This window comes from Myodes glareolus, chromosome 2 (genome assembly GCF_982192425.1).
Source record: "Myodes glareolus chromosome 2, mMyoGla1.1, whole genome shotgun sequence".
In the NCBI taxonomy this organism is placed as follows: domain Eukaryota; kingdom Metazoa; phylum Chordata; class Mammalia; order Rodentia; family Cricetidae; genus Myodes; species Myodes glareolus.
Window position 1 is genome coordinate 70733177 of NC_142027.1, and position 60948 is coordinate 70794124.

Consider the following 60948-nt stretch of genomic DNA (forward strand, 5'->3'; position numbering starts at 1 on the left):
GAGGTTGTGGGGAAAAAGGAACACTTCTGCATTGCTGGTGGGAGTGCAAGCTGGTACAACCCCTTTGGATGTCAGTATGGTGATTTCTCAGAAAATTAGGAAACAACGTTCCTTAAGACCCAGCAATACCACTTTTGGGTATATATCCAAAGGATGCTCAATCATGCCACAAGGACATGTGCTCAACTATGTTCATAGCAGCTTTGTTTGTCATAGCCAGAGCCTGGAAACAATCTAAATGCCCCTTGACCGTAGAACGGATAAGGGAAATGTGGTACATTTACACAGTGGAGTACTATACAGCAGAAAAAAACCAGCATTTTGAATTTTGCAGGAAAATGGAGGGAGCCAGAAAATGTTATTTTCTGATGTAACCTAGTGATGTAACCTAGACACAGAAAGAAATTATCACATGTACTCACTCATAGGTGGCTTTTAAACATAAAGCAAAGAAAGCCAGCCTACAAACCACAATCCCGGAGAATTTAGACAACAACGAGGACACTAAGAGAGACTTATATAGATGTAATCTACATGGGAAGCAGAAAGTAGAAAAAGACAATATCTCCTGAGTAAATTGGGAGCATGGGGACCTTGGGGGAGGGTTGAAGGCAGGAGGGGAAAGGCAGGGAGGGGAGCAGAGAAAAATGTAGAGCTCAATAAAAAAAATAGATAAAACCATATTTCTTTTTAAATGGATTCTAGGCTGTGATGTTAGCAGATCACGGTGGCATCACCAGATGCCTTTTGCCAGTTCTGGCCTTCACTGCAGTCCATGCCCACTGTCTGGATGTGGCACCAGCCTTGTTGAAGGTGGTGGCAGCCACAGTGAGATGAGAGGGGACGGCAGCAGGCTGCTATATCAGGAACAGCTACAAAAGGAACTAGCAATTTGGGCGCCCCAGGAAAACCTCCTAAACAACCCGTTACCACTCTCCACTGCCAGCCTTCCTTCCGTCCCACCCCGAGTAACTGTCGTCTCCTTGGGCACTGGTGGACCTGGGGCCTCGCCCCTCCTGTTCTTCACCACCCTTTCCTTCAGAGCCCTGAACTCAGGATAACAACTACCCTGTCAGACAGGTTGAACAAATTTAGAAGCAGAGCTGGGTGGGTTTAGAATTGAGGCAGAAGTAAAGATCTGATGAGCATTTGGGGGCCTTGAGAATGTGTCTGCCTCCCCAGTTCTGCTCTCTTTATCCTGCCAGAGGGAAAGAGGAATGGAAAGAAAAGGAAACATAAGCTACCTATAGCTGGACAGTTTTTCGTGTTATTTTTCTTTTTGTTTTGTTGTTGTTTGGCTTTTTTGTTTTGTTTTTGTTGTTTGTTTTTGAGACAGGGTTTCTCTGTGTAGCCCTAGCTGTCCTGGAACTCACTCCGTCGACCAGACTGGCCTCAAACTCATTAAAGATCCACCTGCCTCGGCCTTCAGGGTGCTGGGATTAAAGGTGTGTGCCATTGCTCAGAGAGCTAGACAGTTTTTTTTAAATATTTATTTATTTATTTATTTATTCTGTATGCAATATTCTGTCTGAGTGTATGCCTGCAGGCCAGAAGAGGGCACCACACCCCATTACAGATGGTTGTGAGCCACCATGTGGTTGCTGGGAATTGAACTCAGGACCTTTGGAAGAGCAGGCAATGCTCTTAACCTCTGAGCCATCTCTCCAGCCTGAGCTAGACAGTTTTTGTTTTGTTTTGGGGATAATGCCTGGATATGTAGTCTACCTATTTCCAATGTGTGAGTCTCCTGTCTCCACCTCTGAGGTGCTAGCCTAGGCATACACTTCCACCCGTGACTCAGTAGGCTTGTCCTGTCTTTGGTTCTCCTATTGCTCAGGCTGTATAATATTCAAGAGTCCTTGCCTGGTTATGGTATGGGGATTAACCTTACTGGCCCATCACTCAAAACCTCCCGCCATTTAGACTTCCCACAATAGTAACCAAAGCAGCTTAAATATTGCCAGGAGGAAAAGACAAGGTTATACATGCACAGACACACAAACAGTCATTCTGCGTGCCGTGACCCAAGGTTGCTATCCCCCAAGTCTTCCCGCATTTCTAACTGTTTTTTCAGCTTTCTCCATGTCTCTCAGATCACCCCTCTGTTGGGAGCTGTTGAGGGCTGTGGACCCCCAGATCCCGAATTTCTTGTCAACAGCTTGTTTTCCCCTGCTCTGAGAACGAGACCCTGATGGCGGAGGGGGTTCTGATCAGGCCTGCAGCTGAGAGATCCCGAGAGCTGGGGCCTGGCCAGAGCCCTAGATAAGCTGCCCCTGAGCACAATAAAGTTGGCATTCTTGTATTAAGGATGACCCGCATCCATGTCTTTCTCTCTCTCTCTCTCTCTCTCTCTCTCTCTCTCTCTCTCTCTCTCTCTCTGTGTGTGTGTGTGTGTGTGTGTGTGTGTGTGTTTAAGTCTCCAGGCCCAGTTCCCAAATAAAGTTGGCATTCTTGTATTAAGGATGACCCGCATCCATGTCTCTCTCTCTCTCTCTCTCTCTCTCTCTCTCTCTCTCTCTCTCTCTCTCTCTCTGTGTGTGTGTGTGTGTGTGTGTGTGTGTGTGTGTGTGTGTTTAAGTCTCCAGGCCCAGTTCCCACCTTGCGTACCCACCTGTAATGGCACTAGCAACTCAGGCGTAGTACCGTACAGCGTAGAGCAGATGCTGTGCCTTACAGCCATCTAAATTCTGAATTGTGCTATGCTTAGAGCTGCCAGGACACTTTCAGAGGAGGCTAAGTATCTTCCACAGCCTTTGACAACCTAGGCTCTCTGAGGGTCCATGGCAGGGGATCAGATATCGCCAAGGAATCAAATGCGAGAAGCCTTTGCCGGCTGGCACTTGGGAGGTAATTTTAGGAGGTAAAAAGAAGAAAATGAGGAACTAAGGCCAGTCATGAAGGGAACTGGAGGCCAGCTGGAGCTCCATGAGACTCAGAAAAGAGGCAAGCAGAGAAGTGGGGGAGGGGGGAGAAGTGGCTACCTACAGTCACTGCCTTTGTGAATTTAAAATGACCCTAGGCTAGCCATACCCACCGTAGGTCTCTTCTTCTGAGTGTCCTGTATGAAGATTGAGAGAAGGGTAAATATTCACGTGTTCAAAAACAAACAAACAAACAAACAAGATGGAGGGGCAGAGCTGGAGAGACGACTTCTTGGTTAGGGGTGAGCACCGCTCTTCTGGAGGACCCCGGATCCATGCTCGGCACCCACAGGGCGACTCACAACCACCTGTAATTCCAGTGGCAGGGGATCCATCACTCTCTTCCAGTCTCTGTGGCTCCATGCATGCACACACTAGGCAGCCACACACATCATACAGAAATTAATCTGAACAAAGGGGAAAGGTAAGAAAAGTTCTCATATAACCTAGGACTGGGACACTGAATGCCCTTTCACGGTGCTTCTAAGAGGGTGGGGGCCTGACATACACGACCTCTGAACATTGACTCAGAAAAGGACTCTCGTAATCACAGCGCTGGGAGGCTGAGCCAGGAGGATTGCTGTGAGTTCAAAGTCAGCCTGAGCTGCAAGTAAATTTCAAACCAGCCTGAGTTACAGAGGGAAATAAGCTAAGAGCAACAAAAACAAACAAAATCCCACCCCTTTGACCCAGCAATTCTCCTGCTAGGAGTTTATTCTAAGAAATAATTAAGTGTGCTGATAAAAATTTGACCATAAAGGGAAACTAGAAACAAATTACACATCCACCAGAAGGGATAGACCTAAAACCTGTGTTATGTCTGTGTGAGGGTATGCTCTAGCCAATAAAAAAAATATGTTCTAAGGGTAATATGTTTATCAGCATGGAAATATGCTTATTAGTGTTTATCAACGTGGAAACATGTTCAGGATTTATTGTCAAATGAGAAAATTCAGATGATATGTTTATATTTATTTCCAAATTTTTAAAAATTGTTATGTTTATGAATGTTTGTCTGAGCACCACTTGCATGCCTGCTACCCACAGAGAACAAAAGAAGGTGTCAGGTCTCCTGGAACAGTAAGCCAACATGTGGGTGCTGGGAGTCAAATACAGGTCCTCTGGAAGGGCAACCAGCGCTCTTAACTGATGAATTACCTCCCATTTTTTTGTGCCAAAAGCCATTGCTATCAGGCTGTGCCTGTTCTAGGCTAAGTTCATATTATGTGGAAACTGGCTTTCAGGCTGACCTGTATCCTGAGTACGCAACTTTGCAAGCAACCTTTGACTCCATTTTGAGCATCCACAAACACAGAATGACTCTTGTGCCTTGTTGTGCTATAAACATCATCCATGGGGGCCAACGGTCAGTAAGTTACTTCTACAAGTAAAAGTGTACCCTCCACCTATAAACTTAAAGTAGATGCAAACCATATGCACACATGTGTGAATCAAAGCACTGCCAAAGGGGCTGGAGTGATGGTGAAGCCCCAGGGGATTTGATCCTTCTTCTGGCCTCTGTGTCACCACATTTAAATGCACAAACCCACATTCAGAGACACACATACATATATAGTTAAAAATAATCCTTAAAAAATATCCGAAAAGGGCGATGGTAGTACATAGCTTTAATCCCAGCACTCAGGAGGCAGAAGGATGTGGCTCTCTGTGAGTTCAAAGCCAGTCTGGTGTACAGAGTGAGTTCCAGGACAGCCAGGGCTACACAGAGAAACCCTGTCTTGGAAACTAAAACCAACCAAACAACCAACCAAACAAACAAACAAACAAAAATCAGAAAAAAAAAACAGTCCTGAAAAGTTACAGAGGCTCAATTCAACCTTATAGTCCCTGCAGCCGGGTTCCGCTACTCCAGTGGTTTCCCAACTGGCTTTGCTAATAAGCAATTTAAATTTTACTATATTTTATGGAGCTGGAGAGATGACTCAAAGGTTGAGAGCACCAGCTCCTCTTCCAGAGGACCCAGGTTTAATTCCCAGCACCCACATGGCAGCTCACAACTGTTTGTAACTCCAGTTCCAGGGGATCTGACTCACACAGCCATGCAGGCCAAACACCACTACACACGCACACACAAAACCTTAATATATTTTATTTTATTTGTGTGTGTATATATGCAAATATACAAGCATGCATGTGGGCATGCACACATCAGAGTGTTTATATGCTGACCAGAGGATTTGCAGGATTCAGTTCTTACCTTCCAGGGATTGGAATTGGAGACAGGCACTTTAGCCACTGAGCCATCTCACTGGGCCATCACTATCTTATCTCAACACCACAATGACACTGCATCTTTCTCAGTGCCCTGCCACAGCCTGTAGTAAAGAGAGCTGGCTGTGGACTCCTTAACCCTTTGTAGCCATTCTGTTACCCCATAGGTAATATGTGGTGGGTGGGTGGGTGGATGGATGGGTAGACAGATAGATGGATGATAGAATTGCTCTGTAATCTGAGAGTTAATAATAGCAATTGAAACTGGAGCCAAAGAACCTGCGTCTGCAAATAGCCAGCTACTAAGGGAAACTGAGACTATTTGGTGTCTTGTGGTTAATGAAACTGCTGCAACTTGTGAATTTAGTGTAAATCCTGACAAAATGTGTCTGTCTATTATTCCAACATGGTGAGGTTAAGAAACAAACAAACAAAAACTCACCTACCACAGACATAGACAAAGGACAGAGTCTGGAAGGAACTATGTTAAAATGTTACCAGTTAGTAGTAGACTTATGCTGTTCCTTCCTTCCTTGATTGTACTGATTTCTTTGGAGGGCTGTGCTGTTTTGTTTTGGAGACAGGGTCTTATATATCCCAGGGCTGACCCGGAACTTGCTATGTAGCCAAAAATGACTTTGAATTCCTGATCCTCCTGGGTCCGCCTCCCAGATGCTGGGTCAGGCTATCGTACATGACTTCGATATGTTTGTTTGTGCAATGAGTGAACAGATCACTTATTATTTTTTTCGTCACAGTGACAAAACACTTGAGAAAATCAACTTAAAGGAGGCAGATTTATTTGGGTTCCTAGTTTCAGAGACGCCGTTCATGTCGACTGGTTCTGTTGCCTTTAAGGACTGTAGGGAGGCAGAAAACGTCAAGGCATGGGAGAGGACAGCTGTTTGCAGCATCCGGAAAGTGGTGTTTAAGCATCTTTCAGTACAAGGACAGTAATTCCAGGGATCAGGCCCACATCCTACAGCCCATTCAACCTTGATTGCTTCCTGTGGCACAGTAAGAATGTACTTTTGAGTGTGTCCTTAGCTTCTGGCTCAGCTCTCCTAAGGCCTAACTAAAAGTTCCTGAGAGATGGATGTGATGGAAGGGTCTTGCACAGAGACCCTAAATTCTCCTGGGATTTCCTGGGCAGTGAGACTGTTTAAGGACATGGTGACTGCATGTCATGGTACAAACCTCCAGTCCCAGCACTTGGAAGAATGAGGCAAAGACTTGGACTCAGTTTGGCTGCACAGAGAGTGTGGGCCTACCTAGTACATGAGACCTCTCTCAAACAAACAAGTTGTCCTCAAGGCTGGAGATTGAGCTACTAACCCTACCTGTGTGCTGAAGTCTCTCCTAAAATCCCCAAACTACAGGGCTTGAAAAGTTAGTGAAAGCTACAAACTCACGCAGTTTACTTCCCTGAGACCAGAAGCTCCCATGCTTGGGGCCCTTATGGACCTTGCCCCATCTCTTAGGGTTTCTATTACTGTGAAGAGACACCATGGCCATGGCAATTCTTATAAAGGAAACATTTACTTGGGGTGACTTACAGCTTCAGAGATTCCGTCCATTATCATCATGGCAGGGAGTGTGCTGGGGTGCAGGCAGACATGGTGCTGGTTACATCTTGGCTTGCAAGCAACAGGAACTAGACTGAGACACTGAGCAGTATCCTGAGCATAGGAAACCTCAGAGCCCACCCCCACAGTGACACACTTCCTCCAACAAGGCCACACCTCCCAATAGTGCCACTCCCTATGATGTTATGGGGACAATTACACTCAAACAACACATCCCGTATACCTTCCCATCTGCCTGTTCATTTGTGTCTCCTGTGGTCTGAATATCTGTCTGTATTATCCCAAAATTCATGCAGTGAAATCCTTACTTCAAGGTGGTGGTATTATGAGGTGGGGCCTATAGGAAATGAATAAGTTTGGGTGATGAACTCTCAAAAATGGGATCATAAAAGAGACTTCAAAGCATTTGTTCATCTCTATATCCTCATAGGTGGTTCTGGAGAGGAACAGCCATTTGAAATCATGTTAGCTCCTCATCAAATGCTATCTCAATCAACACCTCCATCTTCAATTTCCCAATTCAGTTTCTTACAAACCTCTCAACTAATGTTAGTTTGTTACGGTGGCCCAGATAGATGGTTAGTGTCTTTTCAACACCCTTATAATCAATTGACAAGTGTCAGGCATTTGCCTGAATTCCTGGGTCATTCGAATAAATTACCCAAATTGTCATCTGACTTTAATTCCATGTCTCTGGGTTCCTGTTACTTGTGACTGGCTTCTAAATTGAGACATTTTCACAGGCCTGAGCTCTGTAACCTGGCATCGAATGCTAACTAGGGGTAGTTAGAATTCGGAATGGACTGAACCATTGGTCATCCAGATTGAGTCTGGAAAATTCATTATTGGTGTAGCAAACACACACATTTGTGGTAACCCCACCTCTGTCCACTCTCTGTTTCTGTTTCCTGAGTCCAGATGCAATGAGACAATCCGGCTTCCTATTCCTGTTGCTTTGTCTCCCCTGCTCCTGGAACTACAGCCAAGACAAATTTTTGTCACCTAGTTGTTTGTGTGTGTGTGTGTGTGTGTGTGTGTGTGTGTGTTTATGAGAGAGAGAGAGAGGGAGAGAGAGAGAGAGAGGGAGAGAGAGAAAGAGAGAGAGAGAGAGAGAGAGAGAGAGAGAGAGAGAGAGAGAGAGAGAAATATGTCCTGGGTAGAGAAATAGCTTTCCTTCCTTCATGGCATTAGACAGCCAGTCTCCACATATAACCCTACCAGGTATGATTTTAATATGTGAATTTGGGAAAATACAGCCGTCAGTTCATACATGTCTGATCCAGCAATCACGCTACTGGGCACCTGCTCGAGTGAACTAAACACACCTGTGCTAAAGCAGGCATGGCTGTTTCATTCATAACCAGATAAAGCTTTGCAGGAATCGAGATACAGACACCCTTCAGAAGGTATATTGTTGCACTAGTAAGAAATGAGCTAGCAAGACATGAGAAAACAGATAGAAAACTTAAATACAGGCCTGGCCGTGGTGGCGCACGCCTTTAATCCCAGCACTCAGGAGACAGAGGCAAGTGAATCCCTGTGAGTTCGAGGCCAGCCTGGTCTACTAGTTCCAGGACAGCTAGGATTGTTACATGGGGAAACCCTGTCTTGAAAAACCAAAGAAAAAAAAAAACTTAAAACTTAAATACGCATTACTAGCAGGAAGAAACCAAGTCACACAGTCTATCCTGTATGGTCCGTTATGACATTCAGAAAAGTCTTAACTGTGGGGCAATAAACAGAGTAGTGGGTTCCAGGAGTTACTGGGGAGGGTGGGGGAACAGGCGCAGCACCCGTGGGTTCTAGGGAAGTGGAACTGTTCTGTATGATACAGAGATTTCTATTTTCTTTGTGAAGCTGGGAGCCGGGTCACTTACTAAATAGAATGGATAAAAATATCTAACATCAAGATGACCCCTAATACAAATGAAGGCTTTCAGAGGATGTGATATGTCATTACATCCTCACAGATTGTAAACCCCAAATCACTGTGGTACGTGAAGGTGGTAATGGGGAGGTGCTGAGACAGGCGGAAAGAGGCACACGAGAACTCTTTGTACTTTTAACTCAATTTAAAGCTAAAACTGTCCTAAGAAACAATACAGTCAGACTGGCAAGATGGCTCTTTGGGTAAAGACTTGTTGATAAGTCAGATAACCTAAGTTTGTCCCCATGGAAGGAAAAAATAGACCCCAGAAAGGTATGCTCTGACTCCACATGTACGCCATGGCATATGTATGTACACACACACATGTTAAAATTTTAAAACAGTATAGTGCATAAAGAAGTGTTCATCTTAGATGGCCATGAGAGTAAAATAAGTTGGTCTAAATACTTTTAAAATTATTTTAAGCCGGGCATGGTGGCACATGCCTTTAGTCTCAGCACTTGGGAGGCAGAGATAGGCAGATCTCTGTGAGTTCAAGGTCAGCCTGGTCTACAAAGCAAGTTCCAGGACATCCAGGACTCTGTTACACAGAGAAACTCTGTCTTGAAAAACCAACAAAAAATAATTTTATTTTACATATATGAGTGCTTATACTTGCTTGCATATATGTCCATGTGCTATACATGTGCTTGGTGCCCATGGAGGCCAGAAGACAGTGTCAGTTTCTCTGGACTAGCAGATGGTTGTTCTAGGAGCTGAACCCAGGTCCTCTTGAAGAACAGTCATTGCTCTTAACCACTGAGCCATCTGTCCATCTCCAATAACTTGATACTTATAGAGCTGATATCATAGTTCTGGATACAGAGTAAGAAGCCATATATTGTAACTACAATTCAGTAAGGACAGCACATACACATAAATGAGAATAGATTTTTTTAATAGGCAAATAAAAACAGATTCTCTATCTGGAAAAGGCCAGGTACTTCCTACACTAGCCCATACACCTGTTCATTACTCAATAAAGACCCATGAAATGCTGAGCAATGGCTGTGCCCTCCACCCTGAACTCAGAATGAATGAGGGTGCTCACGGAGAAAGTGTAGCAGGAGAAGAAAAACAGGTGAAGACCAAGTCTTATGCTCGTCCACGTTTAATGACCAGACACAGAGAAACGACTGGGCTGATAGTGGCCCAAGAGAAGACTTGAGAGTACAGAGTTTCAAAACAAGAAAGGGAAGGAGGAAGTGATAGCTGAGCCTGGTGCTCTGCTTAAGTGAACAAAGAGGGTGTGTGTGTGTGCTGTGTCCCAGAGGTCACGGAACTGTTGGTGACCTTAACAAACCTAGCTATAGTGCTTTGTGAGAAAAAGGAAAGGGGAGGTGGGAAGGAGACAGGTTGGCGGTGGTTACTGAAGGTGGGTGTGGTGATTTGAATAAGCGTGGTCCCCTTACACTCAGGTGTTTGAATGCTTGGTCACCAGGGAGTGACACTATTAGGAGGTGTGGCCTTGTTGGAGTGGGTGTGGCCTTGTTGGAGTGGGTGTGGCCTTGTTGGAGGAAGCATGTCACTGGGGGCAGGTTTTGAGGACTCAGACACTCAAGCCAGTCCCAGTGCCTCTCTTCTCTTCCAGCTGTCTGCCAATCCCAACATAGAACTGTTAGCTACCTCTCCAGCACCATGTCTGCCTGCACACTGCCATGCTTCCCACCCTGATGATAATGGACTAAACCTCTGAAACACTAAGCCAGCCCCAATTAAATGTTTTTCTTTATAAGAGTTGCCATGGCCATGGTGTCTCTTCACAGCAATAGAAACCCTAACTAAGACAGTGGGGGAGTGAAAGAAAGGAAGACAGGCAATCCAAGGCCTTTGGAAAGCAGGATGGTGCTGTGTGCCGGGGTGGGAGGCGGGAAGAAGGGCAGAAGGACTAGAAGGGCAAGGTTGGGGCCTTTGAGAAGTGCAGGCAGGAAGACTCCATTGCAACTCTGGACACACACATAATGTGGGGTAGGCATCTGGAATTCCAGCACTCGCACAGCGAGGCGGGAGGCGGAGCCAGGAGAATGATGCAGAAGCTCCTGCATACATGGCTCGAGCAAGGCAGAAACGATGGGGAAGACCTGTCCTCAACAGGCAAGAAGAGGACAGACTCCAAAAAATTGTGCTCTGACCTCTAGACCCTTTCCTGTCCTCACACCCACAGGGGAAGGGAAGGTGTTAATCCCACCAGGTGAGAGTAAGACCACTACCACAACTTTTGAGCCAAACCTGAAGCACCGGTCAGGTCCATACCCGGATTGCCAAAGTGTGGCTGTGAATTACAGTAGTCAGAGACTTGTAAAGTCAAAGCCCAGAAGGCCACAGTCTTCCCACCTTCGTCCAATCAGGGGCAAGCACACGCCCAGAAGGCCACATTCTTCCCACCTTCGTCCAATCAGGGGCAAGCACACGCCCAGAAGGCCACATTCTTCCCACCTTCGTCCAATCAGGGGCAAGCATACATCCTGCCATACCTCCGGCCTGCCTGTGACTTAAGCACATCCTGTGCAGTCGGGGCAACCAAGTCTGTTTATAGAAGCAAAAGCACGCAAACTGCCCCCAGAGTTCTAGGAAGCTATCTGTCCTTTGTAAGGGGGGAGGGGCTTATAGGTTAGAGGCAGTTTTGCTTTAGAGATCTCTTAAATACAATAATTTAAACTTAAAGCATAATTTTAGCCATCACAAATGAAGGAAAGGAAGAAGGGAGGGAGGAAAAATAAAGTATGTTAGTTCAAGGCTATCCTTGGCTATAGACTGAGTTCAAGGCCAGCCTGGGCTACATAAAATTCTGTCTCAAATAGAAACAAAAGAACCAACAACAAAAGGCACAAAATCATTTTAAAAAGGAATGAATGAAAAGGTCAGCAACCAGAGAAGGGGAAAGTTTATTTGTTTTATGATATGATGAAACTGGTTAGGACACTTTTAATTCATATGTTTTTTTAATTTTTGAATTATGATTGTTAGCAGTAGTAGTTTTAGAAATAAGTTTGGATGGCAAAGAAAGAGGCCTCCACTGCAACTGAAGTGTCTGGACAGGCGACTTCACTCTTGATCCGGAAGTGCAGGATGAACCTGCCTGCCTCCATCTTGAGCTGGACAGCCATCTTATAGCAAAGACAACCTAGGTTCTTTACTGTTTATGATTAAATCTCTATTTTTCGAGGATGAAGCTATGCCCCACCTGTAGCCTTAACTACAGATGTTTCTGTACTGCCTGTTCCAGGAAATGGCAGCCATGCCTTTGCTTCGGGAGGTGGCTATGACCGACTTGTTCTGCTTATGTTCCGATTCTCTAACCCCACTTATTTACCTGCCAAACCCCTCATTTGAAAACCCCTACTCCTGAGCTATAAAAACCTTTTCTTTCCCAAGTCCAGGACCGATTCCTTGAACCCTACTTTACAGGGAGGCAGCTCTTGTACACGAATAAAGCTTGTTTTAATTTGTCCAAAATTTGGGACAGGAATTAACAGTGCACTTGTTTTTGTTTTTTTTTTTTCCTCTCTCTCTTTTGTCTAATGCAGATCATGACTGTAGTTCGAGTTCAGTCTTTGGTTAAAGATTGGCTAGTTTTAGCTGAGAGATAGTGGTGCACACCTTTAATCTCAGCAGCATTGGGAGGCAGAGGCAGACGGATCTCTATGAGTTTGAAGCCAGCCTGGTCTAAGAGTGAGTTCCAGGACTATTAGGGCTATACAGAGACAGCCTGTCTTGAAAAACAAACGAAAGATTATCTAGTTTTAAAAGAATCAGGACATCCAGGTGGTGGTAATCCCAGCACTTGGGAAGCAGAAACAGGTGGATCTTAGTGATTTCAAGGCCAGCCTGGTCTACAAAGTGAGTTCCAGGACAGGGTCCAAAGCTACCGTGAAACCCTATCTCGAAAAACAAACAAACAAAAATAATAAAATAAATAAATAAAAGAATGAGGGCAAAGAAAAATAAAGTGAGAAAAAGCTGGCCACTTTAATTGGTGAATGTAGCACTTTTGTTTAAACAAAGGTTTTATTGGATGAGGAGGATTAAAACATTCATATAAAAGTCTTACAGGATGGGGGAATAAAAAGATTTGATGCCCTTGTCAACACAAGCGTTGTAGTAGATTACATAGCTATGTAAATAGAGAAGACTTAATGCTTCTTACACTAGCCGCTCTGGGCGCTGAATCCCAGGATTTCATGACGGCTTATCGATGCTCTCCCCCTGAGCTTCACCCCAGCACGTGCCATTTTGAGTACCTAAGAAAGGAAGATTCCAACTGGTACTCACGGGACCGGGACAGGCCTGGATGCAGATGGCGTAGTTAAAGGCTGAGGCAATACTATCAGGATTTCTAAATTAGAACTAGCTTTTTGTTAAGAGTGAGAAGATTTGGGATCTGAGCCGCAGGGGGCGGGGGATTCAGATGTTCTAGGTGACGATACTGGAGCTCAGAAAAGAGAAGCAGTTTGCCTGGAGTCATACAGCAAATTAGTGGGAATCCTTTGAAGGTAAGCCAAGAGCTGCGGCTGCCAGGGTGCCTGCTACCTGCCAGCAGCCAGGTAGAGAGTGGCGGGCTTCCAAGTCTTAGGAAGTGCTCTGTGACTCCCTCATTTAGAGATTCGCACATGAAAGGGACTCAGACAATCTTAATGACTAAAGCGTGCTCTGTCTCACTCCTTCTGAAAGGGAAGTCAGGATTCCCTTCCCGTCGCCTCAGTCCTATTTCAGAGCACATCAGTGGCAGAGACATGATGCCAATCCCCTTGGCAACTGGGAAATAAGACATCAATTCCTAGCCTATCCCCTTTCCTAAAGTGGGACACGGACAACATATTCATCTGCTGTGCGTACAGCACCTTGTTCTGGAAAGGGTTCAAGGCCTCCAGGGGCACCAATTGCTAAAAAACAAACCTCGCTGTTTATTGTGGGTGTGTGAATATTCCACACAACCAGGTCTGGCTATTACAGGTTCTACTAATTAATTCCTAATGTTTCCTAAAAGGTCAAGAGCTCGTTATACATATATAAACAGAATAGATGGCAAATTGGAATTCCTACCCCCCCCCCAACTTGTCAAATTAGAAAGAGAACCCAAAGCCGGGTGGTGGTGGTGCATGCCTTTAATCCCAGCACTTGAGTGGCAGAGGCAGGCGAATATCTAGGAGTTCGAGGCCATCCTGGTCTTCTGGTCTATAAGAGCTAATTCCAGGACAGTTAGGACTGTTACACAGGAAAACCCTGTCTAGGAAGAAAGAGAGAGAGAGAGAGAGAGAGAGAGAGAGAGAGAGGGAGGGAGGGAGGGAGGGAGGGAGGGAGGGAGGGAGGGAGGGAGGAAGGAAGGAAGGAAGGAAGGAAGGAAGAACCAGGTGAGGGTATAGAGAGGCATGGACAGATGGTTCAGCAATAAAGAATATTTGTTGCTCTTGCAGAAGACCTGGGTAGAAGACCCTGTTTCAGCTCCCAGAACCCAGATGGGGGATCTGACATCCTCTTCTGACCTCTGAGAGTACGAGGCACATATGTAGTGTGTGTGTGTGTGTGTGTGTGTGTTTATATATGTATATATGTATGTATATATATATACATATGCAAGCAAAACACCCATAAACATAAAATAAATAAGCTGAGTGAGATGGGAGGGGAGGACCAGGAAGGGGTAATCATGGTCACCCTTTAGACAGGCCAGCTGAGCTAATCAGGCATTTCAGGAGCTACATAGATGTGAGTCTTATCTGAAGGCCAATGAGAAGACTCATCTCCTTGCTATGGCAGGAAGCAAGCTTTGGTCATGGGGTAGGCTGATGTCACCACATTCTTCACCATAGGATGCAGTCTCCTGCTTGTCCCACAGCCAGCTAGCACTTGGATCTGCAGAATGGCTCTTCCTGGTGAAATGACTCAAGAGTTATCTGGGCTTGGTCTGTCTTTTTGCTCCATTTCCTGGGAAATGAGCCTGATGTTGTAATCCAGCTATTGTGTTGAGGTTTTTATTTCTGTGCTTTCTTGGGATATGGGAATTTGGAGAGGGATAAAACTAGAATCCTGCCCTCAAGGATTTCACATGATTTCATTTGGGTGTGGTGGCAGTCCTGAGACTGAAGCAGGAGGATGTTGAGTTCAAGGTATAGACCCTGAAGATGGGTGGATGGAGATAGACAAATAGATGATTGATAGATGACAGATAGATAAATGATATATAAATAATAGGTGCTAGATAGATAGATAGATAGATAGATAGATAGATAAATGGGTGGATGGATGGATAGGCAGACAGTTTCTAAGTTTAAGAAGTCTCAGAGGAGAGACTAAATCATCTAAGTGTCTAGGTATTGCAGTTTGAGGACCAGACTCTTGGAGTCTGTCCTGGGAACTATTTCTTGTAGACCAGATTGGCCTTGAACTCACAGAGATCCTCCTGCCTCTGCCTCCTGAGTGCTGGGATTAAAGGTGTGTGCCACCACTGCCTGGTGAGGACCAGACTCTTAACCATCCTTTTTGGCTCATGCAAGGTGTTGTGTGCAGAAGTGTCCGCAAAGGGCAGCTGGACTTTAGCCTTTCCCTGTAGTCTATAGGCAGGATTGCTGTGCCTATGTGCCTTCTGGCCAGGCACAGGTGTGTTTGTGTGTTAGATTCAGTCTCCGTTTCTATTTAACTTGCTGTTGACAATGGCTCTGCACATACTCTCCCTGTCTGCAGCTCAGAACCATGAAAGGAGGCATTTCCTTTAGAAAGCTCCCTGACTTCCAAAATGATGAAACATGTCATATTTACAAAGATGAATAATGGAACATCTGCTTGTCACTCACCAATGCCCAAAGACAGTAAAAAGAGAGCTACTTCCAGCAGTGAATGAGATTCCCAGAAGCACAAACTGAATCAAGTTTCTGGTGCAGAGTGCAGTAGCCACTTTGCCACGCTTTCAAACATCTCTTCTGGGACAGTCATGGTGATGCAGGCCTATAATCCTAGCAGATGGAAGAAGAGGGATTGCAGGTTCAAGGCCAGCCTGGATTACATAGCAAGACCCCAAGTTAAATTAATTAAGTTGCACTGGTAACAGCGTCTTTAGCCATGAGACCCATGGCCTAGCAACTGACTGACCACAGTCTGCCCAGACACTGAATATTCTATAGCAGTGGAGTCAGAGGGAGGGAGGTGTTTTATATTTTCTTCTTCCAGGTTTCCAGAGTCAATGCCCAGCTCCCAGGAGAAATCGGCTTCAGAAATTGTGAATTTATTTGATTTAACCCTCTGCTAATGCTAGCAAATGAAAATTTCCACCTTGCATTTTTGCATCTTTCCTTTACTTCTTCCTTTTCCTGGTAGCATTGTTATCCAAATGTAAAACCAGACCATTTTTTTTCCATTCTCTCTTTGAATTATTTATTACTTTTTAAAGTCTTGTTGTCTTGTTTGTTTGTTTTCAAGACAGGGTTCCTCCGAGTAGCCCTGGAACTCATTCTGTAGACCAGGCTGGCCTCAAACTCAGAGATTCACTTGCCTCTCCCTCCGGAGTGCTGGGATCAAAGGCGTGCACCACCACTGCCCAGAACGTTTTAAGGTCTCCGGACACTTTCAGACATATACACAATGCATTTTGATAATCTCCACCTGTAATTTCTCATTCATTCTCTTCGTGAACGTCCCCACATATCTCCTACCCTCAAGCCCCCCTCTTTTTTACTGTAACCTTCTGGGTCCAATCAGTGCTGCCTGCTGGGATTTTGATGGGTCTTACTGACTTGGCCTTGTGCTGTTGCTGCAGGAAGTTCATGAGCGCAATAGCCTGTCACATCAGCGGTTCACAGTGCTCTCCCCAACACCCTCCAACTCTTAAATTCTTTCCATTTCTTCTGAGATGTTCCCCCATCCGTGGTATTTTTCTTCTGTGTGTGTGTGTGAGGGGGGGAGGGTCAGAGATAGAAAGTTTGAGACAGACAGACAAGAGACTGAGAGAACATGTGGTCTTGTGTGTTTGTGCATGTGTCGTGATGTACACGCGGAAAAATTGCAGGAATCAGTTCTATCTTCCTGCCACGTGGGTCCCAGGGATTGAATTTGGTTGCCAGGCTTTGTGGTAAACACCTTTACCTAAACACTGAGTCATCACTCGGTCCCCCCCCCCACACTTCTAAAACAGTTTCCCAATGGTGCCCAGGATACCCTCAAAATCACAGCCTCAAGGATTTCTGACTCAGCCTCCAGAGTGGCTATGATTACAACACCATGGCATCTTACCTGCCTGGTATGTCTCTTCTATTTGTCGTCTTTTGTCTTTTCTTACCGTATTTCCTGGGAAATTGTCCTGATGTTGTAGTCTAATTATTGTGTCAAGGTTTTTATTTCTGTCTAGGAGGAAGATTTTCTTTCTACATGTCCGTACTGTTAGTATTCAGGCATCTATACTGGCCTGCCCTTGGGGTCCTGACATGATATGTCCTCAGCTCTACCCACTAAGAGCACCTCTGTGCACATTCACTTCCTTCCCTTTTAAACGGGCTTGCCCATCTTCTCTCTCTCCTCTCCTCCTCTCCCTTCCCCTCCCTTCCCCTCTTCCCCTCCCCTCCCCTCTACTCTCCCTTCCCCTCTACTCTCCCCTCCTTTCCTCTTCTTCCCTCTCCCCCCCCTTTCCTCTTCTCTGCCGCTCCTGTCTCCAGAGGCCAGTCTCCCGCCTCCTTCCCCCTTTTTAGGTTCCCTCTCCACGTGAGCTCTGTCTCATTGCATATTTCTCTCTTGCACCGCTTTTTTATTACAACACTTACCATTTTTTTCTTACCACAAATATATCACATGTACATTATTTTAAGATGAAGTATCAGAAAATGGATAGAATATTCCATTTGGTAGATCATGTAACAGAATAAAACATTCTAGCACTTGGGAGAATCATGCGGGAGGATTGGCATGAGTTCAAGTCCAGCCTGGGCTGCATAGCATGCTACTGTCTCAAAACAGAATGATAAACAAGAAGAACAGAACAGCAAGTCTAGAAACAGATAGTTAGCCTAATTCTTTGTGTATAAACCAATTTGTTTATAGGTTGTTTTAAAACAAGGTTTTGGGATGGAGGGGCAACCTGGTTAGAAGCAACTTGCAGAGGAGTCAGGATCGATTCACAGAACCCATATGGTGGCTCACAACTGTCTGTAACTCCTGTTCCAGCAAATTCAACAGGAAAGGGATCCAACCAAAAAAAAAGGCATTCATACATGCAAAATAAAAATAAATAAATCTGGTCAGGAGGTGGTGGTGCACACCTTTAACCCCAGCACTCAGGAGACAGAGGCAGGTGGATCTCAGCAAATTCAAGGCCATCTTGGTCTATAGAACTAGTTCCAGGATATCCAATACTACGCAAAGAAATCCTATGTCGAAAACCCAAAAATAAGTAAATAGATAAATAAATAAATCTAAAACCAAAAGAAATTAATTAAAACAAGGATTTAAGCCAGGTGGTGGTGGTGGTGCATCTCTTTAATCCCAGCACTTGGGAGACAGAGGTAGGTGGATCTCGGTGAGTTTGAGGCCAGCCTGGTCTATACAGTGAGTTCCAGGATAGCCAGGGTTACACAGAGAAACCCTGTCACAAAAAGCCAACAAAAAGAAAAAAAAAAAAAAGAAAGAAAGCAAAGTCTTACTCTAGCCCAGGCTAACGTGAAAGTCACTCAGTGGCCCAGCTGACCTTAAACTCAAGGCAGCCCCTTTCCCTCAGTTTCCAGGTGCTAACATTGCAGACGTGAGCCACCATCTCCACCAATTATAGGCACAGTTGCCACACCCAGCCAGGCAAATTATACATTTATTTTCTGTAAAGATGCTGTGTTGAGAGGAAAGTATCCTCCCAAAAAAGGTCTAGGCATTTTTTGTTTGTTAGGTATATTTCTTAAGACGAGCCTCTCCGCCGACGCAAATAATTCCAATCAGACCAAATTAGACGGTCCACGTATACTGCAGCCCTCCGGGGTGGCACAGGGAAAGTATGGGGGGAAGAGCAGGCGAGACCACGCAAAACCCAGAGACCACAAGTTCTTTTTCTGGGCGGCCGCCTAAATAGCCTGTGGGAGGGGTCCTGACCCTCCCTGGTGAGGGGTCAGTGCTTGGTGGGCTTTCCCAGAGGTGGAGTCCGGACCAAGGTGACTCCTAGGGGAGGGGCTTGAAATGGAGCTTCCTGCTCCATGCCTGCTCCTTTGGCGCCGTAAAGGATGAATGCCGGAGCTGGGGTGACGCTTCCAACCCAAACAGTTTATTTGTTTTTTTGAGATAGGATTTCTCTGTGAAACAGTCCTGGCTGTTCTGGAACTCACTCTGTTGACAGTCTGGCCTCGAACTCACAGAGATCTGCCTGACTCTGCCTCTCAAATGCTGGGATTAAAGGCTCTCTCACATCTGCTGTGAAAGAAACGCAGCCTGTTCACAAATCTTGAGCCTAATAATGGGCTTCCCAAAGGTCCAGATTTCTCATTCTGTAAGGAAGTTTACAGACTCAGGCTGCTAGACTCCAGGACATCAGAAGGCTACCGACGCAAAGAGTATACCTTAACTAGACTCGCCCACAAACCCTGCCTACTTCCCCATAGCCTCAGAGCCACACATTCCTTGTGCAGAGTGTAGGATCGTCCCACCTACCACCACCCAGGAATCAGTGACCACTGACTGCCGCACTGTTATGAACTACTACCAACAACTCATAGCTTGAAACATCCCCCTTCCTATGAGACCTATAAGAAGGGACTGCTACTTTGAATGGTAGGCCCAAATGCTCTTCATGATGCTCTCTATCCATGGCTTAATAACTCTTTCAATATGTCTCTTACACAAAAGATAATCTTATACAGTGCTCCCTTCTTGAGCCCCAACCATGAAACCCTTTAGAATACCTCCTAATGGTTTTAAAACAGCCATTGCTGGGCACTAAGTGTTTAAACATATGAGTCTATGGGAGCCGTCAGATAGCCAAACCATAGCACTTTGTAATTTTCTGGTTGAAGGGCTGTCTTTGTAGCTCATGTTGTACCATTGGAATTACACCTGATAATTTGCACTAATGAAATATCTCTGGGTCGGGGCTGGCAGGGGCAGGAAGACCAAAAGAGATGAGAAGGTTGATGTTTGGGTTCACAAGATTTTAGCAGAAAATCTGGGGTGCTTCAAATTGATACCCTGTGTCACCAAAAAAGTCGGGGTTGCCTTTTGTAGGCTCTTAGTCTCATCAGTGAAAGAACTTGAACGTGGACGCAGGAAGAATGATTTTAATAGTGTTTGAGAGGAAATTACAGGTGAGGCAAGCTGTCAATCTTGGCAGCTACCAGAAAGAGGGAGGAGACAGGCTGAAACTGTGAATGGATAGAACCTGTTTCCACCTTGAAAATCCAGAGCCCCCTATGCCAAAGAGACTGAGTGGTGTTTGATGATCCAGGCATCGTCTCATGCATAACCTCTGGGAGGGTGCTGCTTCAGGAGAAGAAGGGTAAGAAATTGGAGCTCCTTTCTGGAAGTCTTGGCTTCAGGCCAGGACAAAACCAAGGACATTTCCTGTTTCTGGTGAAGGACAAGAATTAGAACCACTTACTTCCTGGGTCCCTGCCCCTAAACTGCCTCACTAGTTTCTCTTCTCACCAATACCATTCTAAGTTCCTGGGAGGAGGGACTGAAGATTGATTTCATCTCCATGGGGAAATGATTCAATCAACCTTGCCTGTATTTAAAAAATATATACACCATAAAATCCCTGGACACCAAAACTTTGGTTTTCCTGGTGGTCGGTATTCTGTGACTGTCTCCCACATCAACATCGGCTGGAAAACACATTTCTGCAGGCAACAGAAGTGGCGTGTTGGCAACTTTCCAACTTGAATCTGAGGTCTTTACTATGCTCCCAGCCTTACACAAACAAACAAAACAAAACAAAAGCAAGCAGGAGACATAAAAGGAAATGAAGCTTATTTACAATTTTGGCCAAAACTGAGGAGAAAAAGACTTCCGCTTGACTCCACCTTGTCTATAGCAGCCTCACAGTTTCTAGAAAAGAATAAATAAACCGGGCAGTGGTGGCGCATGCCCTTAATCCCAGTACTTGGGAGCCAGAGGCAGGTGGATCTTTGTGAGTTCGAGGCCAGACTAGTCTACAAGAGCTAGTTTCAGGACAGGCACCAAAGCTACAGAAAAATCTTGTCTCAGAAAAAAAAAAAAAAAGAATAAATAAAAGCCAAGAAAGATGCGTGTGTGTAGCTGTGGGCCCCATCATCAGAAAGGTGAGGATGACCTCTTCCTGGAAGATGGCTCCTCCTCTGACACTCGTGCCTTCAGGGGTTCTTCCTCTGACGCCAGGGCCTCAGGCTGTCCTCACCCTCATCAGGAGGTTTCCTAGACAAAGTCTAACTGTTTAGGCTCTCTGTCTCACTGTCACATGGCCAGGATTTGCTCTATGTCTATTTCCGTGTGGGTCTAACCGGATCCCTCTGCTATAATTAAAGTCCAACAGTAAGAACAGCTCTCCGCTAAGTCCTGTAGGTCATTCCAGCAAAGAATCAAATCTGAGGTTGGTTCTGGAAAACCCCATAGCTTTGGGTGGTGTCTGGAATGCATCAGTCTCACGAGGACTGTTCCTTGTGACTGGAACACTGAGCTCTCCTTACAGACAGGAAGCTGTTCAAGGAGAGCGTGACGCTCCTCCGCTCCTCCGCTCCTCCGTGGGAGGGGTGGGTGTAAGGAACCGCGCTCCTGTATAAACAAATGCACCTCAGCCTGCAGTAGCAGTACCTCAGATGCAGTCCTTTTGGCCCTAATGACGTTGGGGGACGTTAGGGTTCGGTGGGCACCCTCAGAGCAGATCCAGGTTCGCGTGTTCTGAAACAAGGAACTGGACAGGGACACAGCTAGCAGTAGAGGCGGGGTCACCTTACTAAGAGAGTACCGTGTCGGCAGAGGGAGGGGCCAGCCTGGAGCCGAGGAAACCAGTTTCCTGACTTAGAATGCAAAACTACACAAGGATTGGAGTTTTTCTATTTCATGGCATGGGCTTTGGGGCTCATTTGCATAATTTGCATAATGCAGGCTTGTGCTTTTTGCTTTGTCACATTTCTTACTCGTATCTTAAGTCTGCACATAGGTGTTATAATGACCTGACGGTAGGTTACCCTCACTCTGCAGGGCTTCTGTGCTGGCAACACCGGCTGAATTTAGATGGCCACAGAAGGGGTATTTCCAGCCTCCTCTGTGTGTGTGGGGGGGGGCATAGTTTTGTGTGTGTGCATGTACATGTGAATGACTGAAGTTATCTCCCCATATATCTCCCTCAATTGTTCTTCACCTTTTTTTTTTTTTTTTTTTTTTTTTTTGAAACAGAGTCTCATTCTGAGTCTGGAATTTACTGATTTCCAACCTGGGCATGGCAGCACATGCCTGTGACCCTAGTGCTTGGGACACAGAAGAGTGAGAATCAGAAATCCAACGCCTGCCTTGACTACACAGAGAGTTCAGTCAACCAGGGTTACACAAGACCTGAGAGAGGGGGGGGGGGAGCTAGAGAGAAGAATTAGGTCTCAAAGAATGGTTACCTGTGGTGCCTATTAGCTTACCAAAGTGCAAGCTGGCCTTCAGGCTCTCTCAGCACAAGTACCTGGGGCTCCCTGCCCTCTACCGGAAATGTCTCCAGCACATGGGCATCCTGCCTTAGCTTCTCACTGCCTTAGCATCCTGGTATTTGGGCTATGCTCTCTCTCTCTTGTCTTCCTCTAGTACCTCTCTCTCTTGCCCCTCTCTCGGTCTCCTTTGCCCACTCTCTCTGTCTCTTCTCTCCCCCTCTTCCCTGGGTCTCTTCTCTCATGGCCCAGCCTGCTGGTCACATTCGGTGTACTACTTTCTCTCCTGCTTTGGACTCTTCCAGATGCCTCCGGCCACACTCTGTCTACAATAAAAACCTCCTCCTCCAACATACCTTAGAGCAATCGGGTCCCCGGTTTATACAGGAAGGAAGTGGAGCAACAAAAATTATTGATATATGTAATTTGAATACATTTCCATGGAATTATGCTGAGTGGTAAAGCTAATTTCTCCAAACTACAAAGCATACGATTGGTACTAACATTTTAGAACAAAAACCCTGGTTCCTGGAGTCTCAATAGACTAGGGTTGGTGTGGGTGGGGTAGGGAGGGCGGTCAGGCTATCTTTCTGGTACAAAATGGTAGTTCCGGGGGTTGGGCCTCACCAGGAATGATTCGATTCCATTTTGCAAGGCAGCAGTTTGCTCTACAGCAGAGCAGCTGGTGAGGCAGAAATGTTCTGCCTTTTACTCTCCGTGAGTAAGCAACTCCTATCTTTCTATTACAAGCCACGAGGTGCACACTGGCATGCCACTCACTCATAAAACATTACCACTTATGAATCTATTGAAATAGATCAGAAGCACCCTGTGAACTTATCCAACACATCAGCTCAATGAAAAATGAAACCCCCTCACCTAGGCCCTATGAAAATCAGGTCCCGCCAGGTGTGGTGGAGCATGCCTGTAACCCGAGCACTTGGTAGAAAGAGGCAAGCAGATATCCCTGTGTTCAAGGACAGCCTGGGCTACATACTGAGTTCCTGGTGATCACACTTCGAAAATAAAATAAGGGGTTGCAGAGATGTGTCAGTGGTTAAGAGCACTTGCTGCTCTTGCAAAGGACCAGGATTTGGGTCCCAGCGCCCAGGTGGCAGTTCATAACCATCTGTATCTCCAGTTCCAGAGGGATCTAATGCCCTCTTCTGGCATCCTTGGGAGTGTCTTTGCCTGAGTGTATCGCTGTGCACCACATGTGTGCTGTGTGGGTGTGTCATCTGTCATTCAACCACACAGTGCAGGTGTTACAGGATCAACAGGCAATGAATTCTCAGAGCTTCAGCTCTGCGGAGGCCCCTGCTTGATGGGGCCTGTAGCGTAAAAAGAGCAGAGGAAAGAACACCCTGCCTCTGACTTGACCCAAGACCTGGGCCAAGGACTTGAAATCTCACCAATCCCTGAGCCCAAACTCCAACCGGTCCCTGAGTTTGCCCCAGAGTCTGACCCCAGAATTCCACCATCCCCCGAACCTGGAAGTCTCCACTCTAGAAAGGGCCACCCCCACCCCAAGAAACCCTATACACATCCTGTATTTTGTTCTGTTTGCTGCTTCTCTTCACCCCAGCAGAGTCGGCCACTCTCCTGGAATATTCCCCTCCCAATAAAGGTCTTGAGTGAGTTTTGTTGTGAGGTGTGACACTTTCGCTAGAACGGAGCCCGAAGCTGAGAAGAGCTGTGCCCGCTTTTGCTGGAGATGCCGAACAGAGCTGTACCAACTTCAGTGGGGAAATCATCTCCCTGCAGAGTTGTTACTCTTGCACTGGGGAAGCCTTTCCCTGCAGCAGAGCCCTAAGCTGTAACACTTACAGTGACTTTGTGGTATGCCTTGGCTTCCAGCTGCCAGGATACCTTTCTATCAGAACTGCAATATTGACAGGGCCTGCTCTCATTGTCATAGGTCAGACCAGAGCCTATTCCCCCAATTCAACCTTAGACCTTTGCCTTGAACTAGCTCTATCCACCCACAACAGTGTGGGCTTGTCTTATCATCTGCAGTATATATGACTGCATTGGCTCCCTGCCTAGGCCTCTGGAGAGACTTCCGTCATAGCTGTTCGGTAACCTATATATCTTTGTGTTGGGTGTAATGATGCAAGTTAGTACTAGCAATTAAGATAAATATGAAAGAACCTGCCATTGCCAATAGCCACAATACCAATAGAGATTAGGGTGATTTGTGCCGCTATGGCCTGAGAACCGATACAGCTTGTGGATTTATGTTAGTCGATACATTCTAACACTGTAGAAACACAATAACGTATCTGTGAACTTGAGGCAGACTGTGTTCATAAGACTTCGTCACCTACCTCAATATGCTAATTAGAGAGAACACCTTGAAAAGAGATCCGGTTGATGAGGCCACACTGGGAGGAACAAAGAAAAATGCACCTCAAGTCCATGTTCAGGGAACTGACATAAGCTTTAAGTCTAGAGGCGGCTAAGGAAGGATTGGGCAAGGGCCAAGAGGTTTGGGTGATGGTGTGGTGTGGTTTGACCATTATCTCTGTTCTGGTTCTGCCAGGTGGTGGCAGATACTGTTATATCTGTCTTCTTTGAAGGATTACTGGCTCTAATAAGATTATTCCTACTCCACAATACAACACCATGATCATGAACGATTGCCCTCATTGAGTTCCATCGTAAACTACCCAGTTGGGGGTGGGGGGCTTGATTCCTTATCATTGTTTTGTTTTGTTTTACAGAGTGTTTGAAGCAGGATCTTGCTATGTAGCTCTTCAGCAGCCTGGGTGGATGGTCTTAGAAACCTGATTGGGAGATTCAGAAAGACAGACTGGAGTAAAATAAAGATGGGATCAGGTGGTCCTGCAATTGGACGGAGACGTATCAGCAGCCCAGATACTCAGTACATTTATTATATACAGTATGATATAGAGCAGACTAGTCACCGGGTCCACACTGATGTGAGTGGCCTGTGCAGCCCCCTAAGGCCACGTTGCCATCGAGGGCCATTGTCTGGATCCATGATCCCTCTTACTGTAGCTAGGGATGGTGTAGACGTCCATGGCCTGTGTTACCACCAATGTCCGTGGTCCATGCTGCTGCTGAGGGTTGTGATGGTGTCCGTGGCCTGTGCTGCTGCAGAGTGCTGTGTTGATATCTGCATTCTGTACTGCTACGGGAGACCATGCTGAGGTCTGTGGCACATGTTGACACTGGAGACCACGTGGATGTCAGTAGTCCACGCTGCCATCAGAAGCATGATCTGTGCTCCTGCTGACTGTAAAGGGTGAGAAAACGACTTGATTGCAGTGACATCACAAACACCATTTAGAAAGAAGAGCATAGAAGGCTTCTGTGATGATCCCACCCCCACCCCCACGCCAAAAAGAAGCAGCCTAGACAGAAAGTCATTGAAGAGAACTCTTTAAAATTGTGATAAGGATGCTGAAGTATGGCTGTCAGCAGTGAGTCCTTCAGTGGATGAAGGACTCAGTTTTCTTTCAGGGGCTGGCCGCTGGGAGTCTGACCATGCTCCAGTGAGTGTTTGGGCAACACAAATTGGATACGTATTTTTGTTCCTTTTTTTGGAGGGGAGAGTCACAAGAGTAGGGAGGGTGGACTTGGGAGGACTGGGGAGGGAGTAACTGGGGTGCATGATGTGCATGATGTTGGGGAGCATGTCAGGGTGGGGGAGGGGTGATCAGGCAGTCCTCAGGGACAGGGAAGCTGTGGTTGACACTTTGCCACATGCTATTTTTAGTTGAGGGTCAACTGTTGGTCAGTATTCTTACTCAGATCAGGGGAAGGCCTTGCCACTCCTATAAGTCTGCAGCACGGTGTCCTGGACATGGCTGTGCCTATGTCAACAATGTTTACTCATATGGGAGGACACCCACTGCCCACATAACCCAGGCTGGCCTTCAGTTCACTGTGTAGCCCAGGCTGACCTCAAGTTTGCGGTAATCATCCTGCCTCAGCTACCCATGAGCTTAGAAAACAGATATTTATACCATATCTGACTTATAGCAAAGATGTTAGTAATTAGTCACTGAAATCCAGGGCAATGGCAGGTTGAGAGAAGGCCTGGGAGACCTTCTGGTGTCTTTGGGGGGTCTAGAGTATGACACTGTAAAAGCTGACATTAAGATGCCTGTTGGGTAAACTCTTTCCCGAGAGAGCTGGAAACAAATATCTAAGGGCTCCAATGACAGACCAAAGCACAAGTCTACCAAAGGTCAATGTAGGAAGTCAAAGAGTCTATTAGACCTACTCACTGAGTATGACTAAGGGGTAGCTTACAGAAACATGGATAACCCCCTAAAACAGCTGCATCACCAACAAGTCTCACCACAGCATGGATGACAACTTCCCCACAGTGACGTAGATGAGGTCCTCCCCCATAGCAGCACAGGCGGAATCCTCCCCATAGCAGCACAAGGAGGAGTTCTCCCCAATAGCAACACAGGAGAAGTCCTCCCCCACAGCAGCACAGGCAGAATCCTCCCCATAGCAGCACAAGGAGGAGTCTTTCCCATAGCAGCACAGGTGGAGTCCTCCCCCATAGCAGCACAGGAGAAGTCCTCCCCCATAGCAGCACAGGTGGAGTCCTCCCCCCATAGTGGCACAGGAGAAGTCCTCCCCCATAGCAGCACAGGTGGAGTCCTCCCCCATATAAGGACACGTAGAGTCCTCCCCCCATAGCAGCACAGATGGAGTCCTCCCCCCATAGCAGCACAGGCAGAGTCCTCCCCCCATAGCAGCACAGGCGGTGTCCTCCCCCCATAGCAGCACAGGCGGAGTCCTCCCCCACAGCTACAGTGATAAAATCTCCCCCAATAACTGCATCAATGAAATCCTCCCTCCACAGCAGCACAGATGAAATCCTCCTCATTGCAGTACAGGTAGAGTCCTCCCCCACAATGACATCAGTAAGATCCTCTGCTTGGTTAACCTTCTATCCTCTATATATTCTATATACTTATAGAGTATATAGCATGAGACCATGCACCTGGGGCAGAATTGCACACACCTGGCTGGGAGGTACAGCAGGAAGTTGCGGGAATCTCAGATGAGCATCAGATAATCCTCATCTCCTCCTTCTGTGAGGGAATGTCAGCAGGTAATGTGTTGAATTTCAAGGGCCTTCTGCAAGAAGGCATGGCTGCTGTGATGAAGGTAACTGTTATGTCCAGTGAATCTCACTTGACAACAAAACTTAAAGAAACAAAAGGTGGAGGCAGGGCTAGAGAGACGGCTCAGCCGTCAAGAACACTGGCTGCTTTTCCGTAGGACCCAGGTTAGCGTCCCATCACCTACGTGGTCGTTCACACCAGCTGTAACTGCAGTTCCAGGGGATACGATGCCTCACAGACAACATGCACGCCAAACACCCGTACACATTACATGTTTTAGCTTTTTCTTCTTGAGACAGGCTTTCTCTGTGTAGCCCCTGGAACTAGCTCTTGTAGACCAGGCTGGCCTCGAACTCACAGTTATCTGCCTGCCTCTGCCTCCTGATGTGCACCGCTACCATGCTCAACATTTTCCATGGAGGCCGGCGAGTCAAGGTCAGGTTCTGATGCTTGCAGGGCCACCGATTTTACCCACTGAGCCACCGCCTGGAGCATTGTTCCCTCCATATCTCTCTTGAGGTATACCCCAGGCTAGCGTCAAATCTACTAAATAAATGCAGCTGGCCTTGAACTCCTCTGATTCTCCTGCCTCTGCCTTCCAAGCACTTGGGTCACAGGTGCACAAGATGACAACCAGACGTCTCCTTTCTTCCGTCCCTTAGACTAAGACCACATAGCTCATGGGATGGTGCCACTCACCTTCTGTATGGCTTTTCTTTTCCCCACTAGTCCTCTCTGGAAAAGCCCTGACAGACACACCCAAAGATGTGCCTCATTAACGCCCGAGGTGTTTCTTGGTACATTCAAGTCGGCAAAATCAACATCATATGAGGTCAAGCGATGAGTCAACCATTTTAAGCAAAGGCAGGTTTTAATTGCCTGCTTCCTGGTTTCCTTCGCATAACACTCATTCTAAAAAAAATGCATGGTACAGTGTTGCATAAGACTATTTTCATGTAAGTAAAGGATATATATATTTGAGCGTTCTCTCTCTCTCTCTCTCTCTCTCTCTCTCTCTCTCTCTCTCTCTCTCTCTCTGACAGGATCTCAGGCGTGGCTGACCTTCAATTTCAAATGCAGCTGATAATGACCTGAACTTCTGGTCCTCTTGCCTCCACCTCCCGAGGGCTGGACCAGGTTATAAGTATAAGATGTAGGGAACAGAACTCTGGCTTTGTGAGTGCTAGTCAAGCACTCAAAACACAGAGCTACATTCTGAATCCTCTAGAATATTCTTGAAATGACAAAATTATAGAAATAAAGATCTTAGTGTTGACAAGGGACTAGGGAGGTAAATGTGACCAGAAAAGAACAATACAAGGGTGGCCTGTGATGATGGAATGGTCTTGTGACTTAGACAGGATCACACCAGCTGGCCCTGAACTCCTGATTCTCCTACCTCAGCCTCCCAGGTGCTAGGAACACAGGCCTGCACCACACACCCAGTGGCCAGTGAGTCTTATTAACCTTAAATTCTACCTCACTGAATTGGCGGAGACACGGGCCTACTAAACGTAGACTATTTTGCAACTTGCCTTTTCACCCAATGAATATTGCGAACTTTGCAACTCTACCTCCTTCTTACTAATCGCATTGTGTTTCCTTGCCTGGGCGCGCCACAGCCCCTCAACTTCACACTAGTTCCCCTCTGTTAAAAGGTTCTGCTTTTTCCTTTGTTCTTAATTCTTAAAACTAACATTTCAGGGCCCAGGTGTGGGTGGGGCTCACCTATAACCTCAACACTCAGGGAGCTGAGGCTGCAGGACCAAGAATTTCAGACCAGCCCCCGTCTCACACTAAACAAAGGAAACTTGACGTTAACATTGTAATGTTCAGCCTTTTCATACAGCTTTGAGTGCTGGGGGGTTTGTTGACTCCATTCTAGTAGATATTTGCTTGATCTTTCAAAATTTACATGTGCTTAAATTTCAGAGCAAACTATCAAATTGCCTTACAAAATTAGGTCGTGTCAACGCGACTCCCTTCTGGCGATGAGGCCTGGGGTTGGTCCCCAGAGTTCTCTGTAAGTTTATTTACTTGTTCTCGCCCCTGAAGCCTTTTCATCCAGATAGTGTTTTCTTTTCTGCTCTCTGTAGAGTTTCTGCAGCTCTGAACTTTGCTTGTTAATGTTTTGCTGGCTTGCACGAATGACCTAGTTATCTGATGATCATCCGGTCCACAAGGAGCTCAGAGGACAGTGGAAGAAAAGCATGCGAACACTACTATAAGCAGAATAAAAAGTGAAATTTACAAGATCCTTATACGTGTGGAGCTGTGGGTATGGTTCGGTGCGTAGAGTACCAGTATAGCATACCATCTGTGTGTGTGTATGTGTGTGTGTGATCCATTTATGATGAGACATGGTGTTGATATTTATTAATTATATATATTTATTGATAGTGGTAAAAATAAGCTGTCGAGAACATGCGCTTTCCAGGGAGATGTGTTAACTCATGCTATTCGACACCAGCCCTCCAGGGGAGAAGGTGTATTGTTATCATTTTATAGGTGCTTTGCTAGGCGCTGACAGATGAGTAGGAGTTAACTAGGTGGGGAAAGGGCATGAAGGAGAGGGAATTCCTGAGGAATGGACTAGGTGGGGAAAGGGCATGAAGGAGAGGGAATTTCTGAGGAATGGAGCGTGCACAGAGGCAGGAGGCCTGTAGCAGCAAGGTGTGACTTCAGAAGAAGGGAGAACAGTCAAACAACTAGAAGATGAGGAACGAAGTTAGAAAGGCCCACAAATGGGTGGATATGTATGGGTGTTTCTCACGCCCTACCTGTCACCCAGCTAGGCACACACACACACACCATTTGCTGGTCCAAACATTACTAACAACAGTTTTTAATGAAGTCAAGGGGAAAGACGCCTCATCAACAAGTAATGCTCAGTTTGAAATCCCCAGATTAAGATTTCCTGGGTGGTAGCAACGTGTACCTTGAATCCCAGCATTCGGGAGGCAGAGGTAAGTGGATCCCTGTGAGCTCGAGGCCAGCCTGGCCTACAGAATGAGTTCCAGGACAGCCAGAGCTGTTACACAGAGAAACTCTGTTTCAAAAAACCAACCAAACAAACAAATAATAAAATAAAACAAAGTTTAAGATTTAACCAGGCTGAAAGGAGAAACTGGAAGGCTCAGGTAAAGGGAATCAGTCTGAGATGCTATGGCTAGGTTGTTTGTATTTCCTGCTGGGCGTAGTTAGGTGGTAAATTTAAAGGGAAGAAGGCAAATGGGGATTGTGGTGGTTTGAAAGAAAATGGCTCCCAAAGGAAGTGTGTGTGGCCTTGCTGAAGTAGGTATGACCTTGTTGGAGGAAGTGTGTCACTGTGGGAGCAGGCTTTGAGGTGTCTTACTCAAACTTTGCTCAGTGTGACAGACAGTTGACTTCCTGTTTGTTACCTACAAGATGTAGGTTTCTCAGCCCCGGCACCATGTCTGCCTGCATGCTGTCATGTTCCCCATCATGATGATAATGGACTGAACCTCTGAACGGTAAATAAACCACCTCAATTAAATGTTTTCTTTGTAAGAGTTGCTGTGGTCATGATGTCTCTTCACATCAACAGAAGCCCTAACTAAGACAGGAACAAAGAGGATAGTAGAGGCCGATTCTGTAGGGCCTGCCTGTGGATCACACTGAGACGTTCAAACCTCACAGTAATTATATAATCAATGAAAAGAAAGTGAGCTGGGTGTATCGCTCAGTGTAAGAGTTTGCCTAGCGTGTGGAAAGTCCTAGGTAGGGATCTCCAGCAACACCTCTCTCTCTCTCTCTCTTTCTTTCTCTCTCTTTCTCTCTCTCTCTCTCTCTCTCAAACACCTCTCTCTCTCTCTCTCTCTCTCTCTCTCTCTTTCACACACACACACACAGGGGGAGAGAGAGAGAGAGAGAACAAACAATTCAATCTCAGACATTCTGTTAATGGTAGCACAAAATGAACTAAGACATTAGGTATCTTGTAATGAACAAAATCTTACTTTGTTTTGTTTTAAGAGACAGGCTTTCTCTGTGTAATAGTTCTGGCTGTCCTGGAACTCACTTTGTAGACCAGTGTGGCCTCGAACTCACGAAGATCCACCTGACTCTGCCTCTCAAGTGCTTGCGTCACCACTGCCTGACCAAAATCTTAGTTTTTGAAGTTCTGGAAGCAGGGAAGTCTAATAACAAAGCACTGATAGGTTTGGTTTCTGGTCACAAAATGTCTCCCCCTTGCTGTGACCTCACACTGTCCAAGGTGAAAGGGCAAGAAAGGACCCCCGCACCTTGCAGAACAGAGTGCATCCCCCTCGCGGTGATCAAGCTTGTCAAATTGGCAGGATTTGGAAGCCCCACGGAAACAAAGGCCTGAGCATGCTCTTGGGGAAACGCTAGAAGGTATTCAGACGGGAAGATCTGAGCAACAGCATCCATCTCTCTCTGCCTCCTGCTGTGACGCCACCCAACTGGGAGCTCTGTGCTCCTAGCACCTCGCTTTCCAAGCCACGACAGACTTCGACCTCAAACTGTGAGCTGAATAAGCCCTTCCTTCCTTCCTTAGGTTGCTTATGTAGAGACTTTGTTCGCAGCAATAAGAAACATAATGTCTACATCCCTCCCACAACCCATTTTAATAGCATCCTACTCCACTCACGAGGGCAGAGTTCTCATAACCTACAAGTCTTCCATTAAACCCTTCCTCTCAACAGTGTGACTTTGGGAATTCAATTCCCAACGTGTGAGTTTTAGGGGGACATATTTAGGTCACAGCAAGTGTACAAAAGTCCAAATGTGAAGGGACCTGTATTAGTTACTCTTGTGTTGCTGAGATTAAAATACCATGACCCAGGCAACTATGTAAGAAGGGGATTGTTTTGATTTAAGGTTTCAGAGAGAGAAGGCTCCATTAAGCTGGGAAGGCACTGCAGCAGGCAGGCGGGCGGTCGGGCGGGCAGGCGGCCGGCTGAAGCAAGTGGCTAAGAGCACACAGCCTCCAGAACAAAGAGAGCAAACTGCCAGTGGGGCCCAAAGCCCATCCCAGTGACACACTTCCCACAGCAAAGCCCTACTTCCTAAACCTCCCCCAAACAATGCCAGCAGCTGGGGACTAAGTGTCCAAATATCTGAACCTAGAGGAGACTCATTCAAGCCACGACGGAGCCAATTTCACTCCTCTGTGAACAATGGGTCACTTTGCTTTCCTCACTCAACGTGCAACAAGTGTTTAAGAGAACCTGTCTGAAGGTTAATCTGGAATGAAAGAGAAGCAAGTCTGGAAAACACCTGAGTTTTGCAAGCCACCAGAGTTTGACCGAAAGGTCCAAACAAATCTGCAGAGTTGAAGGTAACGTAGAAGAAAGTGTCCTCTTTTAGGATTACATAAACTCACTTTATCTCGACGCCTACCGTGGTGTCCTTGAAAATCTTTTATGTGTCTTGTATAGAGGCAATCAAGGACCGGTGTGGTTGCTCACACCTGTAATGCCAGCATTTGCGAGGTGGGGGCAGGAGGAGCAAAAGTTCAAGGGCTTTATATCAAGTTCAGGGCCTCCCTAGGCTATTTGGGACTTGTCCCTAAACTACAAATCAGGGACCAGAGAGACGACTTAGCAGGTAGGCCCAGCAGAAAACCAGAACGGCTGCAAGCCTGATGATTTGATTTTGCTCCCAGACACCCAAACGGGGGAGGGACACCCAAACAGGGGAGGGACCGAATCAACCCTCCATACCCATATGCACACACAAAATAAACAAATAAAAACAGAATAATATTTTTAAAATGCAAAATTAATCAGTCAGTCCCTCCAGCAATCAACCAAAAGGCATATGGTATTGCATCTAAGGCAATACAAATATCTTGAAACTATTTGAAAGGGTGATTTCTTAGTTTTGTTCTCTCTCGCTCCCTGTTTTGGTAAAGGGATATTTTATTACCCTTATTAGCTGAAAATAGACTGCCACCTATGCCATTAAAAAAACCATTTATCTACCTTATGATTTAATTATGCATGTGTACACCATGACATGTATGCAGAGGTCAGGAGTCGGTTCTCTAGTTTTAGCATGTGGGTCCTGAAGATCCAACACGGGTCATCAGGCTTCAGCGTCACACAGAGGCAGATGCCACAACATACGTGGCCATCAGAGGACCATGTGCAGGTAGGTGTCTGTTCCCTGCTTCGACCATGTGCATTCTGGAGCTCAGACTCAGTCATAACGCTGGTGACGAGCTCCATCTGCAGAGCCATCTCCCTGGCCCTTGTGTCATGTTTTGTTGTTGTTTGGTTTTTGGTTTTCCAAGACAGGGTTTCTCTGTGTCGTCCTGGAAGTACTGGAACTTGGTCTGACCTTGAACTCACAGAGCTCCAGCTGCCTCTGCCTCTACAGCGCTGGGATTAAAGGTGTGTCCAACACTGCCTGGCTCCTTGCAGCTTCTTTTAAATGTGTTCTCAGCAAACATTTACTATTTCTCATTTTGCGTCTCTTCTAGCAAATGCAGTTAGCTTTTCTCCGTTAGGTCAGGGACCCATGAGAACACCTGCTTTAGATCGTGATCAGCATCTCATCTGAGAATGCATTCTTGTCTGCATGCACACACACACACATCTACGGTTCTTCATCCAACCTCAGGAGTTCACAGACTACTGAAATGTGTTCATCCTAGGTTGAGAACCCCTGTCCCTATGTCAAGTAGACAAGTGTTGTCCATAGGCCAATGGGAAATTAAGACAAAATCCTATTGCATTTACGTCACTGAAGGAAAAGGAGAAGAGGCATGAAATAAATTTGAATTGGGAATTTATGAATTTTTGAATGGTACCAATAGGAAGAATAAAATAGGAGACTGGGCTGGGCATGGTGGCGCAAGCCTTTAACCTCAGCACCCTGTGGACAGAAGTAAGAGGCTCTGTGAGTGTAAGGTTAGCCTGATCTACACAGTGAATTCCAGGCCAGGCTGGAGCCTGTGTTAAAAAGTAACAAGTAAATAAATAAATGAAAAGAAATGAAAGGCAGGTGGGAGGAGGGGCAGGTGAGAATCTTTTTATTCCTGTTGACATAGGAAAAGCGAGTTCCCGGCCCCCTACCCGCCTCCAGCTGTCTTACCACCTGGGCTCTGTGCCAGGTGTTTCCAAGAAAGGACAAAGTATGTACACACACACCCCTTCAGGGATAAACAGAAGTGGTCACTATGTGCCCAGAACTCCACCAAGCCCTGTCAACTGTTATCTCTAACTCCAACCACCAGCAGGTGCTGGTGGTGAGTAGAATTACCATCACCTTGCTGAGAAGGCTGAGCGACTGTCTCTGAGCCTGTCTCTACCCACACAGCCAGAGCTGTTGGGAGTGTTTTATATTCTACAGGGTGCTCTGGGTGTCTTTGCATGCCTGGTGATTTTGTACGGTATGCTTAAAAAACAAAAGAACAAAAAGAAAATCCACACATCTGTAGTGGAGATTTCAAACTTGTTCAGTAAATAGATGGAAAAAGAGAAAGGATCAAACTCCTTGAAAAACTGTCCCAGCATCCTTTAGAGTGCTTTCACCCGTCTTTAGGCAGATTCCAGGGACGAATCAATACCCCCATGGCGGGTGTGTGTGTATGTGTGTGTGTGTGTTGCATCCTTCTCAGCCAAAACCAACCACTAAGTCGGATCGGAAGGGTGGTTGTGGAAGACAGAACCTGTGTCATGTCACACACCAGAGACAACGTCACAGGACACTATCTTAGAAAACGCCGTCCACTTTGCTACTGTCCAGTTATTTCCTAACATCATTTTTCCTCTTTTCAGTTCTTTCATTTTCTTTGTTGTTCTTTTGTTTCTGTTGTTTTCTTTGTTTTTTTTTCTGAAACAAGATCTCCCTTTGTAGTAGCCCAAGCTGGCCTCTGAGTCACATAACTCTTCTGCCTCAGATCACAAGTATGTACCACCATGCCTGGCTACTATGGAAAGTTTCTAATACATTAAGATCCCAAACACCCACACACTGGCTGACTAATAAAGACTTTCGATTGGCTTAAACACAGGTCTGAGCAGCCTTCTCTGGTGAATACCCCACAACAGCTCAGTTGGTAAAAATGCCTGCTGTGGAAACTTCAGGACCAACCGAGCTGGGTGTGGTGGTACACGCCTTTAATCCTTGCATTTGGGCGACACAGTCTGCTGGATCTCTGAGTTCCTGGCCAGTCTGATCTACAGAGCAAGTTCCAGGACAGCCAAAGCTACACAGAGAAACCTGGCCTGGAAAAAAATACCAACAAACAAAAAGAAAGTAAAGAAAAAGTAAACTTAAGGACCCGAGTTTGGCTCCCCATCACCCCAGAGATTGGTGAGTAGCATGTGTTTGTAATCCCAGCACAATGCAGGTGGAGACAAGGGGATCCTTGAAGCTCATTGGCCAGCTAGCTAGAAGTCTGGCTCTCATGGACTCATCACTTCTACAAAGTTCAGGTGTAGTGAGAAACCTTGTCTCAAAGAATGAAGTCTAGAGAGATAAAGGGAGACACATCTACCTTCAACCTGTGGCCTCCACACATATGCACTTGTGCGCACACCCGTCTAAACATGTACACACACACACACAAACTTGAAAGCGAATTGAGCACCAACCTTCATGTCTCTGTTTTTGACTGTAGATAAGATGTGACCAGCTGCCCCACACTCCGGTTGCCATGCATTCCCTGCTATGATGGACCTTCTGCTCAAACTGTGAACCACACTAAACCCTTCCTTTCTTAAAATGCTTTTGTCAGGTAACTTCTTGTAGCAAGGAGAAAAGTAACAAATGTACCAGCTTCAATAATTAACAACATGGACCACATGAAGTGTCAGTGGGATTAAATTTTTAAGTGTAAACTTTTAATCCCAGCAGAGGCAGGCAGAGCTCTGTGAGTTCAGGGATAGCCTGGTCTATAAGAGAGTTCCAAGGCAGCCAGTGCTACGTCTTGAGACCCTGTCTCAACAACACTAAAATAACAATAACAGCAACTCACTGCTAATCTTCTTTCCTTTTTAAGTAATTTTTAAACATGCAGTGGTGGAAGAGTGTCAGATTCTCTGGAACTGGAGTTACAGACAGTTGTGAGCTGCCATGTGGGTGCTGGGAAATGAACTATGGTCCTTTGGAAAGCCAACCAGTGCTCTTAACGGGTGACCCATCTCTCCAGACCCCATTAATCTTCTGTTGTTGTTTGTTTGCTTTTTTCGAGACAGGGTTTTCTCTGTAAAACCTTGGCTATCCTGGAATTCACCAGGCTGGCCTCGAACTCACAGAGATCTGCCTGCCTCTGCCTCCCAAATGCTGGGATTAAAGGCTTGCCCAGCCCAACTAATCTTTTTTTAAAGGACCTTAATTGGATTTCATTTTGATTATAGGATCAAACATTTCATAAAATAAAATAAGTATTCTTGTAAATCTTTTTTTTTGCGTTTGTTTAGCTTGGTTTTGCTTTTTTGTTCTGTTGTGTGTTCTGGGGATGGGTTTTTCTGTGGCTTCCCTGGCTGTCCTGGAACTCAGTCTGTGGATCAGGCTAGCTACCACACCCAGGTCTTTATGTCAATCTTTAGCACTAACCCTTCCCTGGATTATTCTGTAAGGGAATCATGTCATATCATTTCATTCACAGGGATCTCAGGAGAACAAGCCAGTCTCTTTTGCTTGGCAGGATCTTCCTCCTTGTGATGTATCTGTTCAAGAAACTTGTCCTGTCTGCCTCGACCAGCAAAGAAGATGCAACACTTGACTCTTCTCACTGCAGTTTATTCAGGAACCTTGAACAATCTTCTGACCCCGGGGAAAAGCCAGTCCACAGCTTAAATAGCCTCTGGGTAGCCAACCCCAGCATGCTACATGGGAAATGCAGATAGGTCCAGAAATGCAGAAACAAGCCAGATCCTTAGCCATATATGGAGTTGTTTGTGACCGAGAGCATTCACCATCGGGGAGGTGGAAGGTGGAAACCAGCGCCATCTTTAAGGCGTGGCACTATGCAGCTCTCTCAGAAACTGAGTAGTTCATCTCATGCACTTTCTCATGCTCTTAATTTTGGTGGTTGCATCTGTTGGCATCGTCATCATGTTCCCTGTAAGTTAGCATTTGAATTGCTATTTTCTATAAACTAGTAGGTGTGTGTGTGTGTGTGTGTGTGTGTGTGTGTGTGTGTGTGTGTGTTGGGGAGAAAAGGGTTTATTTGGCTCACACTTCAGCATTATAGTCCGTCACTGAAGGAAGGCAGGACAGGAACTCAAACAGCGCAGGATCCTGGAGGCAGGAGCTGATGGAGAGGCCATGGAGGAAAGATGCTTACTGGCTGGCTTCCCCTAGCCTGCTCAGCCCACCTTCTTATAGAACCCAGGACTACCTGTCCAGGGATGGTACCACCCACCATGGACTGGGCCCTCCCTCAGTGATCAATAAATGGGAAACTACTTACAGATGGATCTCATCAAGGCATTTCCTCAACTTAGGCTTCTTCCTCTCTGATGACTCTAACTTGTGTCAAGTTGACATACAAAACCAACCAGTACAAATATATATATAATAATACATATACATGTATTCTATGTATTATATGATATATACATATGAGACGGGGCTCATCTATCCTAGCCTAGCTTTGAACTCCCTATGTAGCCAAGGAGATATAAATGCATTGTTCAATATTGCCATATACAGTTCCCAAGAAACTTACTTTCTGTTATATAATGAATTACATCCATGTATTTTACATACTACATTACATCACATAAATGTACTACATAGCACATTACAGAGAATGAAGGGTTCAGGAGCAAGAAGCTGAGAGGGGTTGACCTCAGCCTCTAGAAGAGAGGAATCTACCTGGACACGTGGTTTCTTCAGACACTGCTGGCGTTAGAGAACCTCTCCTATGGATAGTTTGTCCTACCCTGAGTGTATAGGCCATGGGACTCACTGTCTTTTGTGGATTGCAGGTAAAGATATGTAAAACCGAAATCAGTCCCTTAAATTACAGTTGAGTGGTATCTTAGTTAGGGTTTCTATTCACCATGGCATCTCTTATAAGGAAACCATTTAATTGAGGAGACTCGCTTACAGTTTTAGAGGTTCAAATTATTATCACCGTGGCGGAGAAGAGGGCAGCATGCGGGCAAACGTGGCGCTGAAGGAGTGGCCAAGAGTCCTACATCTTGCAGGCAACAAGAAGTTGACTGAGACACTAGGTATCCTGAGCATAGGAAACCTCAAAGCCTGGCCCCAACAGTGACATTCTTCCCCCAACAAGGCCAGACCCACTTCAACAAAGCCACACCTCCCTATGTGCCACTCCCGGTGAGATAATGGGGGCCAACTACATTTAAACTACCACATGTGGGAAATAGGAAACAATTTATTGCAGCTGATTTCAGTCCAGGAGACAGCCCTACAATTGGAGGAGACACTCCAAGACAGAGGGAACCCCTCCTCTCCTTGGAAAGGTAACAGTTCCTTCTCTGATTGGCTCTGCTCTCTATTGCAGATTATGTGGGCAATCTGGAGAGCCTGCTCAGCAGAACTGGCAGTTTTTGTGTTTGAATGTCTCCCTGTAGCAAAGGTGGCCCATTTGCTGCTCATAGTGCCTGCTGCCTGAAACTCTGTCCATGCAGGTTTACAGCCTTGAGCCTATAAGGCAAGGGCACCATCTCTGCTACTGCTTCTACTCTGCCTGCCTTGGATTGTTCCCAAGTGGAGAGAGAGAGAGAAATCTTGCTCTACGTATAAGGTTATATGCATTCTGAAGTCAGGGGTCCTTGTCTGCTCCACCCCATGCACCCCGAATAGTCCAACACTGACACTCAACAGCTAGCAGGACTAGAATAAGGGGACACGGGAGCCCCTCCCCAGGCTTTGTGAGTATTTACAGACAGAGGTGTCACAACACCCTTTGTAAAGGACAAGTTCAAACATAGTCATTGTTATGAGAGAAGGCTCTTGATAAATATTTAACAAATGATCAAACATCCAGGTGTGGTTGGTAGCACATGCCTATTAACCCAGTCCTGGGCAGGCAGAGCAGGGAGGATTGCCAGGCGGTTCTAGCCCAGCCCAGGCTGCAGGGTAACAGCTTTTCTTAAAAAGCCAAAGCAAAACACACACACACACACACACACACACACACACACACACACACACACACACAAGGGTTTACACAAACACATGAAGAAATGAACATGGTGGGAATAAGTGCAAGAAGTTTGTGGGGGGGACAACCACCAAAGAAGGATATTTGGAGAATGGGGGCATCTGGAGAGGGTGGTATTTGGGAGTGGGGCACATTCTAGGGAGGGAATGTGTCCTCAGTTCCTCAATGAGTGCTGTTTATCTGTGGAAACATCCTGGTCAAAAGCGACCTACAAGGAAGCTGCAAAGAACAATGTCCAAAGGTAACTATGTGACATTTTACAGAGATCTGCTCTTGATTCCCTCTGGAGTCTGAGCCAAGCTCGACTTGGGTAACGTTGTGCTCTCCTCCTCCTCTTTCTCCAGACAGTTCCACGAAGTGGCCACAGTTTTAACTGTCATTCTTGACTAATAGATGAGGAAATCGAGACACCACAAGGTTAATTAACTTACCTGCAGGGTAGAGAGAGCCATGGCATTCAGTCCTTCCTGCCAAAGTAGGGATCTGAGCTCTGACCAGCAAAACAGAGGACACAGTGATGGGGCGCTTCAGAGAAAAGATCTGTGGCAAAGTCGGAGCTCGGCCATTGAACTTGGTGTCAGTCAGGACCACGCCATCTTACACAAGGCCTCCAAGTTCGTTTAATGATGCTGATTCCCAGAAAGAAAGTAGTTTGGGCAGTGGTGGTGCACACCTTTAATCCCAGCACTTGGGAAGCAGAGACAGGCAGATCTCTGAGTTGAGGCCAGCCTGGTCTACAGAGTAATTCCAGGACAGCCAGAGCTACACAACCCTGTCTCAAGGAAAGGAAGGAAGGAAGGAAAGAAGGAAGGAAGGAAGGAAGGAAGGAAGGAAGGAAGGAAGGACAAAAGAAAGGAAGAAAGAAAGAAAGAGAGAGAGAGAGAGAGAGAGAGAAAGAAAGAAAGAAAGAAAGAAAGAAAGAAAGAAAGAAAGAAAGAGAGGGAGGAAAGAAGGGATGGAGGAAGGGAGGGAGGGAGAGAGCAATTTGGTTTCTGAAACTTAAGTAACATGTTTTTCTAGATTTTGCCCTCCCTGCCCTATCACCCTCAGGAATGACCAGTCACCCGAGATGTTTAATAATCATCTGACATTCCTAACTCAACAGTCCCCGATTAACCCTAGCAAAGTTCAACCTAAGCCTAAAAAGGCTACTTTTCATTCCCTCCCCTGCCCACTTCTCCTGTGCTGGCTACGGCAGTCTGTAAGCCCTGTAAGCCGACTCTGAGCTCACTGCCTTCTTGAGTTAGATCTCCCCTCCTCCGCTCTTTCCAGAATTGAACCCGCACTGTGTGGAGTGGCTTCTTTCCTTCTCTGTCTAATCTCTCACTGACCTCACACCTGACATTTTCAAATCCCGATTCCGAGCTGGCAACAAACCTGGTCAGTGGGTAAAGGGATTTTTCTCCACAGCCTGGCACCTTGAGTACAATCTCTGGAATCCAGTTAGGGTGGAAGGCGAGAGTTGTCATCTGACGTCTAGACACAGAGAGATGCAATAATACTAAGTAGAAATGTTATAAGCCCACTTCTGGGGTCAGTGAGATGGCTCATCAGCAAAAGCGTTTGCTGTCAAGCCTGATCACCTGAAAGCCATCTGTAGCAGGTAGAAGAAGGAAGGATTTTTGTTTTGTTTTTTGAGACACGGTTTCTTTATGTAGCCCAGGCTGTTCTAGAACTAGTTCTGTAGACCAGGCTAGTCTCGAACTCACAGAGCTCCGCCTGCCTCTGACCAGTCGCTACTGAGCCGACACCTCCAAAATTGTGAGTCAAAATGAATCTTTTCTATCCGTGAGCTGACTTATCTCAAGTGCTTTTTTGTGGTGATGGGAAGCGGAGTATCACAGCTCCCTCACTCCTCGGGGAGTTCTGGGAGTGCTGGCACTAAAGGTGTGTGCCACCAGCACTGTGCAGAAGGGATTCAATTCCCACAAGTTATCATCTGACTGCCACACACGCCCATGTGTGCATACATACATACATACACACTTAATTAATTAATATAATTAAAATCTCAATTTAGCTTTGTGCTTGCTTTGTAGTCTTAGACATATTACTTAACTACTCTGTGCCCCCATTCTTCATTTATAACAGGGGCAGGAAAGGCTTATGAAACTTTCGGAGGGGTGAATGAGATGTGTTTCTCAGCTTTCCTTCACCATAAAAACACTTGCAATAACTGACAGATAGAAAAGGTTCATTCTGTTTCACAATTTTAGAGGTGTCGGTTGAGTAGCGATTGGCCCCAGTGCTTTGAGTTCTCGGCAACTCCCTACAGGGGGAGCACAGACGGTACAAACCACTCATCTCCGGGAAGAGGCCCACTGTCCCCTCGAGTGACTAGTGGGCCTCCCTCTAGGCCCCACCTCGAGAGGATTCTACCACTCCCTGTTGTATACTGGCCTTTAACACTTGGACCTTGGGAGGCGTTGTTCAAACCGCATGGAATGAGATAACGTACAAGGAATCCTTCAACTTCTGAGGGCCATATAGTGATGTGGCAACTGCTCCCACAAACACTATATTAGCTGTCTCCCAGACTGGAAAGAGGGCAGAGGCAGGAAGACCAGCAAAAGGCAGGGACAAAATCCGTGTGACAATTAACTCATGTGCACCCACACATAAACACTCACCCCGAGAATAATTTATCATGCCTCTTAGATCCCCCGTCTTCCTAAGTAATAAAGGCTTTGGATGCACATGAAACGTTAGGAGAGATCCTACTTGGAGGAGGTCAAAGTCACACTTTGGGTGGAGCGTGGTGGCACACATGTTGTCATCCTAGCCCTCAGGAAGCGGAGATAGGAGGTTCAGGAATTCAAGGCTAGCCTCTGCTACACAGTAAGTGCCGGGTCAGACGTGAGAACCCACCACAAAAACAGCAGAAGCTAACAGCTGGCTAAAGTTAGCTAACAACAACCACTGTGGGAGGCCTCACCACGCTGGGCAAGTGTGAGTACAGAGGAAGTTAAGAGAAATATGGTGACTCTGAACTCGTTTTTGTTTCTTTGGGGACCCTGTGTTCTGTCACCAGCTTCCTAGGTTGTCTTGGCCAAAGCTTTGTCTGTTATCTGTGCCTCGGTTTCCCCATGAGTCCAATGAAGCATTTTATATTTGGTGTTCTCTCCAAAGCAAATGTTCTCCAGTTTCATGTGGGGCACTTTAGCCTGCCCCCCTGTCACACACACACACACACACACACACACATACACACACAGCACAAAGGACCACACTGAGGTTTGGTTCTTTTCTTTCTTTGAATGAGAAGGGGATAGACCTTGTTATGGTTCCTAAATTGGCCTCAAATTCCTGGGCTCAAGTATAATCCTCCTGCCTCAGCCTCCCTAGTACTGGCATTACTGTAGCACACCACAATGCCTCTTGGGGATTCTTTTTGAAATCTGGGGTGGGCAGTGGAGAGAGGCAGCTACATGAAAGAGATCCCCCATTCTTTTCACGTTCCCTTCCTTGTGGCACCTCGTTCTGCGAAGCAGCGCCCTCCGCAAGGTGCTCTCCAGAGCCTTTCCCACGGAACTACCCCCTCTCAGGAAACTCTGGGAACTGAAACCATTAGAACATCCAGTGTGGTGGTGTTTGAGTTGGCCTGACTGCCTTCCACTCGACTGGTTCCTGCTCAGGCTTTGTCTTTCCACCACATCCTGGAAGAAAGGGAAGGTCGTTCTGAAAGTTCACTGCCCTTAACGCTGGCACCAGAGACGCAGTAACAGTGAAACCAGAACCTCCGTGTGACCACAGCCTAGCAGAGCCCATGTTTACCAAAGGGTGGCGCAGGTCGGGTGGGGTGCGGGAGGAGGCAGGTGCAGAGAGCCTCCTCCACAGAAACCTGAGGGAGAACGGGCAGGTGCTCCCGTGAGAAACGCTGTGGTTTGAAGTAGGACAGGGTAAGAAAGGGGCCGTGTTGGCATCCTGCAACTCCAGAACAGGGGAGGCTGAGGAAAGAGGATCATGCATTGGAGCCGAAACTGGGTTATATGGTGAAACCCTGTCTCAAAATACATATTGTGTACATATATGTTAAATACGTCAGAATGATGAAAACAGGTATGGACATTGCATTTGTTGCTGCATGCCAGTCTACTGAGAGGAGAGCAAATGCCTGAGGAGACCCTGTTTTTCAGACAGAAAGCCAGTTACACACATAGCTGAATGGTACTGTAGAGGCAAGACACCTTTTACTCCTCTGTGCTCATACCACCCCTTTCAGGGCACCGAAACATCCACCCCTTTCAGGGCACCAAACCACTGAAGAATCAAAAATGTGTACTAGACAATCCTATGAGCCAAGCTACCGTATCTTCACCAGATCATCTGTTCCTGCAAAAGATCATCACAACTGGGCTCACTGACCATTGATCCTTCTTCATAGAAGGAGGGGGAGTCTGGGGCAGTGGGACTCTCACCTGAGTGGCCAGCACACCTCCCAATCAGTCACATGCATTCCTTCCTAATTGCACATGGCCGAAGGGAGGGGCTGGAGCGGTGGCTCTCAACTTGTGTGACGTGACCCCTTTGGGATCCTGTATTGAATACCCTGCATAGCAGATCTTTACATTACAATTCAGAACAGTTGCTAGAGTACAGTTACGAAGCAGCAATGAATAATTTTATGGTTGGGGGGTCACCACAACGCGAGGAGTTGTGTTAAAGGGTCACAGCACTAGGAAGGTGGAGAACCACTGGACTGTGTACAGGTCCATAGGCTGGGAAGGACTGCAGAAGAGGCCTCCGTCTGTGTAGCCATTCAGTCACCATCCAGGCTGGGGGCAGACCTTCCAGGGTGACTGCTTGAAGTCCTTCCAGGCTCCTGGCCGTACCACCTCACTCATCGCTCTGCAAGGGAGCCTAATGAACTCGCTGGTTTCCCAGGTGAACTTTGGTGAAATTGCCCCTTTGTTTGTCAGTGGGACCCTAGGAACTGGGGTCAGTGTTGTTTACATCTCCACCAGGGAAGGAATTTGAACAACAAAACTAACTCTAATATGTAGTTCTTGGTAGCCACTTGTTAATACATTTATTTATTTTGCATGCGGTGCTCAGCCGTGTGCAATTAAGTCGGAAGACAAGCTGCAGGGGTCAGTTCTCTCCACCATGTGGCTTCTAGGTATTGAGCTCAAGTCATCAGTCTTGGCAGCAAGTCCCTTCACCAGCACAGCTATTCGGCCCAACGCAGTTGTTGTTTTAAAAACTCTGTGTGGGACAGAGATGCGGCTCAGTTGCTAGAGTGCTTCCCTAGTATGCATGAAGCCCTGACTTTGGTACCCAACCAGGACTCTGAAGGTAGAAGCAGGTGAATCTGGAGTTTATGGTCACCTTCAGCTCTGTGTCACAAATTATAGACTGGTCTGGGCTACATGAGACCTAGTTTCCAAGAATAAGGGGGGGATGGAGAGATGGTTCAGTGTGAGTAGTTAAGAGAACTTAATCTTCGTCCCAAATACCCAGGCTTGGTTCCCAACACCCTCATCAGATGACCCACAACTATCTGTAATTCCAGTTCCAAGGGATCTCATGCCCTTTGGCCTCCACCAGCAGCTGCACACAAGTGGTGCACACAAAGGCACACATACATGCACATAAAAATAAATAATGAGGTTGTGTTAGTCAAGGTTCTCTAGAGGAACAGAACATAGAACATTAATCTATATATAGAAAGGGGATTTATGGCCAGGTGGCAGAAGCACATGCCTTTAATCCCAGCACTTGAGAGGCAGAGGCAGGTAGATCTCTCTGAGTTTAAGGCCAACCTGGTCTACAGAGTGAGTTCCAGGATAGCCAGCTCTATACAGAGAAACCCTTTCTTGAGAAACAAAAAAAAAATGAGGGGAGGTTGTTAGAATAATTTCCCAGGCTTGGTCCAGCTAGTCTAACAATGTCTGTCTGTCAATGGAAGGGCCAAGAATCCAGTTGTTTTTCAGTCCATGAGGCTGTTGGATGTCTCAACTGGTCTTCAGTATATACCAGAGTCCTGAAGAATTAGACTCTAATGCCAGCGAAGAAATGGACTTCGTAGAGTGAGAGCATGCAGGCAAAGAGAGCAAGCTTCCTTCTTCCATGTCCTTTATTTAGGCGGACATCGGAAGTTGTGGCCCAGATTAAAGGTGGATCTTTCCACCTTAAAAGATCCAGATTATAAATTTCCTCTACAGATGTTTTAATTAAGAAAAAAAAAATCACTCACAGGTGTATTCACCCACTTGGGATTTAGTTAAGTTCAGATCAAGTTGACAACCAAGAATAGCCACCACAGTGGTCTTAACAAAATAGTAACAACAACAACAACATTCCAACATGGATCAGGAGCTTAAGTCCTGGCCGCAGGAGCCTGGTGACCCAAGTTTGATCCCTGGAACCCACACAGAAGAAGGAGAGACCTGTCTCAACAAAGTTGTCCTCTGTCCTCTCCATGCACACTAAGGCCCATGTGTATCTACATACATAATAATGATAATATTATTATTAATAATAATAATTTTAAAACATAAACAATAAAAATCTTATTTTCTTTAAATTTTTTTATTTTTTATTTTTTTAAATAAGAAAACAAACTATCTTTTTTTCATTATGCATACTAATCCAAGTTCCCACTCCCTCCCCTTCTCCCATTCCCTTCACATACTCTCTCACCCCACCCCCATCCAATCCTCAGAGAGGGTAAGGCACATTGCTTTGGGGAGGGTCCAAGGTCCTCCCTACTATATCTAGCCTGAGCAAGGTATAGTCCAAAGAGAATAGGTTCCCAAAAAGTCAGTACATGCAGTAAGGATAAATCCTGGTGCCTCTGTCAGTGGCCCCCTCAGTCTGCCCCAGCCATGCAACTGTCAACCACATTCATAGGGAGTAGTTTGGTCCTAGGCTTGTTTCTTCCCAATCTGGCTGAAGTTGGTGAGCTCCCATTAGCTTAGGTAAACTGTTTCAGTGGGTGAACCCACCATGGTCTTGACCTCTTTGCTCATATTCTCATTCCTCCCATTCTTCAACTGGACTTTGGATCAGTCCAGTGATCTGATGCATGTCTCTGCCTCTGTTTCCATCAGTTGCTGGGTGAAGGTTCTATGGTGATAACTAAGATATTTATCAGTTTGACTACAAGGCAAGTCAAGATTGGGCCCCCTCTCCTCTATTGCTTAGAGTCTTAGTTGGGGTCATCCTTGTGAATTCCTGGGAATTTTTCTAGAGCCAGGTTTCTTGCTAACCTATAATGGCTCCCTCAATCAAGATATCTCTTCACCTTCTTACTTGGCTTCCCTAGGGTCATAAACTATAGGCTCAATATCCTTTGTTTATAGCTAGTGTCCACTTATGAGTGAGTATATACCATATTCATCTTTTTGGGTTTATGTTACCTCACTCAGGATAGTGTTTTCTTTTTTGTTTGTTTGTTGTTGTTTGTTTGTTTGTTTGTTTTTAGAGACAAGGTTTCTCTGTGTAGCTTTAGAGCCTGTCCTGGAACTAGCTCTTGTAGACCAGGCTAGCCTCGAACTCACAGAGATCCACCTGCCTCTGCCTCCTGAGTGCTGGGATTAAAGGCATGCACCACCACCGCCCAGCCAGGATAGTGTTTTCTAATTCCATCCATTTGCATGCAAAATTCAAGATGTCATTGTTTTTTTACTGCTGAGTAGTACTCTAGTGTGTAAATGTGCCACATTTTCTTTATCCATTCTTTGGTTGAGGAGCAGGCATCAGCTGTTTACAGGTTCTGGCTATTACAAATAATGCTGCTATGAACTTAGTTGAACAAATACCTTTATAGTATGATTGAGCATCTTATGCCAAGTGAGGTTATTGCTGAATCCTGAGGTAGGTTGATTCCCAATTTTTTGAGAAACCACCATACTGATTTCCAAAGTGGTTGTACAAGTTTGCATTCCCCAGCAGTGAATAAGTGTTCCTCTTACGCTACATTCTTTCCAGCATAAGCTGTTATTGGTGTTTTTGATCTCAGCCATTCTGACGGGTGTAAGATGATATCTCAGAGTTGTTTTGATTTTCATTTCCCTGATAGCTAAGAATGTTGAACATTTTCTTAGGTATCTTTTGGCCATTTGAGATTCTTCTGTTGAGAATTCTCTGTTTAGTTCAACACCCCATTTTTTAATTGGGTTATTTAGAATTTTAATGTCTAATTTCTTGGACATTAATCTTTTTTTGGAGATCAGTCCTTTGATGGATGTGGTGTTGGTGAAGATCTTTTCCCATTCAGTAGGCTGCCTTTTTGTCATATTGACTGTGTCCTTTACAAAAGCTTGTCAGTTTCAGGAGGTCCCATTTATTCATTGTTGCTCTTAGTGTCTGTGCTACTGGAGTTATACGTAAGAAGTGTTCTCCTGTGCCCATGTGTTGCAGTCTACTTCCCACTTTCTCTTCTATCAGGTTCAGTATGGTCGGGTTTATATTGAGGTCTTTAATTCATTTGGACTTGGGTTTCGTGCAATGTGATAGATATGGGTCTATTTTTATTCTTCTACATGTTGACATCCAGTTATGCCAGCACTATTTGTTGAAGATGCTTTCTTTTTTCCATTGTATAATTTTAGCTTCTTTGTCAAAAATCAGGTGTTCATAGGTATGTGGATTAATATCCAGGTCTTAGATTCAACTCCATTGGTCAATCTCTCTGTTTTTATGCCAATACCAAGCTGTTTTCATTACTATAGCTCTGTAATAGAGCTTGATGTCAGAGGTGATGCCTTCAGAAGTTCCTTTATTGTACAGGATTGTTTTGGCTATCATAGGTGTTTTGTTTTTCCATATCAGACTTTTTTTTAACAAAATGAATCTGGAGAGTGTATGTGCATATCTATTTCCATTGCTTTGAAGAATCAAACAAACCACATAAATAATATGGGTATATTATAGTTCCTCTACAACTCTATATCTATAGACCTCTGAATAATTTGGAAAACAAGGTATGTACTTTGTTTTAGTTGAAAGTTAATTTAATACATGTTTAAAATTATTTTAATTTTTCAAAGATTATGTCAGATTTTTTTAGCAAAATAAATCTGGAGAATATATGTGCACATCTATTTCTGCGTCTTTGGAGAATTAAACAACTGCACAAGTCATGTGTGTGTGTCACAGCTCCTTTACAACTTTTTTTTGCTCTAGACCTCTGAATATTTTGGAAAACACGCTATATACTTTATTTTAATTGAAGGTTATCTAAATACATGTTCAAAAATTAATAAGATGGTATCTCAGAGTTGTTTTGATTTGCATTTCCCTGATGGATAAGGATGCTGAACATTTCCTTAATCTTTTGGCCATTTGAGATTCTTCTGTTGAGAATTCTCTGTTTAGTTTAGTTCTGTATCCCATTTTTTAAATTGGGCTATTTAGAAATTTGATGTCTAATTTCTTGAGCTCTTTATATATTTTGGAGAGCAGTCCTTTGTCTGATGTAGAATTTCTTTAAAAATTTTTGTTTATTATTATTTGGGAAGGGGATTCGTTGGAATTACAAAATTGTCCACTATGCCCAGTTCCTGTCTGTGTTTCATTTGCAGAGTGTGTCCTGGTTTCTCTGGGAGCAGTTGATGAGAAAGGCACTCAAATCCTCAGGCAGTTGGAAAGACTTAGTGAAGCCAGTCGGTGGTGGTGCACGTCTTTAATCCCAGGCGGGTGGATCTCTGTAAGTTTGAAGCCAGCCTGGTCTACAAGAGCTAGTTCCAGGACAGGCTCCAAAGCTACAGAAAACAAAACAAAAAAACAAAACAAAAAAAATCCCCAATAAAGAGAAGTGACTTAGTGAAACCTAGCACGTAAGGACAAAAGGAAGTATAGGGAGAATGGACGCAAGAGTACCCAGTGTTCACAGATGCAGGCTCCTAGGGCTGCTGGAGATAATGGGGTCACTGGAGACACTAGAGATCTGGAAACACTGGAGATGCTGGAGACCTGGAAACAAGGTGAGGCCTCGTGGGATGAAAGCAGAGCAAGAGGTTTGTCTGTCCTACTGTTTCTTCTTTTATAAATTCATTTTTATTTATTTACTTTTGAAACAGGGTCTCACTTTGTAGCTCTGCCTATCCTGGAACTCACTTTGTAGACCAGGCTGTCGTCAAACTCACAGAGATCTGCTTGCCTCCACTTCCTGAGTGTTGGGATTAAAGGTGTGCACCATCATGCCGGCCTTCCTCATCTTCTTGGTTTTTTTTTTCATTTTTTTTTTATTTTATGTAAACTGGTGTTTTGTCTCCATGTATGTCTGTATGAAGGTGTTGGATCCCTGGAACTGGAGTTACAAACAGTTGTAAGCTACCATTTGTGTGAACTACCTTGTGGGGTGCTGGGAATTGAACCCAGGTTCTCTGGAAGAGCAGCAGTGCTCTTAACCACTGAGCCATGTCTCCGGCCCTCCCTTCTGCTTCTTAAGGACATGACGTACAAGGGCACCAGGGCAGAATGTACTCTTTTTGTTTTTTTTGTTTGTTTGTTTGGTTGGTTGGTTGGTTGGTTTGGTTTTTCGAGACTGGGTGTCTCTGTGGCTTTTGAAGCCTGTCCTGGAATTCACTCTATATACCAGGCTGGCCTCGAACTCACAGAGATCTGCCTGTCTCTGCCTCCCAAGTGCTGGGATTAAAGGCGTGCGCCACCACTGCCTGGCCAAAGGGTACTCCTACTCACTCACATTCACTCATTCCCATATACAGGTGCCTACTCTGCTTGTAAGACTTTAAGACAATTCTGAAGCCATTTCTGGCAATTCCAAACCCTCTCAGCCTCTTTGCCTCAGTGCTTCCCCTCCTCCCCTGGGAACCAAGGACCTAACAGCTACACATGCACTTACTCAGTTCCTGAACAATTACCCATACACGTATGTTTTGACTCAGTCCCCTGGGAAACGGGGTCAAAATGACCTCTTACCTCATCTGATCTGACAATAGTTCTCCAGTCAATTATTGATATTAGCCCTTTTCGAACAAGCCAATCATAATGGTCAAGGAAAAACCCCTCTTGTTTCTATGGGGCCTTCTCCTTTAAAAGTAGACTGTACCAGCTAATCGGGGTCTCTCGGCTTCCCGAATGCTGAGGGACCCTGTCATGACAGAATTAATAAAATCCTCATGCTTTTGCATCTGCTGTGGTGTATGAGGTGGTCTCTGGGGGCAACTCCTTCTCGGGTTGGACACTAGAGTCCAACATGCTTCATGTCACCGAACCATGACACAGAGAGCACACAGGAGTAGGGGGAGACCAACAGTTAGCCCAGGGGAAAACCTGGACCAGTTGTGCCTGTGTGAGGTCACTCGTGATTTGGATGGGAGCCAGAAGGCTTCTGCATTGAACACTTGGTTGCCGGGGTAATGTTCAGAGATGGGACTTAGTAGAAATCATGCGACCATGAGGGCTCCAAACTAAGCAAGGGGTTCTCCACTGCTGGATTTAATGGTACTGTTGATAAGTGATGGAACCTAAAAGGTAGGGTGTGGTTGGAGAAACTGGTCTACTGAGGTGTGCTTGGAAGGCAGGTGTGCTCTTCCCAGGCCCCTACAATGGGTCAGATAACCGTGAACCGATTCATTTGAAGCTGTGAGCTACAAGAACTCTCTCTTTTGTTTTTCTCAAGTATTTTGTTAGACCAACAGAAAAGAACTGGGGCGGGGGCACAGAACTAGAAGATACATTTCGAATGGACTGTGTCTTTATGTTTGGGCTGCATGTGTATCTGTATACCATGGATATGCAGTGTCCTCGGAGGACAGAAGAGGGCATCTGATCCAACTGGGACTGGGGTTACAGACAGTGTTGGGCTGTCATGTGAGTGCTGGGTCCTCTGAAAGAGCAACCCGTGCTCTCAACCACTGAGCCATCTCAGCAGTTCAAATAAAATAAATACCTAAAAGAAGGAAAATCTGAAAGGAGTACCGGAGCCCAGCGCTATGGCTGCCTACCTGCCATCTTACTCCCTGCCACAACGGTCATGGACTCACACTCTAAAACTGTAAATCCGCCCCCAATTAAATGCTTTCTTTTATAAGTTGCCTTTGTCATGGTGTTTGCATAGCAATAGAACAATAACTAAGACACTCTCTATGGACTGCTGGTGAAAGAGGCCCCAGAGTCCCCTAAAACAACTCATGCTATTGTCATTGCTCTCCATTGCCCAACAGAGCCAGATGGTAAGATCCTGCTGCTAAAGACGCAACAGGGTGCAGGACTGACCTGGAATCTTCCTCCCTCCTGGCTAGCTTTCAAAGTGCCAGAAGGTGCTATGCAGACCACTGGGAAAGAAAACCATTAATGTTATCACCTGGTGGTAAATTCTGCACTCTGTAATACTAGCCTGCCAGGTAAGGTATACCCATTGGTGTAATAGTGGCACAGGGGTTATAGAGGTAACCAACTGCTTTTGGTTTGGATCTGAGGCATGTTCCATGGGATGGAATTAATGCTTAATACTGTAAATTCAGTCAAAAGTCAATAGCCTGGCTGGGCAGTGGTGGTACACGCCTTTAATCCCAGCACTCGGGAGGCAAAGGCAGGTGGATCTCTGTGAGTTTGAGGTTAGTCTGGTCTACAAGAGCTAGTTCCAGGACAGGCTCCAAAGCCACAGAGAAACCCTGTCTCAAAAAACCAAAAAAAAAAAAAAAAAAGTCAATAGCCTGGGAGGTTACAGATCCTAGGAGGGAAAATACTACTGTTATCTTGCTAAATGACATGTTAAACTGCCTTCCAAATATTTGTTTACACACACAGATTAATTCTGCTCTCCATCTTAATCAGAGAAACTTCTCTCTGTAGAGAACAGAAGTTAGTGCAGAGACTCATAACTGGTCAAAGTGCTCAGAATAAGTGACTATTGTGCTCAGTCATAAATAGGACATCTATATCATTGTCACCATCCCCAGGCTTAGGGAAAAGGGTTGGAAAGAACTTAAGAGACAGAGGATAGGGTGAAACACGATGAAATGCTGTCTTCTGGACATAACATGGCCGTTGTGCTCAGAAACTCACTGCACCTTTGGCTACCTACACAAGCCGCAAACAAAGCCAAGTCAACAATATCAGCCAACATTTCAACAGGCAGCACTAATGGGACTCAGTGGGTTTAAAAATCGGGGTGGGGTTAGGCTGGAGAGATGGCACACTGATTTCAGAGCACTGTTTTTCTTTCAGAAGATTCAGGTTTGGTTCCAAGTTCCCTCATGGTGGCCTATATCCATCCATAACCAAGGCTTTTTTTCCCTTAGAAACTCTGGAGTTTGGTGCTTGGTCTGTGGGATGGCTATTCCTGGTTGTCAACTTGACTCTATCTGGGATGAGCTATAATCCAGACAAGGAGGGGATACTTATGATCTGGTTCTTGAGGCAGGAAGACAACGTGCCTTTGATCTTGGATCTTGAGGCTGGATGACACACGCCTTTAATCTAGACCTTGAGGCTGGATAACACACACCTTTAATATAGACCTTGAGGCTGAATCTGGACCACACCTTTTGTTGGACGTCTCTATAAAAACAATGGAAGAAGGAAGGGGTGTTCGATTGCTTGCCCTCATCTCTGTCAGTAACTTCATTCTTTCTCTGAGATCCCTGCAGATCAGCTGAGAAACCCAGCCTTGTGGGACTGAGCAGCTACGAGATTCTTGGACTTTGCTTTCATAACCAGCTGCTGTTGGACTGCAACCTGTAAGTCATTCCAATAAATGTATATATATGTGTATATATTCTGTAAGATTGTGACTCTAGAGAACCCTTGCTAATACAGTGTGTGTATGTATTGCTTGGAATTTAGCTCAGTGAGAGAATACCTGCCTACCTACTCTATGTGAAGCCCTGACTTCCATTCCCAGTACAAAGAAAGAGAAGAGTGTCCGGGGCTCCCCAACCTTCTCTTCCTTTTGTCTGTGACAATCCAGTGACATATGATCGGGGGATTGTTTGTCACCATGAATGAAATGGCCAATAATGATTCACGTAAACCTACACCAATAAAAAAGAGCGGGCAGGAGAAGCCTTTTGTGGCTTGAGAACCTTCCTGACGCCAGGCGTGTGGCACGTATTGGGAAGGAAACACACATTTCTTCGGATTCCCTTGCAGTTTTACCTGTTTAATGTGCAGCTTCAGGCCAACGGGAGACACTACATACCCATTTACAAGGGAAGAGCATTACCCAAATAATGTTTGTCCCGAGATTTCCTCTCTGAGGGTCAGCCTAGGTTTCTGGGAAAACTGATAATAACTGAGATCACATCACCTCTGTGGCTGCCAGCTCACAGGCTGTGTCCCAGTTTAAAACCCCCGCGCAGTTCACGGTGGTCACGTTTGATCTCAGCACTTGAGGGAAGATGGGGCAGAGGCAGGCAGATCTCTGTTATTTCAAGGCTAGCCTGGTCTACACGCTAAGTTCTCGGTTAGCCAGAGCTACAGAATGTTTGTTTGTGGACCCGAGCTTCCCAAGGTAGGTTTAGCACAGCTCTTGACACATTCAGAACAAGGAAAACCACTGCACCTGAAGCAGAGATGGGTATCTTGGCAAAACATAGCTGCGAGTTTAGCTTGTCTGTGGACACCCTATATCACACACTGGCTTTTCTGATTTGCTTGTCTCTGAAGGTTTAGCTTTCAGGCTTTAAACTTAATCCCAGCGGACCTGAATTGACGTCTCTTAATTATGTCTGTGATCTAGTAAATCAATACCCTATTAGGAAGCTATTCAAGTATTTAAAATCTAGGAAATTATTACAAGAAAATTGCAACATGTAAGCCCTCACACGGGTTGAGAAACTGTTAATCTGTGCTGGGTATTGAACAGTGCTAGCTGGCATTCCACAAGCAGGACTGGGCTTTTGGTCCTATGTTCATTTGTACGGGGTCTCATGTATCCTAAGGTTGTCTCAAACTAGAAACTTTGAGGAGGTTGACCTTGACCTTCAATCTTTCTGTCTCCACCTCCAAGGGATTGTAGCTCTATAGTAATAACACTCAGTTTATACAGTACTGGGATTGAACCCAGGGCTCCTTCATTTCACAAAAGCTATACTAACAATCTCTTCACCCTGGACTAGGTTTGTTTTTGAGCCTTTCTGAACTAGATCATTCCCCAGGCTGCTTTCAGCTTTAAGGCTCTATGCCTTTAAGCAATTATCAGCAACATGTGATTTGAATAGCAGGTAAATAAAGGGCCAAGGCCCTTAGGCTTTCTGGAGTCCCCGGAGGTCTTTACCACAGGTTTGAACCAGTGTAGTGCTGTGAGCCTGTAGTCCTTGGGATGCTGGGGCAAGCAGACGTTCTGATGCACTTCCTGCTTATGTACGTCCCACCTACACGTGATCAGGCACATCTGGTGCAGCAGGGTCAACTGAACTCGTTTAGAGAAGTGAGAACACGTGGCTTGTTATCTGATATGAACAACAGGTTCCAGCATCTCAGGAGGTATCTGTCCTTGGATGAGGGGCTTACCTGTTGGAGGCATTTTTTGTTTGTTTGTTTGTTTGGTTTTTATTGAGGGGAGGTTTTGATTCATGGATCTCTTAGGCACAGTCATTAAAACTTAAAACATAGCTTTGGTTCTCACATTACCTCCGTCTCCAGGTGAGCCTGAATCCTCTTCTGGCCTCCACATGCACCAGGCACACATGAAGTGCACAAACACGCAGGCAGCTGGAAGTGTACAGGGTGTGGGGTGTCTCTGTGACCACCAAGGTCAGCGGAGTTTCCTACACTAGAGATAAGGCAGTTTGATTCAACACCAGGACTTAGTAGCTGGTGTTGGCTCAAACTTTGACCCCTAGTAGTTTATTTTAGGTATATTTAAACACAGCACAAATTGGAAAAAAGTTTCCTGGTGATAATTTCCTGGCAATAATCCCACTTGCACAGCAAAGCTTAAGACACGACTACATCTAAACTCTTGTACATCGAAAGTACAAGTGGCATTTTTCATAAAGACAGATTCTGTAGATTAACTGAGGAAACAGACTCAAGATAAACAAGTTCATGATGAAGGTCTGGGGGAGTATAGCACTATAGACTGAGACAAGCAAGCTCAAGATAAGGGTCTATAGGACTGGAGCCGGTAGGTGTGGCCTGGTCACACAGATAGTGAAAAGGTCACCTGGCTGTTAGCCTCGTGCATTCCCAAACTTTTGGGCGGAAAACAGGTTATACATCCTCTGTTTGAAGAGACAACCCTGTGTGTTTAACATTCCTGGTTTCCCTAATGCTTTTCTGTGAGCACAAGGGCCTACCTGCCTCCTATAGGTGTACATATATTTAATGCTAACACTTGGAAAGCAGAAGCATGCAGACCTCTGTGAGTTCAAGGTCAGCCTGATTCACATTCAAATTTTGCTGAATGTCTTTGGAACTTAAGGTGTCCTTCCGACTATAAATGATATTTAAATGATGGTGTTTGTGTAAGAAACATTTTTTTTTCCTGTTTGGATTCTGAAACAGGACAGTAATTAGGAGAAATGTCTCTGAAGAGACACCATGCTCCTTAAGCTCACCTATGTGTTCTTGAACTAGACATTCATGTTTGGATTTATAAATCTGCAGTGTGGAAATGGTGATGCTTCCTGGGTACCTACCTAATGTTATTATAATTGCTTTGCACTGCTATATAACTGGGGTGAAGCTGGGCCTGGTGGTATAGGTCTTTCTCCTCAGCTTTAATCCTGGGAGGGAGGCTCCAAAGTTGAAGGCTAGCCTACATCAAGACCCTGTTTCAAAATAAAAGGTGGCAAAGGTCTAATGTGGAGCTCAGCGGTGAAATGCTTGCTTAGCACGCACAAAGCCCCATATATCCAACCCACAGTATTGCAAATCATCATTGTCACCACTACCGTCATCACTATCATTGTCTGGGATGGGTATTAGGGATGTGGCTCAGCGGTCTAGCGCGTATCTAGTATTCATGAGGCTCTGGCTTTGGTCTCCAGCATTAAAACAAACAAACAAACAAACAAAAAACTTAGAGCAGGGCAAATAAACTTTAAAAAAGAAAACTCTGTGCATGTGAGTGTGTACACACGTGCAAGTGTGCAAAAGGACAACCTTTAGTGTTATTTCTCAGGTGCCATCCACTTTTGAGACATGGCTTCTCATTGGCCAGGATCTTACCAACTATGTCAGGCTGCCTGGCTAGGCAGTTCCAAGGATCCTCCAGTATCTGTCTTCCCAGGGCCGGGATTAAAAATGCAAGACCATCACATCTGTCTTTTTGTTTTTGTTTTTGAGACCGGTTTTTCTGTAGCTTTGGAACCTGTCCAGTAACTAGCTCTTGTAGACCAGGCTGGCCTCGAACTCAGAGATCTGCCTGCCTCTGCGTCCCGAGTGCTGGGATTAAAGGCGTGAGCCATTATCTAGTAGAGACTTTGGAAGAGAAGAAGACACTTGTACCCCAGGCTCCAGCAGATTTAGGTAGTCTTCCAAGGCTGCCTGTGCTGGAGTTGGCTGGCCCTCTAGCCCTCTAGGAGAAAGAAAGGAGAACAGCAAATGACAAGAGATGTTTAAGGCATTGCACTGAGAACAACTCGATGGAAACCATTTCCCACAGAGGCTACCATTATTTATCCTGTGACTAACAGTGTCTGCATAAGGAAGAAGCTGAAAGTTCATTCCTGGAGGGAAAACTCCCTACCCAGAGCTCTTCGTAGAGACCTCCAGCAGGACAGTTTCAGCTGGGATTCCCCAGCCCTTTCTGCTGGGTGTTGTAAGCCAGGTTCAAGGGTATTACTTTGGCTTGCTTTCTCAGTTGGGATACTACAGTCCAGAAGTGGGAGTTGGAGCCTTCGAAGCCAAAGATATTGGTGTTTGGGAGTCACCTGATGTAGTGTGAGGATGGAACCCTCATCCCCCCGTGGAACAATAAGTGCTCTGAACTGCTGAGCTGTCTGTCTGTCTTTCCAGTTCCTTTACCATCTTCTCAGTGGCTACTACCTGCTGCTTGTGGCCCTGGCTGCTGGGGTAAAGGACTCAATGGATAAAGTTTCCACCTTCTTAGAGGCTGTTTTCAGGGTCATATTTTCTGACCTTCGACTACTATATGCAAAGCATTCTTGTTATGCGGTGTGGGAGGTAAAAAGATGAAGACGATCTGACTTTCTTTACATTTTTTCTTTTATTATTAAATTGTGTGTGCATATGATCTATGTGTAGGGGCCAAGGGAAACAATCTACTGAGTGACTAAGCTGGGGTTTTCAGTTGCCTCTGGCATATTAAGGCATTTTCAACATAAGATATCTCAAGTTCGCAACAGATTTATCTGTCATTACATGCTGCGTTATAAACTCAGGAGCACCCGCATTTAAAAACAAGCTGAAAGGGCTAGCAAGATGGCTCGGAAGTTGAGAGCGCTGCTGTTCTTGCACAGGACCTGGGTTCAGTTCCACGTGACAACTCACAACCATCTGGAACTCCAGTTCTGTCTGTAATTTGAGTTCCAGAAGATATGACACCTTCTCCTGGTCTCTATGGACACCTGCGTGCATGTGTTACATATTACACACACTCAGGCCTACACGCCTACACATAAAGCAAAATCTTAACAGAACAACAAACTAAGGTTATTACTGTCTTTAAATTTAAAGATAAATTTAGAGCTAGGCCTCTAGCTCAGTGGGCTGAGCACTGGTCTGGCATATACCCATAGCACTGGGAAATAAAACTGCCCATACATTTCCTGAGCATGACGCTACACACTTACTACCCTAGCACTCCAGGGTAGGCAAAGGCAGAAGGCCGTCGTGAGTTCAAGGCTAGCCTGAGATAAAAAAAAACTTGGTGGCTCTGGACTGCGAGCCCAGAATGCAGAGATAGGAGGATTAGGACTTCAACAGCGACCTCAGCTACACCTCAGCGTTCAAGGCCAGCCTCATCTACCTTGTGATTTTGAGGCCAAACTGAGCAAAGGGAGACCCTGCCTCTAAATAAATGAATCGATAGATAAATGGAACTTTAAAAGTGTGGTATCACATGTGTATAATCTCATCACTGGGGAGGCTAAGACAGGAATGTCCCAAGTTGCAGTCTTACCTGGTTTATACAGTGTGACCCTGTTCTTTCCTTTCCTTTCCTTTCCTTTCCTTTCCTTTCCTTTCCTTTCCTTTCCTTTCCTTTCCTTTTTTTTTTTTAAGGCACTGCCTGTTGGCCTTTTGACCAAGATCAAATGCGAATAACAAACTTGTAGTTCAGTTCCAAGAGGTTTCAGCCCAGTTTTCTTCGCTGTTCACACGAACTATTTAAGTCTATCTAAGGAGTACAGTGGCAAACTCACGTGGCATGGAGTTCTCTACCTTAGAGCCCGCCTGGCTTGCTTTCCTTTGGTGGCAGCTGTTGTGGAGTTTACAGAACCTTGAGCTCTTTGGATTCTGCTTCCTCCGCTGGATTAGATGACAGGTAAAGCCAAGCTGGAGGCGTGTTTTGGACAGGCTCACTTTTGAAATGTGTACGAAAGAAATTCTTTGGCAGTAGAACTCCCACACTGCAGCTGGGGCCGGCAGTATTGCCTTAACTTACTAACTCTGTGGAGTTATCAATGCTTTGAGGGGGAAAAAGGTAAATAAAACCAAATGCCCTCCCCCAACCTACAAGGAAGCAACTGCCTTAAGCAAACAGAAGCTAACAGCCTTCTGGCTATTTAGATCTTGAGATAGTGACTTGAGGGTTACTGCGCTGAGAATCTACCTGAATGTGGTATTCGGGCTCCCATCTACCCTACCTACCTACTATCCTTTTAGTGAACAATCTTCTTTTGGAACTAGGGACCCTAAAGGAAACTCAGGAGGCCACCCTGGAGGCTGCGCTTGTCCGGGGTTTGCTCCAGCTGTCAACTCTGAAACTAGGCCACGGGTGACTGGCAGGCTCATAGGAAATAGCTCAAAGGTCAGGGGAAGCTTTTAACGACTGAGTATCCAGGAGGCCAGTGAGTGACAGGCTTCGAGGAGCTTCTGTGGAATGTGAAACAGGCACTTGGAGCAGCGGCCCTGGGCACAGAATGACAGGTGTCGAGATGTCAGCCTAGTGCTATGGCCCTGTGGAAGTGCTGGCTTTGCCCTTCTGTGTAGAAAGCCGCTCTTTAGGCAGGGGACTCATCCAGCAGGAGTGCAGCCGATCACGAGAGATGTCTTGCACTAGCTTTAGAGACCCGCTATAGTATTCCCAATAGGATAGCCTGGATGAGCAGACTTTGAATTTCTCCTTCCCTTCCCCCACTTCATGACTGAACCTAGAGCCTCACGTGAGATGAGCAGAGTAACTACCACTGAGCCACACCCCCCACACCTCCTGAAAGGCTCCTGAAATTCAACTCCTGGTCCTCCTACCTCTACCTAATTGTGACATTACAGATGTGTTTGGCACGCAGGGTCTTGCTAAACCATTCAGTTGACTTTGTGTACTTCCTTTGTGACCCAGGTATGTCTTGCATTTATACCCCCCTGCCTCAGTCCCCCAAGTGAGTGGAATTACAGGTGTGTGTTATCAGGCCTGGCTGCGTCATTTTAACCCGAAGATGTTGGGATTCCAAGAAGTGGGAAACACAAGTGCTTGCTCTCTCTCTCTCTCTCTCTCTCTCTCTCTCTCTCTCTCTCTCCTCTCTCTCTGGATAGAGACCGTTTATTAAGAATGGGAAAGATACTCCTGAGAATGGCTAAGCAGCTGGGGAAAGATATCGGTTCAATGCCTCAAAACACAGATTTTTATGAGATGTTTGTCAGCAAAGGCCATACCTTGTGCTCTTAAGAATGCCACTTCACTGACCAGTCACTGTACCGGCATTACTCTCGTTCGTCTCATTGGTCAGCAAAGGTAATTTCCAAACCAGTTTCACCCACAACTAACAGCTAATGTGTCACTCCACACATGGCAGGATGCCACGAACAGATGCCAGAGAGCTTTCTCTGTAAAGAGCCAGAAAGTAAGTGTTTTGCTGTGTGGCCCATGTGTCCCTTATCACAACTCCTCACCTCTCTCATAGAACAAACACTGCTACAGACAATGTAGAAGTGAGTGAGTGTGGTTGTGTTCCAGTAAACTCTAGAAAGTCAGTACATTGGATGAGGCGTAGCTCAGTGGAATAGTGGGTGTAGGCATGAAGCCGAGGGTTGGATACTAGCAGTAGCTAAACATGAAAAAACCAAAGGAGAAAGGAAGACAAGAATGAAGGGAGAAAGAGAAAACACAGGATGGGAACCAGGTAGCTAACCGATTTGGGAGCTCTAAACTTTCGATTAGCGATTCTCAATCTTCCTAACGCTGCACCCCTCCCTTTATTTAATACAGTCCCTCATGCTCTGGTGACTGTTCCCCAACCATAAAACTATTTTCATTGCTGCTTCATAACTGTCATTTTGCTACTGTTAGGAATCATAATGTAAATACCTATGTCTTTCAATGGTCTTAGGGGACACCTGAGAAAGGGTCATTTGACCACCGAAGGGTTCATGATCCATAGGTGGAGAATGGCTACTCTAGAGTTTAGGATAAAGACATGGGA

At 45.7% G+C, this 60948-nt stretch overlaps 2 long non-coding RNA genes across 2 annotated transcripts; one reads left to right on the forward strand and one right to left on the reverse strand.

The window, feature by feature from the left end:
* Nucleotides 1–25104: 25104 nt before the first annotated feature.
* Nucleotides 25105–40466, reverse strand: LOC148122997 (uncharacterized). The gene is made up of 2 exons (XR_015735196.1): nucleotides 39916–40466; nucleotides 25105–25490 (listed from the first exon to the last, which is right to left on the reverse strand). It is a non-coding gene; the product is annotated as an uncharacterized LOC148122997 (long non-coding RNA).
* Nucleotides 40467–49288: 8822 nt separating this feature from the next.
* LOC148122998 (uncharacterized) lies at nucleotides 49289–49630 on the forward strand. Its single transcript, XR_015735197.1, has 2 exons — nucleotides 49289–49413; nucleotides 49510–49630. It is a non-coding gene; the product is annotated as an uncharacterized LOC148122998 (long non-coding RNA).
* Nucleotides 49631–60948: the final 11318 nt, after the last annotated feature.